The sequence below is a fragment of the Carassius auratus genome, chromosome 4 (assembly GCF_003368295.1).
Source record: "Carassius auratus strain Wakin chromosome 4, ASM336829v1, whole genome shotgun sequence".
Taxonomy (NCBI): Eukaryota; Metazoa; Chordata; class Actinopteri; order Cypriniformes; family Cyprinidae; genus Carassius; species Carassius auratus.
The window spans coordinates 17,440,887-17,512,975 of NC_039246.1; the positions used below are offsets into that span (position 1 = coordinate 17,440,887).

A 72,089-nucleotide genomic window follows, 5' to 3' on the forward strand; every position below is an offset into this window, starting at 1 on the left:
GGTTAAAGAAAACCCTGTTGTATAGATGAAAAACTTCAGAAACGTATTACAGTTCATCCTGGCATCATTTCAGATTTGAAGCACTGAAGACTGCTGTGTCTGGCAGATGTTTTCCATTCAATTAATCAATAATCTGTTTAAAGATAATCAAATTTGTTGTCAATTAGTTTAATTATTGGTTTTTAATGATTACTTATTATTTGGTGATAAGGACACAGTAGCATAAACATGGATACATGGGTGATTGTATCAACTTTCTTCTGTTCCTTCATCACTTGAAAGAAGTTACACTGAAACTAAACTCTGAAATAAAATCTTTAATGTATCTCTCAACAAAACTTTGAAATTAAACCTTTCTCCTGTCAACAGAACTTCCAGAATCCAAATGTCATCATTTAAAAATAAACCAGAGATTTAAATGGGATGACAATTAAAACGAAGTCAGGGTGCTGACAGGTGCTGCCACAGAAATGCTAATATCTTCTTCCATGCATCCTCTTGTGCATATGCGTGCGGTTTGGTTTGTCCACCCCACAGCATGACAACTGCAGCAACAATAACAACACACATTCACAAGTAAAATACACAATCCCACATAAAGTCTAAACCTAAAATTAGAACTGACATTGAGAGGTCTTATTAACAACAAGAAGAATTGTGAGAGTAGATCAAGCATTCATACTTCTCTCATTTGTCCACTGTAGTTTATAGTTAGTTGCACGGAAGTGAGGTGAGTACGGAGGTTCAATGAGATGCCCTGCACCAGGATACATTAGGATTTCCAACAAGTGCCGATTTCCTGCTTTCTTCATCATCTTCGCCATCTGGGTTTAAAAGTTCAATAGTCAATATCCAAATCATTGGTAAGAATGCATTTCATCCTTTCATTTTTTTATTATAGTTTTTAAGGGGTCATGAACTGAGAAACGAAAATTCCCTTGTTATTTTGACATATATAAAAGTGTGGATAAACCCTGCCCCTGCAGAAGATCACTGCCTGCTTCTACATCACTGCCTGTTTAGCCCCATCCACCGATTTGTGTATGTAGTGTATTAAATGAAAGAGGTGAACATGTAGATCTATTCAGAAATCAGAAGAAAAAGTTGGTTCAGAAGACAACAAGATACTCTGTACAGTGTCAAGCTATTTTTTATAAAGTTCCAGACCGCAATAGTGATAACTTGGTTCTGCAGATTTGTTTAAAAAAAAAAAAATGACATGGGATTTTTTGAAAGATTGAAACTGAAACTAAAATACGATGTTGTGCCGACTATATTGGATCCAACAGTAATTTTTTTTTGTCTGTTACTACAGATCGTTTGATATTTACTGAGTATGTATGCATCCATCTGTCAAACATACACAAGTGTTAGCCAGTCATAGCAGTGGGCATTTACTTCATAGTCTACAATCTGCCACACCTATTCAAAATGAGTGCTCTGATGAAGGGGGTCAGGAAAGAAAATAGCCTATTACTTCTAAATGATGATGTTTTTATGTAAAATATTGATGGAATTATAAGTAGACCTCAGAAAATGGTACAAAATATTAAAAAGTCACTTCATGACCCCTTTATACAAACTTGTAAAACAAATAGTTCCTGTCCATGTTTATGACAATGTTATCAGAATGATCCTGATCCCCGTTCAAATTTATCTGTGAAAATGACTAAAAATGCTGTATCATGCATGTCAGGCTAGTAGTTGGCAGTCACTTTGTTAAGATACACTACATGCCAGCACACATATCTATAGACTGAAAACATAATACACATGCACAATGTCACTTATTTCTCAGTTTACACTTGAAAGTGAAGCTGCCGCGCTGCCATATTGGTAATCCCTAGTATGCATAAACGTTCTAATGAATTAATAGGAAATTGTATGATTTTAAGGAGAAAACATATCCTAACAAGTCAGCGTTTATAAATCTGAAGTATTTCTTTACACTATTACAATGCAAAGACCCTAGACAAAAAAAAAAAAGATTATTTTTTTAAGGTTGGGAATTTTCCCTACTTATTAAAAATGTCTCAGGTTACGAATGTAACCATGGTTCCCTGAGTAGGGAACGAGACACTGTATCTTCTAGGGGGTGCTATGGGGAACACCTCGTCGTGACCCATGTCTGAAGCATACATTGAAATAACACCAATGACATGGCCACTGACAGCCTCTGACGTTACTACCGCCGCAACTATAAACAGGCACCGAGAGAACATGTCAATCACTTATTGTCTGAAGCTTGCGTCCAAAGCATGGCAGGGAGCTAGAGGATAGAGTGTCTCATTTCCTACTCAGGTAACCATGGTTACTTTCGTAACCTGAGACGTTCCCTTTCAAGGGAACTTCGAACTGCATCCTCTAGGGGTCACTATGGGGAACAGTATACCCACACCACCATGCCGAGGGAAGTGGAAGCCAGAATCATGGCGATCACTAAGCACCAACTCTACCATTTCCAAGGAGTTGCCCCTGGGATGTTTAGACGACTGTTATGTGACAGTACCCCATTAAAGCCAAAGGCCTAAGCTATATACAAAACTTAATTGTTAGGGCCTCGGCCTGGGGTAGAGCTAAAGGCTTGGAATCAGGAAAGATTCCTAAATGGATACGGCTAAGAACCTAGCAGGTCTTGACTTTCATACAGGGGCTACCTCTTTCTTTTGCATAAGCTTGCTGAAGGAGCTCTCTCAACAGATCCCTAGTAGCAACACTCTGTTTAGATATCCAAGGATACATAGGTGGAGTGGTGCCCAAGATGAACAGGGCTTTTACAAACTCAAGAAAGGGCACGAAGCAACCCTCCCCATATAGGATTTTAGAAACAACAAAGAATACTAGTGTGCGAACTTACCACAGTGCAGATTTCAGAAAGTGCGCAAAGACTTCACGTACACACTTACCATAGCATGGATTTTCAAATATTGTTCTAAGAAGGGATTCTCATGGCACTCTGATAGAGCAGCTCATAGATGGTCCATCACAAAACAGTATGTTTATGAGTCATCAATTCGATCTGTGGAAATAATGCTGGTGCACTCTGGGAAAAAAAAAAACTGAGAACTCAGTCTCATATGAGAGGAGAACTCTGAATTCAGAGTAGCACACTCATAGTCGACCCTTCTTGTAAAAGGGGAGTGCTGCTAAACTAACACAGGAATTGCCCAAATAGCCCCTCATGTTGAGGGAAGCGATGCTTGAAGTGTTTAAACAAATGCACTCTGGCTGAATGGAGCCCAAGGAACCAAGGTCAGATCATCTCAAAAAAAGGGAATGAGGCAGAGCGCGTAACCCTTACCGTACAGGATTTCAGAAAGTACGCAGAGTCTTTCATGCACACTTAATGGTGCCATGTATGCTTTGACATTCAAGCGAGATGTTTTTCTTGAAGGGGCTTAAATGGCAAGGAGGGAGATTAAGAGAGGATGTCTCTCCCGCAGAAAGAAAGTTCTTTCTACAGGGGGCATCCTCTCATAGTCACTTTTGCGTATCAACTCGATGTTGGCAAAACTCTAAAGAAGAAACCGATGGATGCGAGAAGAAAACGGCCTTTTTTCATTTCTTTTCAATCTCTGTATGCAGATCAGGCAGAAATGGAAGGCTCACCTGAGCTGGTGGGCTATGGTCAGAAAGATAATGCTTGTCAAGACAGCCTCATGGTGTCACCTTGTTAGCGCTCTTTAGTGGCAAGTCCAAATTTGCTGCGGCGCGATCCATAACCTCCAACAGCTCTACATACACAGGGCAGGAGGATTGTGAAGGCTCAGCCTCAGCTTCTTCACCATCCTCAAATATATCCTGCTTTCCCTTGGTAAAAACCCAGCAGAGCACGAACCTCAATATCAGAAAGTGTTAAAGATATAACACCATCCTCATGAGGCTCTCTCTCGTCCTCCGCCATTACGAGCGCGAAGGGGAAAGTCCATCTCTAAACAATTCAGACAGATCCACCTGAAATTCTCACGAGCTCATTCTCCTCCGTGCCTCGGCAGCGGCAGGTCCTGAACTGCGGGAAGCAGATGGCTGCCTTTTTTTTTTGGAAAGAGAGACGAACAAGAGCAGAGCTTTTTCACTGAAAAAACACTCACAATGCACAAAGATTGCCTCCTCAAAGACATTGCGTGCATGCTCTTCACCCAAACAAATGACGTAAAGATCGTGTGTGTCATCAAGTGTCAAATAACATGGATGCACACATTGTCTAAATGCTTGCTAGTAGTTGCCATGATAGACAGAGAAAGATTGCTCTTACCAGTTCTTTCAGATGCACGCTTCAAACAGAACAGGCAGTGAAGAGAGAGCGAAGAAGAGAATGACGTGTTCTCCCGGTGCCTGTTTAAAGTCGCAGGGTAGTGACGTCAGAGGCTGTCGCCGGCCAAGTCATTGAAATAACTGACTATATACAGTACAGATTTAAAGACATAAACCTTTATTTCCAAGATAGTGAGTTATGCTTTTCATTTCAAAATAAAGCAATATTAACATTGTAATATTAAATTGTATTATTCATTGTAATACATTAAAATAAATTTCTGATACTAATACGTTCATGTTTAATAGTTCCTGAATAATTATGTTTTTAAAGAAATAAGCTATATTTTGTCTTGGGTCAGTTACCTGTGTCGTCAGTGCGCAGCAGACACACTCACCTAAACAATTTAAATATATCGCTTATCCTGCCCCAAAAGACCGTAAACAAGACTGCATTGACTGAAACAGGTGAACTACTAGACTAATTTCGAATTTTGCGCATGTGCAATACAGAACGAGTCACTAAAATGAACTGTAACTCAGTGAATACTCAACGAAAAAAGTATGAGAAATATATCTAAGGAAAACTTGACGTACACTTTTAAACTAAACAAGTGCTACCAAAAAAAAAAAATTCTGTGATAAAATAATCCATAGGAAAAAGATTTCCTTCTTACACGTCTCCTTTCATTATATCTATTGTGACCACGCCCATGTGCTGAATGCTGAAAACAAAGCATCGTTCGTGTTTTTTATTTATGTTTTTATTTCTTCAGAAAAAAATAATGAAGCAATTTATTCAACAGAGATCATAAACATGAGTAATGTTGTGTTCACACCTCATGCAAATAGAGCGTCAAATCTAGCGTCGTTTGCCGCTTGAACATTTTGAGATCATTCACTTCATTCACACGTGAAATTCGCTTCATTCGCGAGTGAAATTAACTTCACAACAGACGTGAATTTGCATCATGGGGGGGGGGGGACTTCTGCCAACTGAGTTATAGCTTTAAATGTAGCATTAAAAGTATTTTAGGGGAGAATGTAGTTGTTTTAAACTCAAATATGCAAATAAGCTCCATGTGATCAGCGGGAGCTCTGTGATTATGTATCCACTGAGAGCAGCCTTACCTCGGCTAGACCTTCTGACATTTGCCGCTGGCTGTGATGTGTCTTTAGTGGTTCAAGATAAAATATAATTTGTTTGGTGTTAAACGAAATGTTTCTTGTCTTTGGCCTTATTCTCCTCATTCGCGCCGCAAGCCCTCCAGACGCGCGTAAACGTGCCTTTGCATTGGGTTAAAGGCCATGTTGCAGGGCTAATTTTTCAACGATTTTGTGCAATTTGCTTGTTGGTATTAAACATTTAAACTGTTATCCATTGTATTTTATGTTGTTGGGTATCACAAAATGTAATATAATATGAAAAATTAGGTACTATCTTTCAGCGGTTTGCAACGATTTTCCTTTCCCCGACAATGCATTGCATTACGTCACGTTGGGGAGAGAATTTACCAAAGCCCGCCTTGAGAGCATTGAGAGTGACTAGAGAGACGAGTAGTAGATGAGAGTATTCAGATAAAGCAGATTATAGATAAATAGATAAATACATAGATCGATAGATAGATAGATATCGACCAAAAGCGACCAAAACGCACTCACTTCCCTACAGCACAAGCTTTTCAGTGCAGTTTCCATGGGACAGCACCGCCCACACAAGCACCTGCCAAACACAGCGACAGACATGTGGCTACGTTTGCAACAACATTTTCACCGGAGGAAGAGATAAACGCTTATAAAGGCCCATATAGCTAGCATAAAGGCCCATATTATACTACGACACCATGACAATGGTTACCGGTACTTATCTGAGCTAACGTCATGATCACTGCCACTAGATATAAAGAAAACGTTGATTTTCCATTCGGTGCTATTCAATGACAGTAATATATATATATATATATATATATATATATATATATATATATATATATATATATATTTATATGAAGAGTTCAGATGCAAAAGCCTCTAAGTGTCACGGTAGGAAATCCAGTGTTTCCCTCTGTGTCATGTTTTGTGTTTGTTTTTGTACTCACGTAGTCTCCATGTGCTCGTCTGGTTGATTGTTGTCACCTGTGTGTTGATTGTCTCGCTCCAGCTGATCCTCATCTCCACTCAGCTACATAAACTCACTCATCTCTCCGTCTGTTGTCAGATCCTCACTCATGTCTCCGCTCCCTAGCTGGATTACCGTCTCCCGTGTTCGTGTGCTGGATTGTGTTCGTGTTGTCGTCTTCGTGTCAGTGTTCCGGTCCGTTCCTGGTTTCATCCATTTGACCGTCTTCACCTTCACCATCGACTTCACCATCCAGCTCTTCTCACGCCACCGTAGACCTTCTTTCCCATTGCCAACATTCTGGACTCTGATTTCAATAAACTTCATCTGATTGCCTGCAATTGCTTCCTCCTCTTTTACTAGCCGTCACAGTAGGATCTGACCATCATGGAAGCAGCAGGCGATCGCTCCCCATCTCATCTGGAGGAGTTTCTGCAGAGAGCCGTTGGTCGTATGGATCGCCAAGACAAGGCGATAGATGAGATGGGTCGAGCTTTCCAAGCAATGGTGACGAAGGTGTCCGAGCTCGCTCTCCAGGCTCAACTACAACAACAACCGCCACCCGCTGCGCCTCCCGCGCCACCCACACCGCCGATCGTCTCCGGGGGGATTTCCCAGTCCGAACCACGCCTCCCCATCCCTGAGAAATATGCGGGTGAGCCTAGGTTTTGTCGATCATTTCTGTCTCATTGTTCTCTGCACTTCGCCCTGCAGCCCCGCACGTTTAAAACCGAGGAAATGAAGGTGGCATTCGTCTTGTCACTACTGACGGGGAGGGCTGCCCTCTGGGGGACGGCGGTGTGGGAGAACCAAGACAGCTGCTGTGCTTCGTTCCACGCCCTTTCGGAGGAGATGAGACGGGTCTTCGACCGCTCCGTCGCCGGGAGGGAGGCGGCTAGACTTCTCACGGACCTACGTCAGGAAGACAGGTCCGTATCCGACTATTCCATTGAGTTCCGCACCCTGGCGGCGGAGTGTAAGTGGAACGAAGAGGCGCAGTGGGATCACTTCCTGCATGGGTTGGCTGACCGCATCCAACAGGAGATTCGCGCCGTCGAGCTCCCCACTTCTCTCAATGGCCTGATCGACCTCACCATCAGAGTAGACAACCGACTCGACCAAGCCGCCAGACGGAGGGGGAGAACAGTTCTCGCGACCAGACCGGAGGCTCAGCGTCAGCGCTCAGAGGTTGCGGTCAGCCCACCTGGAGATCTTGAACCCATGCAGGTGGGGCGAGCTCGGCTCTCCTGGGAGGAGAGGATCAGGCGGAGATCCCTGGGACTTTGTTTATACTGCGGCAGCCAAGAACATCACCTCCAGCGCTGTCCGGTAAAAGACCAAGCCCGATAGTAAAACGGAGGCTACTATCGGGTGGGATCTCTGCCAGGAAGACCTCATCTACATCGACACTCCTTCCGATGAGTCTACGGTGGTCCACCCACGCACTCGATCATCACACTTTGTTGGATTCTGGGGCCGAGGGTAGTTTCATGGACTTTAAGTTTGCTACTAAACTCAACATTCCTCTCACCTCCCTCAAACACCCCATTGCACCTTTTGCACTCAACGGACACAGACTGCCAGTCATCACACAGACCACTTTACCTGTTTCTCTCATCACATCTGGCAACCATACGGAGGAGATTTCATTTTACATCACAGACTCACCGCAATCTCCCATTGTTCTCGGTCACACCTGGCTCCAGAAACACAACCCCAGGATCGATTGGCGCCTCGGATCTGTGGTTAGCTGGAGCGAGGAGTGTTATTTGTCTTGTCTTTTGTCTGCTGGTGTTAATGTTTCTGAGTCTGTGTTTCAGGGGGAAGCAGTGGATTTGGCTAACGTGCCCGCGGAGTACCACGACCTGAAGGAGGTGTTCAGTAAGTCTCGTGCTGATTCTCTTCCTCCTCATCGTCCCTATGACTGTGCGATAGAGTTATTGCCAGGAACTTCTCCGCCTAAGGGCAAGTTATATTCTTTGTCTATTCCAGAGACGGCGGCCATGGAGAAATATATATCCAGTTCTCTAGCAACGGGGTTCATCCGCCCTTCTTCTTCTCCAGCGGGGGCGGGGTTCTTTTTTGTGGGAAAGAAGGACGGATCCTTGTGACCTTGCATTGACTACCGAGGGCTGAACAACATAACGGTAAAGAATACCTATCCTTTGCCGCTTATGTCTTCAGCTTTTGAGAGGTTGCAGGGAGCGTCCGTTTTCACTAAATTGGACTTACGTAATGCTTATCATTTGGTCCGCATCAGGGAGGGGGATGAGTGGAAGACTGCCTTTAACACCTTTAGAGGCCATTTTGAGTACTGCGTGATGCCTTTCGGGCTAACGAACTCGCCGGCAGTCTTCCAAGCACTCGTTAATGACGTGTTGCGAGACATGGTCGATCTGTTCATATATGTTTACCTGGATGACATATTGATTTTTTCTTCGTCTCTCCAGGAACACGTGCAACACGTACGACGAGTGCTTCTGCGGTTGCTAGAGAATGGATTGTTTGTCAAGGCGGAGAAATGCGTTTTTCATGCACAGTCTGTTTCTTTTCTAGGACACATTATTCGACTGAGGGTGTTCGCATGGATCCTGAGAAGGTTAAGGCTGTGGTAAATTGGCCATCCCCAGATTCTCGCAAGGCCCTGCAGAGATTTTTGGGGTTCGCCAATTTTTACCGGCGTTTCATTCGCAATTTCAGCCAACTAGCCGCTCCTCTGACCGCCTTGACCTCCCCTAGTTTGACGTTCAGATGGTCAAACGCAGCCGAGGCTGCATTTGCCAAACTGAAAAGCTGCTTTGTTACAGCTCCCATTCTCGTCACCCCTGATCGCTCACGTCAATTCATAGTGGAGGTCGACGCGTCAGAGGTGGGGGTAGGAGCAGTGTTGTCCCAACGCGCATCCTCAGACGGAAAGGTGCATTCTTGCGCGGATTATTCTCACCGTTTATCTCCTGCAGAAGTTAATTATGACATTGGCAATCGAAAGTTGTTGGCAGTCAAACTTGCACTGGAAGAATGGCGTCACTGGCTTGAAGGGTCGGGTGTACCTTTCATTGTATGGACGGACCATAAGAATCTCGAATACATTAGAACCGCCAAAAGACTTAACTCCAGGCAGGCTCGGTGGGCATTGTTTTTCGGTCGTTTCGATTTTACACTTTCTTACCGGCCGGGTTCCAAAAACATCAAACCCGATGCTTTATCCCGTCTTTTTGAGCGTTCCGATCATACTGCTACTCCCGAGCCCATTTTACCGGGGACCATCATTATCTCCGCGCTCAGATGGGAGGTCGAATCGAAGGTGTTGACTGCCTTAGAAGGGGTAACGCCCCCGGCTCGTTGCCCACCGAACCGATTGTTTGTGCCGGAGGGGTTATGGTCAGACGTTCTCCAGTGGGGTCATTGTTCCAGTGTTGCTTGTCACCCAGGGGTTAGTAGAACTAGGTTTCTAGTCAAGCAACGATTTTGGTGGCCTGGTATGGCTCGTGACGTCCACGACTTCGTCTTGGCTTGTTCAGTTTGCGCTATTGGTAAGACTTCCAATCGACCTCCAGATGGGTTACTCTTACCGCTGTCTGTCCCTTCGAGACCCTGGTCCCACATTTCGCTAGATTTCATTACCGCCCTCCCGCCCTCTAAGGGCAATACGGTGATTTTAACCATAGTGGACCGGTTCTCGAAGGCGACTCATTTTATTCCCTTGCCCAAATTACCATCAGCCAAGGAAACAGCGGTAGCTGTCATTGACCACGTCTTCCGTATACATGGCCTTCCGACAGACGTGGTTTCTGACAGGGGTCCCCAATTTGTGTCCAAATTTTGGCAAGAATTTTGTAAATTGTTAGGAGCGACTGTTAGTCTTTCTTCCGGGTTCCATCCCCAGAGCAATGGTCAAACCGAGCGAGCCAATCAGGATGTCGAAAGGGTTTTGCGATGTTTGGCTTCCAATAATCATTCGTCCTGGTGTCAGCAACTCTCAATTGTGGAGTACGCACACAATTCTTTACCAGTGTCATCTATGGGCATGTCTCCATTTAAGTGTAGTTTAGGGTACCAACCACCTAATTTTGTTAGTACGTAATCCGAGGTTTCGGTCCCCTCCGCACACGCACTAGTCCAGAGGTGTCACCGCACCTGGACCAGAGCTCGCAGAGCTCTGCTCCAGGCTAGGTCGCGCACCAAGGCTAAGGCCGATCGCCACCGGTCGAAGCCTCCCCGTTACGTCGTCGGTCAAAGAGTGTGGCTTTCAACCCAGAATATTCAGATACGTTCCGTTTCGAATAAGCTTGCTCCCAAATTTATTGGCCCGTTTTCTGTTACCAAAATCATTAATCCGGTAACAGTGCGTCTTAGCCTTCCTCCGGCGTACAGGAGGGTTCATCCCGTGTTCCATGTGTCCAAAATTAAACCGGTGATTTTCTCCCGTCTTAACCCGCCTGCCCCGGTCCCCCCCCTGCCTCGTATCGTTAATGGGGAAACCACATATTTGGTTAATCGTATTCTGGACTCTAGACGGAGGGGACGCGGATTTCAGTACTTGGTGGATTGGGAAGGTTACGGTCCGGAGGAGAGTAGGTGGGTTCCTGCTCGGGACATACTGGATCACCGCCTTATTGATGATTACAATCTACAGGTAAAGCAGGCTGGGAACGTCAGGTGACGTCCTAGGGGAGGGGGTACTGTCACGGTAGGAAATCCATTGTTTCCTCCGTGTCATGTTTTGTGTTTGTTTTTGTACTCACGTAGTCTCCATGTGCTCGTCTGGTTGATTGTTGTCACCTGTGTGTTGATTGTCTCGCTCCAGCTGATCCTCATCTCCACTCAGCTACATAAACTCACTCATCTCTCCGTCTGTTGTCAGATCCTCACTCATGTCTCCGCTCCCTAGCTGGATTACCGTCTCCCGTGTTTGTGTGCTGGATTGTGTTCGTGTTGTCGTCTTCGTGTCCGTGTTCCGGTCCGTTCCTGGTTTCATCCATTTGACCGTCTTCACCTTCACCATCGACTTCACCATCCAGCTCTTCTCACGCCACCGTAGACCTTCTTTCCCATTGCCAACATTCTGGACTCTGATTTCAATAAACTTCATCTGATTGCCTGCAATTGCTTCCTCCTCTTTTACTAGCCGTCACACTAAGTGCCTAAGTGCCATGTGTGTGTGTGTGTGTGTGTGTCGTTATTGTGCACTGCTGATGTAGACTAGCTCCATTGCTCATTGCTGCATTGCTAAATGATAGCAACTCTCTACACTCATTCTCCTCGGACCATGCATTTAATTGGCTTTGACGGCCATCAGTTCTTGGCAATTCCTCATTTGGCCTCTCACGTCTGGCAGGTTCGAAATTATACGGCTTTGGGCCATCATACATGTTGGCTCTTGCCACCTCTTCCTCATCCCAGTTTTTATCGCAATGTTACATTGTCCTAAAATCGTTTTTTCAACGTGTACCACTTGCATAAACACTGCGTCCGTAGGCTGTCATTGTTGTTTCGCGTGCTGTGTGACGGTCGGTACTTGGAGTCAGAGATGGGGACTCGAGTTTGAGACTCGGACTCCAGTGCGACTTAAGTCGCACAAACAGTGACTTCAGACTCGACTTGAGACTCGTCCTCGAAAGACTTCAGACTCGACTCGGACTCGAGCTCCGGGACTCGTGAACAATGTTAATTTTTAGTAAACGTCAGATGAGCTCGCTGTTAGAGTTGTGACGTTCGCGAACGAACCGATTCTTTTGAACGGCTCATAAACATGAATGATGGGAGCCGAGTCACGGCTGGAGGGGAGCCCTTCTTTCTGTCGCTCTTTTTTCCTATGCGTGTTTCAGAGCGCGTGTTTCACACAGATGCACACAAATGAGCTCCTCCGCGAGACAGAACAGTTATAGGGGGAAGGGGCGCACCCAGCGCAGGCCAACCCTTTATAACGTGATGATATTAGTTATTAGTTGTGCACGCATCCTTCACGTGAGTACTCCAGTGGAAAAAAACCTGCGTGCCTCTGTCATTGGGTAGGAGCGGAGCCATGACGTTTTGCACAGATATTCATCGCAGCCCACTTTGTTATTGTTCATTGACTTGAAGGGGCTGATGTCCTATTTGCAAAGTTTACAGTAGTAATAGTATGTAGACATTTCCATTTTATTTATTCTAATTTTATCTACTTTAAATATTTTTGGTTCTCTATCAAAATGTTCTTGTGTGATAACAATGTTCTTGTGTTGAAGTGTTTGTAGTAAAAGCTGTTTTGCACAGAAATTCTTTGCAGCCGGCTTTGTTTTTGATGTTTATTTGTGAATAGGTATTGTATGAATAACATAAGTCAGCGTAGCTTTGTTCATTCTTAAGCCAGACAAGAGGTGTGCAGCTATACAGCCAGGACAGACAGAAGGCCATTACTGAATCCATAAATGCAAAATATTAACTATTAAAAGATATTAACTTAAAAGTAAAGCATTCTTGGTGTTTTTGTCATGTTGCAATAGCCTGTTTACACTGATTATATACCAAAATCAAAGTTGATATTTTATGCTAATAAATGGAGTTGTCATAATAACATATTACATGCTTTGAATTCCTTATATATAGCTATGCAGTGTTCTAAGCAGCTTGGATGGGTCGCTGTACGTGATGCAACATTTATTATAACCAGAGACTTAATATAATAAATAGACTTGAGACTTGACTTGGACTCTAGCTCAGAGACTTGAGACTTGACTTGGACTCTAGCTCAGAGACTTGAGACTTGACTTGGACTCTTGCTCAGAGACTTGTGAGCATCTCTGCTTGGAGTACATCGATCTAGTACGAGTTTACGGATTGGAAGTCACGGATTTGACTGCCATCCCAGTGCACTTTCACGGGTTTAAGGTTGGAAAAACAGGGGTTTCCGGTTGCCTGGAACGCGACATCATACTAGGCTGAGGCTACCTTTCCTCCACTTCTCCCCAACGTGACGTCATCACCGTAGTGAAAAAAAAAACGTTAATCCCAAAAACTAAAAAAACTGGTCTTTAAGACCATTTTTGAGACATTTTAAAAATGATATACATGTCTTGAGTGACTTATGTACCCATTAATCGACAGTGGTGGTTAACCTGCAACATTCGCCCCAGATGCTGTATTCGTGTTTGGTGTGAACACAACATAAGTCTCTTTTTATTTATATACTTATGTACTAGTTTTCACATAACATGTAAACATTTTACTAGTTAGACTTTTCCCAAACTATTATTCCTAACTAAATGTATAATCAAGTGAAACATTATGAAGTTTCAATAATAACAGACACTATACCATTCAAAAGCTTGATTTAAATAATATAAATCTAACAAATAGATGTAAATTAACAAATGTAACAAACAATGCTGTTCTTTCAATTTATAAAAAACTTTTTTAACCCTTTGCTGCGTGTGTGTTTTGCCAGACTACGTAGCATTTATTTCTGTCTTGTCTTCTTCAGAGAAATTTACAGATTTCTAAATGTTTATGTAGCACTAAAATGTTTAACTGGTTAATTGTGCTGTGATATGTTGTTGTTCTATTTTAAAACAAGTTAAAATGAGCTTAGGATAATAATGTTTATGAGCAGATAATAGCGATACACTGCATTTTATTTATTTATTTTTTTTCCTTGAGGTGCCAGCTTCATTAAAATGCTGTAAATTGTTGTGGAGGGATAACTGGCAGATTTCAAATTGTTTGTGTTGGACTAATAACTTGATTGCATTGTTGAATTCTGAGGAAACAGGGTCACCCTGTCAGGGTGATTTCTACTTAAAATGAGCTGAGGACCAAATTGTTTCTTGATGTGCTGTCTGTGGTCTTCTGTTATTGCTCTATTAATTCAATACATGTCTATTGGGAATAAATGTTGTTAAATAAACAATCGTTTGAAAGTGGTTGCTTATTTATTCATTTTTGTGAAAATGGAGGATATTTCCTTCCCTCTCAATGTAGTGGGTCAATTTTACCAGATTATACAAATGCTGATGTGTTTTGTTTTCATAGCATCATATGTGCGTGAATGTCTTTGATAGGGGACATAGTAGTGCATTTGTAGTTCTATGAGCATTTAAATATTTGTAAATCAAAATACACCTGATGACAGTTAGAATTTGAAGTATTATTGAGTATATTTACTGTATATTACGGTAATATATTCAGTATATGACCATATTATGGTGATCCTGGGGTCGTGATTGATGGGGCCCTTGAATATTGTTGCCCAGGGTACAACAAAGTGTTAATCTGGCCCTGGGTAAATGGTGGTCATAAAGGGAAGGACATGGTCAGAAACAGTGCTCAGGTAGGCCGTGGCATTTAAACGATGTCCAACTGGCACTAAGGGGCCTAAAGTGTGCCAAGAAAACATCCCCCACACCATTACACCACCACCAGCCAGCCCAGTGGTAACAAGGCATGATGGATCCATGTTCTCATTCTGTTCACGCCAAATTCTGACTCTACCATCTGAATGTCTCAACAGAAATCGAGACTCATCAGACCTGGCAACATTTTTCCAGTCTTCAACTGTCCAATTTTGGTGAGCTCATGCAAATTGTAGCCTCTTTTTCCTATTTGTAGTGTAGATGAGTGGTACCCGGTGGGGTCTTCTGCTGTTGTAGCCCACCTGCCTCAAGGTTGTGTGTGTTGTGGCTTCACAAATGCTTTGCTGCATAGCTCAGTTGTAAAGTGAAAGTGAAAAAGTGAAAAGTGAAAAAGTGAAAAGTGAAAAAGTGAAAAAGTGAAAAGTGAAAGTGAAGTGACATTCAGCCAAGTATGGTGACCCATACTCAGAATTTGTGCTCTGCATTTAACCCATCCAGAATGCACACATACACACACACACACACACTGTGAGCACAAACCCAGAGCAGTGGGCAGCCATTTATGCTGCGGTTGGGGGTTCGATGCCTTGCTCAAGGACACCCAAGTCGTGGTATTGAAGGTGGAGAGAGAGCTGTTCGTGCACTACCCCCACCCACAATTCCGTCCGGCCCGAGACTAGAACTCACAACCCTTCGATTGGGAGTCCAACCCTCTAACCATTAGGCCACGACTTCCTCATACCACGACTTCCCCATAACGAGTGGTTATTTCAGTCAAAGTTGCTTTTCTATCAGCTTGAATCAGTCGGCCCATTCTCCTCTGACCTCTAGCATCAACAAGGCATATTCGCCCACAGGACTGCCACATACTGGATGTTTTTCCCTTTTTACACCACTCTTTGTAAACCCTAGAAATGGTTTGCCCGTGAAAATCCAAGTAACTGAGCAGATTGTGAAATACTCAGACTGGCCTGTCTGGCAGCAACAACCATGCCACGCTCAAAATTGCTTAAATCACCTTTCTTTCCCATTCTGACATTCAGTTTGGAGTTCAGGAGATTGTCTTGACCAGGACCACACCCCTAAATGCATTAAAGCAACTGCCATGTGATTGGCTGATTAGATAATTGCATTAATGAGAGATTGAACAGGTGTACCTAATAATCCTTTAGGTGAGTGTAGATTGTTTACAAGTGTCAAAGGCTTCTATATCTGGTGAATCATTATCATTGAAAAGGGACTCTCTGCGCCATGTCAAATCACGGTCACTTCAATCTGAAGGAGCTGCAAGAAGGTGTTCCTTTTTGTTTCCCAATTAATTCCTGTGCCCTAGGTTCAATAACTTTCCAACCTGGTTCCTTGTGTTTCCAACTCTGAAACTTTGTAAGCTCATCAGTCTTGCCCTTGAACTTGGAGTTTGCTTTGCCACAGAAAATGCACTGATTGGGAAACAAGAAGGAACACCTTCTTGCAGCTCCTTCAGATTGAACTGACCGTGATTTGACATGGCGTAGAGTCCCTTTTCAATGATAATGATTCACCAGATGTAGAAGCCTTTGACACTTGTAAACGATTTATTTTCCCTGTAAAGCTTTTATAGCAATATTGGTGATAGCCAATTGTATCCAAAGACAAGTCCTGTAATTTCAATGAAATCTGTTCACAAATATCCCTCATGTGGTATGGTGAACTGACGTCTTCACAGAGTCTCATATCTCATATCCCCCACCCAACTAAGCTACTAACACTGCTAGTCAAGAATACAGATTCGATTTCCGAAAGCCTGTGATTATAGTAAAAACTGTTGAAAAATCACTTTAAGTTATGACTACAAAGGTATATCTTAATTATAGTTTCAAATACTTACAGAAATTTTTCCAAAAGAGAGAGCAGTGGGAGATGGCGATCTGCAGGTACGAACCGACCACCAACTGCCAACTGCAAAGCCCCAAAATTAATTTTATTTATTTATTTATTAAAATTTAAGTTCATTTGCTTTGTTTTGTTTACTTCAAAAGTAAAACTATTTTAAATATCTTCAGGTTCAGGATAGGTGAAGTAAAAGGTTAAAATAAATCCTATTTCAGGCTGCTAAGTATAATAAAAACGCTTTCAAATGAACTTTTTTTTTTCTCTTTTTGACCATAGATGGTCAAGATGTTATAAAACATGACAAATAACAATTTCTGGGATCAGAATTGTATAGAAAAATGTGTCCGTTTGTCTCTGTGGGTTGTTTACATCAAAAGTTATGCCACTTTAAATCATATTTAGATTTTTCGGGTTTGGTGCAAAGGGTTAAAAATTAAGCATTTTGGACATTATTTCAGCTTGGTACCTAATTTAATCTTAAAAAGACACTTGAATGATAAATAAATAATATGTTGTGGAAAAAAAAATCACCCTATGCGCTTGAGAAAACGAAAAAATAGTTGATCCTCTACACATCTTTGGCCATTTTTTTGCTATTTTTGTCCATAAATAAGGTCAATATGTTGTCAAATGTAAAAAATAACCATTCCATTAAATTCCTGGGGTCAGAATTGTATGGGAAAATGTGTTAATTTGTCTCTGTATGTTTACTTCTAATGTTATGCCACTTTCTATATCATTTTTTGGGTGCAGAAAAGGGTTAAAAAATAACCCTTTGGGACATTATTTCAGCTTGGCACCTGGCAGATTATGAAAATAGACACTTTAAGGATTTTTAAAAATCAGATGGCATAAAAAAAAACCTATTTCCATCTAGACTAATACTGATAGGAGAGAAGAAAACTCTCTGGATTGCAGACAGCCCTGTAGCCAGAAGCTTTCTCCAGACATTATACGGTTATATTCAGGGTTCTAAATTAACTTTTTTGATGACCAGCCAATGTGGCTGGTAACTTTCTAAAGTTACCAGCCAATCAGAATTTCCACTAGCCATTTTTTTTTTCGGTAAAAATAACAAATGATGAGTGCCACTGAATTTCCAATCCGTGCGCACAGATTTTGTAAACCGTACCCTCAGTTTTTGAATCCGTACCCACAAATTCATAATCCATGCGCACACTTTCGCAATCAGTTCCCACGGATCTGTAAACCGTACTCACGGATTCATGCAGCAAGTTCCTGTTAACATACAGTTTTATTGAATATTATTATGTGGAATAGGTTTAATAATAATAAAGGAATAATCTTATAATAGCACTTGATTATTATTGTACAATAAACCTGCCATTGTGACTAACTCTGGAGTAATTATTTCCTTGGTTGTAAATTGTTTTGGATTAAAGATTCTTATGCATAACCTATATAATAATATTTAATAATGATAAAAATAAAGTTATTTTTATAATTTTAATTTGTAGGCTAAATAAATGAGTACAAGAAAATAATTCATTAATTGCTTTATTTTTAAATAAACTTTGACAGTTTTGTAAATGCTTGTGTACAATTCTTTCTTAATATACATGAAGACTAAGCTCCACCCACCCCACCTGCCTGAGTTAGATGCAAGTTTCACTGTTAATGTTATTATTAAATAATGAGGCCAAAAATAACATTGCATTCAGTTAGAGAGAAAAGGAATGAAAACATAACCGGCAAATTATTTGTTTTGTTTTGCTTTTTACCCTTATTTTCTTCTTCTTTTTAGCGTTTATTTTTTTGGCCATAAAACACAGGCGGCTGTGTCTTATCCTATTGGTGATTAATGTAAAATAAACGCTCAAAGACTCATTGGATACTATGAAAAATAATGTTTAATAAACAGAAATTAATCTGCAGGTGGGGGCGGAGCTACAAATGCGCGTCAGTTTACAAATCCGAGGGAACGGATTGCGAAAGCATGCGCATGGATTATGAATTCGTGTGTACGGATTCAAAAACTGACAGTACGGTTTACAAAATCTGAGCGCACGGATTGGGAATTCGTGGGTACGGTTTGTTTAACCAAGGGAAAAGTTCATGAATTCGTGAGTACGGTTTATAATCTGTGGGGACGGATTGCAAAACCGTCGTCACGGATTGATTTTTTTTTTTCTCCTACAGGTGACGTGCGGGGCTCCGTAATATCCTCATCCCCTGCCTCGTTCCTCTTTTCGCCCCCAGAAATCCGTCCCAATCACAGCCGCATTTAGTTTAATCTTAATTTTTTTCTTTAATAGCTTACTCCCTCCTCTTTCAGTCTATGGTCCATGCTCTGGCTCCATTTGTTCTTCTTCCTTGTGTTTTCTGATGGAAGCTCTATTCCTTGTTTTTTCGCGCTGGTTTCACTGCAAACTGCGTGCAGCCAATGGGCATATGAAACGTCATCACGTAGGATTACAGCATAGTGTTCATGGGAAATGTAGGAAGTGTTGCCAGGGGGATAAATGATCGAGAACAGAGCCTCATGTCATGCATCCCCAGCCAAACTGGCTAGTAAGTTTTAATTAACATTAATTAATTATGTTAATTTAGAACCCTGGTTATATTCTTTAGCTGCTTAATAAGAGTGGCAGGACATGTAAATTATTGGACATTTAGAGGCAAACAGACGCACAGTACAAACTTCGGACATGGTTAAATCCACAAAGAAAACCCCGACAAAGAGTAAGTGTGCCCGAACGATTTATTTCATTGGAGGCAACAAGATTTGCAATAATACTTTTCTGTTTCCATAAACATCAAAGTTTGTTGTTTTGTGTTCATTCACCAAGTTTTATGTAGAAAACCAGCAAATAACAAATAGAATAAGCATCAATATGTGCTTTTTGTTTACATTAACATTAAAATAATAACATTAAAAATCATGGTCAGATTTTAAAGGAGTGTCTTGCAACATGTGATCTACAATGCACAAGTTCAAATAGAGTTATGGCAAAAAATGTTTTAGAAAAAGATAAAAATCACATATTTCAGCCTCTAAATCATTTTTAAAAAGTCAAAAAAGATAAATTACTGACATTTACGATGCACATTATCCTTTACTAAATGAGATGTAAATTAGCCCTATTGTCACCCCCAGCCGGTGAGAACCGGTGACAATCTGCACAATCTTAGGAGGCCATTTTTTATCCCTTTTGAGCTTTTTTGAGTGCCTACCTTCAAATGGCCACAACTTCTCCATATATTATCAGATTTCCATATGTGACACATCGTTGAAAAGCTTGGAGACTAATCTTTCAAGATAACTCAAGTTTGTACTGAATACAGTGTTTTCAGACTTTAGCTATGAATATGTTTAGAAGCAACTGAAAAAAGCACAAAAGTCAGTACATGTCAAAACTTCTCCAGGCCCCCAAAACCCCCTAGACCTCAGAGGGTTGAAAGTAATCACCTTATTGTTCTGATTAAATTATTTCAAAAGTAATTAGTAATTAGTTACATTACTAGTTACATTACTTTTTCCTCCATGAAATTTATGAAATCCCAGCATGCACGCTCTCGATAAATACTTATTAAAGCATAACAGAGCACTGTTATTACTAACTAAAGTAAGTGGCTGCTGCATGCATGGTTTAGAATTGCAGAATGCCAGCAAAGAGCGCTGTATTTATAGTCTCTAAAAGTTATCTCATTTTACCGCAATCTCACATATCTCTTACAACACAATAAATATATGCATAATTAATCTTTCATAATGTCTACAATTTGTGTGTTATAATGAGAGGAATCATGAGCACGCAAATTCAGCACTGCATTGCTCAATACTGCAAACACGTGTTATAGCCTAAATAGAAACTCTGTACACGCTTGCACCTGTTAATCATTTATATTAGTTCATATAACTTTTGTGCAATAGATGAATAACAACTTATTTGTTTTAGATATTTTATGTTTAGATATTTCTATTTTGCGGGAGTGAATCATTTTATTCTCCTGCATACCATACACACACAAGTGTCTATCCGCCCACACCAACCCATTTTGTCCCATGCAGACAAGGTTGTGCTCCCCTCTCTGCTTAAGGGTCCCCTTGAGCTTGCTGGTTTCTGGGCAGACTGTGTAAGTCCTTGTCTCAACTTTAGAGTTAGGTCCTCTGATCCTGGGCTATTGATCACTTTGGTCAAGCTGGGTTCCTCTCTCTCCTTGCTAAGGGTGGAGGCCCCTGCACTTGAGCTCCATGACAGTGACATCAGGTAGTTGGGCCGCTTGCTGCCTCCCTGATAAGATTCCTCCATTTGGGTCAAGCCAGGCAGTGCTCCTCTCACCCCGGAGGATAGTCCTGCCTTTCCTGCCTTTCTTGCAGGTTGCTTGTTAAGTGAGCTAGCTGTGCTTCCCATGAAGGGCCTCTTGCAAGCGTGCTGCTCCTTATCTGGGCATTTGGGTGCTGTCAGCCTCATTCCCTTTCTCTGAGTTGGTTTAGGCCCTGGTTTTCGCCTTGGGCTCTACTCAACTTATGTATCTCTGTTGATAAATTTCTGAGCAGGGTGTTGCTACCAAAGAACTGTCGAGTAAGTTCTTTTAGCAGGTTTATTCAGAACCGCTGGTAGACTACGTGGGTGTCATGCCAGGAATGGTTTTTAGACATCTGGCTGTATCCCCTTAAAGGAATCTCTTTCTCCTGATTACAAGCCTTGAGCTCTGCCCTAGGCTTGGGCTTCCTAGCTCAGCTCTTAATAGGTAAGTGTTCTCCCGGTGCCCTTTTATACTCTGGTCACGCCAGGTGATGACATCACAGACTGTCACCAGCCAATGTTATTGTCATGTTTAGGTGTATGCTTCAGACACTGGTCATGGTGAAGGCGCTCCCCATAGTGAGCCCTAGAGGACGCAGTGTCTACGTAACCTGAGACCTTTTACAATTTACAATTAAAGAGCCAGTAAGATGAAAATTCTAAGCTTCCTATCACTGTTTATAAGTCCTGTACAATAGGTTTAAATCCAAGGTTAAAAAACATTGTCATTTTGTCAAAATATCATTTTAAAATTACCTAAATTCTCAGAGATCCCCAAACGGTTCGTGCGAAGCTGTTCAAAAGATTCAATTTCCTTAAACCCCACCTTTCGGTAGCATACTGTGTTCTGATTGGTCAACTGACATAGTCAGTTTTGATTGGTTGTTCCGCACACACCTTCATGGTAAACAATACGTTAGCATCTTTTTGGGGTGAATTATGTCTTATACCTCTCATCGCGAAGCAAACAGTAAAATAAAAAACTTGAACAGTCTCCCTGCTTTTTCTTCTGTATGGGTGTATTCAAGCCGCGCGCTTAAGTTTGAATCTGAATAGCGCGTTCAGCGCGGGGGCGTGGTCACATTAGATATAATGAAGGGAGACGTGAAAAACGGACATTGCGTTGTTTTCATATGGATTAGTTTATCACAGAATATCTGTTAGCAGCACTTGTTACACTTCATTTTAATGACATGTTTGTAAATGAAGATCAGCGCAGACAAAGGCTGCAGACAGCACACATACTGTTAAGACGCTCGGGAGAAAACAAACACATAACTTCATAATCATACTTCGCGTTGTGATTCGGAGATGCTTGTTGGTCTAAATAAAGTTGGTAATGAACCCTCTTTTATGGCCAAACGCTTTGAAAATCCCGCCTTGTACTCACCGAGATTAGAAAAGCAATTTTCTAATAGGGATTTGTAGTACTGCTCTGGTATTGTGGTAAAAATGAATTTTAGCCATTGGTTCTTCTGATCTTCATTCTTTGGCAGTGAAAATAAAACAAACTTGCCTTTACAATTAAAAACACTGTCTCCTCGACATGATGCTATTACACCAACCGGAGCATCTGTGTGGGGGGGTGGGGCAGGTCAGAGTTACGTTTCTCCCAAGACGGTAGGCGGAGATTATTATGCAAAGTGTTCCTAGTGACGTACATAGAGATGGGCAAAAGATTTGAAATCTATAACGACTCGTTTCAGCGATTCAGAGTCGACTCCTTACTTTAGAAGCCAATAACTAAATCGTGTACTTTTTAGTTTAATTACTTTGCACATTGTTTACACTGATGGGAAGCTACATCATACACTGTAATACAGGTAATTTTTATTTCCCATCTGTGTTGCTCTTTAACCTCATACAATTAATATTAACAGACGCTAGCATTGCCTGCAATGATGTGCAACACAAACAAATAAATGTAATTTAGTGTTCCATGAACTTTTAATGAAGTTTTGAAGTTTGCTCTGTTTTATGTCACTGTAGAAATCAATGTTTAGTAAAAAGATTCACATGACAGAATTGAAAAAAATATATAACTCACGTCTTCAGCAGATTCCACTACAGGAACAGCCTGATCATCATCACCATTTACCAACAGAAGAGGACACTTTATTCTCCCGACCTGTGTGCATTTTAAAAGATGATTGAAGTTAACGGAATTTTTTTTTAATTAAAAATAAATTAAAAACTAGACAAAACAAACATATCAACAAATCCATAATGATATATACTCACATCAATTTTGGCACTTTGACTGGGAAGCGATAGGATCAGATTTCTGAGGATAACCTGGTTGTTCTCATTCACACATAGCTTATCTGCATTGCTGGAATTAAATGTTTGTATTATTATTATTATTAGTAGTAGTAGTAGTAGTAGTAGTAGTAAAATATTCACAATTTACAAATTTACTCAATATTACAGTTGTTCTAATTGTTTTATCATGTACCCATAATATGTTTAGACACGTAAGTCACACTTAATTTATTAATCTAATGGTATTTGATATCTGACAATATTAAACATGTGAGAAAATGTCAGAGCAACACGAGAGCCTAAAGGCTTGAAACTTGAGATTTGGTGAGAAATTTAAATTATGAATGTACTCAAGATATTGAATATTTACATGAAAGTTGCAATATACTGATAATTTTGAACATAAAGCTGAAAAAACTAAATAAATGCATATATATACATGCATAAATGCCGAATAAATTTGTCGAACCTAATAAATGCATATCTCTCTCTCTCTCTCTCTCTCTCTCTCTCTCTCTCTCTCTCTCTCTCTATATATATATATATATATATATATGTGTGTGTGTGTGTGTGTGTATATATATATATATATATATAGAGAGAGAGAGAGAGAGGGGGGGAGATAGATAGATAGATAGATAGATAGATAGATAGATAGATAGATAGATAGATAGATAGATAGATAGATAGATAGATAGATAGATAGATAGATAGATAGATAGATAGAGCCTAAAGATATGCCAATATTTTCTGTAAGATAAGTAAATTAGCCAATTTAGCCACACACACACACACATTTAACTGTAACTTAAGTGCTCATTTAATTGTGGTGTAACTTTGTGTAAAAATATAATATTTGCTAAACACGTATAATGACATAACATTCTCATCCTACATCCTCATGGTTTCTGTGTCTCACTTTTTCATCAGCTCAAAGAGATCAGAGAGGGATTTATCAACAGGCATCAGATGACTTCCACTTATGCACACACAACACTGGGGCTGCACAATAAAAAGAAACACCAAAATATTTAATGTAATACAAATAATCTGCATTTAAAATGTAGATACACGTGTTTACATGTGCCAAGCAAACCTTAATGACTTTGGAGTAGGAAGTCATACTGAGTGTGATGGCACTTCCCAAACTTAGCCCAAGAACAGCCAAATGATCCTTCTTTACCATTGGATGATTATTCAGTATCTGGTATGCTTTCTACAAAAAACATGTATACATAAACATGCATATCTGTAAAGACTATATAAACAGTTCTCCAACCACATAACCCGACGTTGCGTCCAGCTTTGAATGCACTCAGTCCAAATGGATTTTACATTTTGAGTTAAGGTTCAGGATGGATGACTGTTCTCCTGCTGAAGGACAGTGTTTTTATTTTATTTTATTTTATTTTATTTTATTTTATTTTATTTTATTTTAATTATAATTATAATTATTTTTCTTTTTTCTTTTTTGCATTCATCCAATGTGTGACCACCTTCTTTGTAACAGTTTATGAGATGTTGTGATAATTTTTACAAAATAATCTGATAATCTTAAAGGGTTAGTTCACCCAAATAGCAAAATTATGTCATTAATGACTTACCCTTATGTCGTTCCAAACACGTGAGACCTCCGTTTATCTTTGGAACACAGTTTAAGATATTTTAGAATTAGTCCGAGAGCTCTCCGTCCCTCCATTGAAACTGTGTGTGTCACATGGACTACTTTGATGATGTTTTTCTTACCTTTCTGGACAAGGACAGTATACCATTCACACAGCTTCAATGGAGGGACTGAGAGCTCTCGGACTAAATCTAAAATATCTTAAACTGTGTTCCAAAGATAAACAGAGGTCTTACGGGTTTGGAACAACACGAGGGTAAGTTATTAATGACATAATTTTGCTATTTGTGTGAACTAACCCTGTAACTCCATTTATTATCACATTTGCTTTTATGGCCCGGAAATCTGAGTGGGTGCTGAAATAGTTCCTCTGGACCTCCAGGTAGGTAATTACAATGCCAAACTAAATTAAATGTCATGTCAAATTGGTCCACATTATTAAACCAAAAGTTCTGAATTACCTCAAAGTAAGAAGCATCAGTGTCTTGAGTGTACTCAAGTGCCATGGATGCAAAGCCATGAGATGCAAGCAGGGCAGAACGGTACTCAACCAAACCACCACCTCCTCCCCACAGGTCCAGCACTCCTGGGTATGTCCCGGAGCCTAAAACACAACAATTCATTTTCAAGCAATTTACCTGACTTCTTTGACATAAAATAGAATATAAATCAACCCCTTGGGATACCAGGGAATATGAATCAATGTCAGAATTTAACTTGAATGCTTGTGGGTGATTATAAATCTAATATGGATGTTTGTACCTGGAGGCAGGAATAAAGTTCCTTGTATTTCTTTCTCCATGATGTTTATCCTCTTCACACCTGGTGCGATGTACCAGCGCTCAGTGACACTGGTTGCCAAGGGTGTTTGCTGGCTGAAGCCTTGAGATAGATGCTCACAGTATACTGAAATGCAAACTTCCATTGGTCTGAAAATGTCCCTCTTACGTAACCTGGCGTAAAGACCAGTAGTTAGGTGACTTCTGGTTTCCAAACTCCTCGCATAAAAATGAAGCCTGAATTTATACTTGGTAATAGAAAACACACACCATAACATTTTTCTAGGCAAAGCTACCTGAGTCCATGTCGACTCCCTGGTATGGGCCTCATGCTCCAAAGCAACCCCATTGGCTCTGTGCCTTCATAAGTGCCTCCCAAACTTTCATCTTTGAACCCTAAATTATACATGAGAGCATACATCCATAACATTGCAAATTGTAACAAAGTTTCAGTTGATTTCTGGATCAATATAGAAGTCACTACTTATAATTGACCCAGATATATGAGCACAGGAATCTAGGTGTTTATTTTTCCCTGAAGGGAAGTTTCTCAAACAAATTTCGGGAGGAACATGCACGGATAATTAACACGGCCAGTTCATCATTAGCAATTACACAGTTTACCAATCAGCTCAAGAGGAAAACGCCTATAAATAATCAAGCAAGAAGTCCTTCCTTCGCTATCTCTCGATTTCCAGAAACTACGCATCGAATCGCTGCAGCATGTCTGAGACCGAATCATCCTCTGATGAAGACGACACCTTTCACGACGCAGCTCCGCATGCGTCCACAGCCGAAGTTCGGGACACCAACGCCCCAGAAGATGCTCCTACCGAGCCAGCGGCTGCACCGCGGGGTCGCAGATCTTCCCGCAATACCACCGCTCAAACCTCCAGACGCAGGGATTCCACTTTACCTTCCAGGCGTCAGCCACCGTCACCAGCATCCTCTCATGCCTCAGCTCTCTCTTCCGCTCCAGCCACGGAGAAATGGACACTGACAAGTCTACGCCAGGCCCTCTCAAACGCCGGCATCACCGTTCCTCGCCGGCTAAACAAGGCGGAGTTACAAGCCCTCTACGTATCCCTCCAGGCAAGGGCGCCACCGCCAATAAACACTCCTCCATCTAAAACCAAAGATAAAACAAATCAGTGCCGCTATGCTCCAGACGACACACAGGCGCACGCCTGCACAAGCCGCCAAGATAGCGCTAGCACGCCTCCGCTATCAGCGCAGTCTTACTCCCAGTCCCAAAGTTTTCCCACCCTTAATCCTCTCCCCTACCCATGGCCCCCAGCCCCGCCATCCTGCTCTAGGGCGAGACCGCCTCAGCAAATGGCAAAAGACCCAACATCCACCATTCCCTCCCTTTTTGATAATATGTTCCTCGCCACCGGAGCTGACCACAGCACAAGGCCGCCTCCACTCATGGCACAGACTCCAGCACCCATTATTCCCCCTCTCTTTCCTGGGCTCTCTTCTCGTGCAGCTCCTGCAACCGTTCCAAGAGCGAGCCGGCTTCCGCAGGCGGTTCCGTCAGCTGTTACTCCTTCCTCCATCTCTCATGCCCGTTCATCCTTCTCCCTGTCCTCAGCTAAGCTCCTACCCATGCCACGCCAAATTGACTGCGGCGAGTTCTCACTCACTCTAAAAAACACCACTCACATTCAGTCCCGTATTCTTTCATTTCCCGAATTCTCCATCGCCTTCAATCGCTACTCCGAAGTAATCTGTTCCTCTTTTCCACAACGGAGACGCGAGCTCAGCGACTATCTCACAATAATCGCAGAGCTCGCGTTATCATACGGGGGTTCCCATTTCTACACCTACCATAAATTATTTTCGGCAAAATGCGCCATCCGAGTATCTCAGTGGAATCAGTGTCCTTATTGGGGAGCTTTGGACACTGAACTTCACAATTGGGTATTTTTAGGCTGCAATAATATCACATGCGCAGTATGCCGATCCATCGCACACTCCTCTACAACATGCCCTTTTGTCAACCCATCCATTCCTCCCTGTGCCGAACCATCCCAACCCAAGTCCACCAGCTATGTACCAAATTTCCCAAACAATCGTTCCCTCCCCAATGCCTCTAATCGCCGCCCCCCTTCTTTCTCTGATAGGCAACTCTGCATCAGCTTCAATGCCGGCAGGTGCTCAAGACAACGCTGCCGGTTCATGCATATTTGCGACTTTTGTGGCGGCGCTCACGCCCGCTTGATTTGTCCTGTACAAAAAAATGTCAATAAAAATGAGAAACAATACTTATCGACTCCAGTAAATATTTTTCGCCTATCTTCCGAATTGCTCCATCACCCCAACCCAGATTTTTCTAACTACCTACTGTCGGGCCTCTCACACGGTTTTCATCCTGGGGTCGAAAGTCTCCCCTCCCAAAGCCTCATATGCCCCAACCTTCAGTCCGCTCTCACGGAACCCGAAACAGTTGACCTGTTAATTGAGAAAGAAATAGACGCTGATTTCATGATCTTCCCTTTTTCCGTTCCCCCCTTCAACAAGTTGGGTTGGGAAGTTGTGGCCTAATGGTTAGAGGGTTGGACTCCCAATCGAAGGGTTGTGAGTTCTAGTCTCGGGCCGGACGGAATTGTGGGTGGGGGGAGTGCATGAACAGCTCTCTCTCCACCTTCAATACCACGACTTAGGTGCCCTTGAGCAAGGCATCGAACCCTCAACTGCTCCCCGGGCGCCGCAGCATTAATGGCTGCCCACTGCTCCGGGTGTGTGCTCACAGTGTGTGTGTTTGTGTTCACTGCTCTGTGTGTGTGCATTTCGGATGGGTTAAATGCAGAGCACAAATTCTGAGTATGGGTCACCATACTTGGCTGAATGTCACTTCACTTCACATCTTCCGCATCAGCCCCATAGGCGTAGCAACCAGAAAATTTTCTGGTAAAAAACGCCTCATCATCGATCTTTCTTCGCCGCATAATTCCCCGCTCCCGAGCATTAATAGTCTCATTCCACTCGACGAATTTTCTCTTCACTACCACGACATCGACCAAGCCATCACTATGATCAAAGACGCAGGACGCGGCGCTTGGATGGCCAAAGTCGACATCACCTCTGTGTTTAAAGTGATGCCCATCCACCCAGATTTTTGGCACTTATTCGGCGTCTATTGGAGAAATAAATTTTACTTTTCCGTCCGCCTCACATTTTCGACATGTTGTCAGAAGCAATTTGCTGGATCCTTTCCAACAATTACTTTAATTTAATTCACCTCTTAGACGATTTCTTAATCATATCACCGCCTGACTCCATCCCAGCAGCAAACCTTATGACAACTCAAAAGGTTTTTGCAGAGCTCGGGATTCCCCTCGCACAGGAAAAAACGTCAGGTCCAAGCACTTCCATCGAATTTTTGGGAATCAATCTAGATTCACAAAAATTTCAAGCTTCTCTACCCCAGGAAAAAATCGACAGAACCATTCTGGTGGCTTCCACTCTATTAGCAAATCCAAATTGCTCCAAACGTGAGCTGCTATCCGTTCTCGGTCATCTAAATTTCGCGATGCGCATAATCCCTCAAGGCTGCCCTTTCGTCTCTCACCTCCTCTCTCTCGCGTCCTCCGTTCACGAGCTAGAGGACCGATTATTCATAACCAATCCATGCCGCGATGAGCTCAGTCTGTGGATATCCTTCCTTAATCAATGGAACGGATTATCTTTCTTTTACAGTGATTTGGTTTCATCCCCAACCGACATCCAATTATTTACCGACGCCGCCCCTTCCATCGGTTTCGGAGGATTTTACCAAAACCGCTGGTTCGCTTCTACATGGCCCTCCCAGCTGTTAGATTTACCCCAGCCATTAATATCATCATCCCTTTTCGAGCTATATCCTATCGTCGTGGCAGCCTCTCTATGGGGAAAAGAGTGGTCCACCACCAGCATCGTAATTCACTGCGATAATGAGGCTACCGTCCATTGCATTAATAACGGCCGTTCTCATTCCCCCACCTTAATGCCCTTACTAAAGCGGCTAATCTGGATCTCAGCTTGCGATCAGTTTATCATAACCGCAAAACACCTTCCCGGGGTAAAGAACCAAATAGCTGACTCTCTCTCTCGTTTTGCCTTTCAGAAATTCAGGCTGTTGGCACCGCAGGCGGAACCATTCCCAACCCCAGTGCCTCCTTATTCAGAGCTAATATTCCTCTGAGACCCCTTCTTGAAACTTCAAGAAATTCTATTCTCTAAGCCATTTCCCCCAGCACCCTGCAGTCATACTTCACAGCATGGAAATGCTTTAAAGCATTCCACTCCGCCTATAATCTACTGTTCCCTGATTTTTCCCTACTTTCCATCACCTCATTTATATCACTCCTCAACATTAACAAAACCCTCCAAGTCAGCTCCATCAAAAGCTATCTAAGTGGAATCCAATTTTTCCATAAACTCATATTTGGTTCACCCTCAGCCCAAATAGCCAATTCACAGACCTCCCTTCTCATCAAAGGCATTCAAAGAGCCCATCCCACGCGCCCAGACTCCAGGCAGCCCATAACCTTTGAAATCCTGACTAAATGCATTTCTACGCTTCGCAAAGGTTACCATTCCATCCACACTGCTCGAACGCTAGATGCCATGTTTATCCTAGCCTTCTTTGGCTTTCTCAGATGCTCAGAGCTCACTACCACTTCCAGCTTTAAACCAAATATCCACCCCACCATTTCTGATCTAGCAGTCTTGGACAATGAAGCCATGTCATTTCATATAAAGCGAAGTAAAAAAGATCAGACCATGAAGGGCCACTTTATCTAGATTTTTAACCTTCAATCACCTATTCTCCAATACCAAACACTCCTATCCGATCAGACCGCTTAAATCTCAAAAAAGCCCACCAAACCCTCATCAGCCACCCGTTTTTTCCCTAGTCATCTCCATTTCCCATTCCAACAGCACCCTGCTCCTTCAGGAGCCATTATATATCTCCCCCACGGCTACAGCAGTATCAGCTCCTGCAGGAGCCTTTTACGTATCTCCTCACTGCCGCAGCAGTATCAGCTCCCGCAGGAGCCTTCACGTATCTCCTCACTGCCGCAGCAGCATCAGCTCCCGCAGGAGCCTTCACGTATCTCCTCACCACCCCAATCCCGCACCCTCACCCAAGTTTCTACCCCAGCCAGGTAGAAGCACTCGGGGGAGCACTCTGGGCTGGGCCGGCCTCCGAGCTCAGACCCCTCTCCCCGGATGGGGGGGGGGGGTTTCCCCTGGCTCGGGGGTCTTGCCGGGCGCGGAGCTCTCTCCCCGGACAGCACGCCAAATACGCTTAAACCTTTATTTAATTATGAGTAAATGTGAACTCGTGAAACGGATATTAAAATACCAATTTAAAGTTTTTGTTATTTTGATATCCTTGCTATAAAATCTGTAATTAATTTGCTCTGGAAAATGTTTTCAAAAAAGGTAAGTTACATGACTTAGAATTTGTGCTCTGCGTTTAAACCATTCAAGTGCATTTAAACCATTTAGAGTATTTGCATTACATTTCGCAAGACAGACTAAGTGCCGTTATGTACAAAAGCTTTGAAAACAAAATGAACGGTTCAAAAACATAAATATATAAAATTGCAGAGAGCAACATTATGCATTTGCCGCCTTCTCCTTCACCATCATTAATAAGCAATAGGATAAACAGCTGCTGGCTTGATTACACAAACGAACTATGGTTCGACCCAAATAAAATAATATGGACACAGTCCAGTGGGGGCAGGGAGAGGGGGGAGTAATAGAACTCAGGTTTGGACCAGGAAAGGGAACCAAGTGTGAAAGTAAACTTTTTTTCCATCTAGTTTAAGTAGGACCTAGTTGTAGATCCCCATGCTTTTATAAGGACCTTATATAAAGGAGCATCAGCTCTGTTAGGATGGAGATCCTTGTTATCCAACTGGGGGACGGAAGACTACCTGGGGGAAGTGTTTCATTAGCAGGTGAAATTGCCACCCACATTTCAACAATGTACATTCAGGCAAATTTGCCCTTTTAACACTGGAAAATCAGATCTTTTTTGTCAGAAAACACAGCAGAGCTCCTTAATCAAGCTCTTGTCATTTCAGTAATAGTCATGTTGATTAGCAGGGAATTGCAGTAGTTTAAGTATCTACAGATAATCTAGAATCCGGCAGCTCATCAATCAGTCAAAGAGAACCCATGTCACATTTCTCCTGATCCCACTCCACTTGGTTCCAATAAATGACGGAATCAAATCATACATTAGTGTACTACGCACCTGCCACTGATCCATGTTCATCACTGACATAGTGTCCAAATGCCTCCCAGAAGTCCTTGTCATCTGATTGATGCAGAGAGTGTAGTGTCACTTTTTGATTTGGTGGTAAATTTGTTACCACAATCTGAAACTTCTCATCCAACAGTCCACGAACGGGTTGAACAGAAAGCAAAGGGCATGTCCTCATCTGAGTGCTCACAGACCTATACAGAGAATACATGTGAAAATAGCATCTGGAATTTACTTCTGGCTTACCTTAAAGAATAGCAGTTGTATTAAGGAACATGGATGGTAGATCGAAGACATCCTATTCAGAGTGTCCAAATACCTCTTATTGTGAAAAAATTCTAACTGCAAACCAAACCACAGGAACCTACTCATCACATTTCAAATCTCTATTTCAAGATTAAAGTTAAAATAACCTTTAAAATACTAAACTAAAACCAATCAGAGACTAAATAACATTACTGTAGCCCATTCAACATGTCCATAAAATAAGGACTATACATGTATACACATATATGTGTGTGTGTGTGTGTGTGTGTGTGTGTGTGTGAATATATATATATATATATATATATATATATATATATATATATATATATATATATATATATATATATATATATATATATATATATATTTATAGCGCTGTGAAATTTAATGATTTCTTTTATTAAGGGAAAAAAGCTATCCAGACCTGCCTGGCACTACGTATAAAAGTAATTGCCCCCTAAATCTTATAACTGGTTGTGCCACCCTTTGCAGCAACAACTGCAATCAAGCATTTGCGATAATTGGCAATTAATTTTTTTCAGACATTCAGAGGTGGACTTGCTGGTGTGTCAGGGAGGGCCTAAACTATTGTAAAAACAATATTTACAATTTTTTAATAATATTTTTTTAAATGAAAAACTTAAAAATGTTCTTTATAATAAAAGCCATCATTTCTTTTAAATAAATAAATCATTTTAAGTGATTCATAATTTCAGAATCATCATCTAAATAAAATAAATACAATTTCTGTGGAAATAAATTCTTCAAATCTGCCTATTCAGTGAATGCGTTAAATGATCTCCAACTATTTCCTCCATATTAAAATGTTTCCACCTAGCATTTGCAGCTCTGTGATTGGTGGTCCAGCTGTGAAGTTGCAGAGGACCAAGCAATTGTAAATCAATGGGAGCATAATTTTAAATTACAGAAAAACGGACTAATCATATCTTTCCTCTAAATGGGCGGGTTTTGTTATCACTAACTTCATGACAAGTTCCACCCTATGTGAGCTCTTTATCGAAAGAAGATATATACCCTGATTTACTAATGAGCTATTATTCACATGACGATGGAAGCCAAAAATAACGTAAGTGAAGACATTTACTGGGCTGCTGAGCAAGAATAATATTTAATATAAACTCTGCTTGTTTGTAATGAAGTATCTGCTGCTAAGTAGTTTTGAGTGCTGTCATAATGTGTTGGCTTACATTAATGTAAGGAAATATTAGCTCATTTATTCTGATAAGAATCAAATCTAAAGATTCGAATTGCTTTCCTTGAACTGGGTCCAAATTGATTTAGTTTATACTTCATCAACGGTTCGTCCAGCGAACTTAAAATTCAGTATATCCTTAAAATCTGTTTGAGTTTACTTCATGAACAAGATAATACAAACAGAAAGAAAATGTATACGCTACAGGCTAGGTAGCACAGGATCTGGGCAAAGTTTAATCTTAAAATACACCACACAGGACAATACTTCTTTATAAATGAAACAAGAATTTTTTGAGCTATTCTATAGATTATATGGATCTAAACACGCGTTGAGCTGAAAGGGGAATCCCGGCTGGGATTCGCGGTTGCGTAGATGACGTCTGAGGATGCCCTTTGCCTTGATTGATTGGTTGACTGCCCGGCGATTTTGAGAGATTCAACAGCTCTTGCCTTGACGGTGGACAAAGTTTCTTCCGAGTCCTCTCGTTTGTGCGGCGTGAGCTTTGAAGATTCTGTCACGGAAAGTTGAAGCTCTTTATGACTTGCAAGCACGCTGATGGCTAGGAGCCTGGGTTGAAAAGGCGCAAGCAAGCAAGCATGGTTTCGCTGTCACAAAGTTTCAATGGAGTGGTTTTGAGTTCTGGATGGCAAGAACGCTAGCAGCGTGTTGGTAGTTCAAGCCATGGCCTAGATGGAAGAGCAACGTAGCGCAGCGCACCACATTTAAGCGACACAACATCACCTTCAACAAGAGATGATGCGCTTGGAGACTAGACTTGAGACTAGACTGGAGCATTGGGGTTTTATCAAAGCAGATTTGGTCCATCCTACGATGCGATCTCCCAATGGGATGCTGTTGCAGAGCTTAGACACGCCCCGTACTGTTTCTCGATTAAATATCATGTGGCATTGTCATGTGGGATGGATCTTTGCGTTAATACCTTATAAAGTGTCATGATATGCACACAATACAGAATCTGGAAATTTCCTTTGCTCCAAGTTTAGACAAATAACGTGAGCTTTCATTCAATACTAAACTTTCCATATCTTACACACATTTAATAGCACTATCTGTTAAAGTTATAAAAACCATACATAAAAAATTGGTGAAAGTTGCACCGATTAACTTGAGCACATCAAACATATATAAAAGGCATGAAACATTATTTGTGACTATAGTTAAACCTTCAGATTTCTTAATGGTTGTCCTTTTGAGATAGTTTGTTGAAAAGTTCAGTTTGTAGAAAGATTCTCAAGCAAGCAGGAAGCAAAGTCATGGGGTGATCCTGAATTGATTCTTTGTGTTGAGGTCCACTAATTATTAACAATTCCTGGGGCGTTTCCATACATTGGGATCATGTGATGCTGTGATACACAGGATCCTTGTATTTTGTAAAAAGAGTTAATTAAATCAGCTCCTTTTTAGGGACTCAGGATGTCAATGTACCATTAGTTTCCTCATGAGTGGGGGCATTTTGCAACAGACCTTTCCTCTGTTGTATGATCACGTTATCACTTCGCTTAATGTCGCAATGTCCTTTAGCCATTTGTTACCCTGACAAAAATGGGTCCAGACAATCTTGAGCATTGTTTTCCTCAGCTAATCATTAACTGTGTTCAGATCACAGATTGGAGGAAGTAGGCTCTTATAATTAGTTTGGCCGAAGCAGCCGATTCTGCAGTTATTTACGTGACTGTTCACCGAGGTCCTACAGTCCCCCTTTTGCGCGGTGATGTTCCTGGTGCGAACATCGACGGGCACTAGAACAAGAGACAGAGAGAACAGGCACACACACGCACAAGACACAAACAACAAACAATCTCCATGACTTGCTGAATTCTGGTGCTGGACTTGGGTAACTTGGGATAGATGGGTTAAGAACACTTCAAGTGACATAGGGGTGTATTGTTTAGGATTAGTTATAATTGGGTTTTCAATCGATCTAACTGTCAGTGGTTCGACAAAGCGGTATGGGCGTAATCTCAATCAGGTTGGTTGGGTTCTTCAATATGGGTTCCTGGTCAGTTTTAACAGGTCGAAAAAAAGAAACTTCTTAGGACGCCAGACGTGCGTTAACTGAGAGACACTTGTACGGCATTCACTTTCTTGTGCGGGGGGAAGCCTATTATCAAGGTCACAATACATCCTACGATAGTAGAGATGCGAAGCGCTGTGTCAGCAACAGACAAAGACCGAACGATTGGCTCACCAGTGGGCGGAAAGCACGATATAGCTTCTAAGGCTGCATCGGCAGGAGTCAAATCAATCAGTTGTGTTCCTTCCTACCTGATCCTTTTCCCAATTATGGATCAAGGACAAAGGAATGCGGTTTGAAGAACATTGAGATTTAGAGTTCAGCCTAATACTCATCGTCGTTGAGGTGATATAATGCTAGATCATTGATATAGTGGATCGAGCCCTTAGTGACATTGATCCATATAGTTTAGGTTAGGCGAGATAATTGCTCGTAGATGACGGTAGCTGTACACACTGAGGTGTTGACTAGCCATCGTTTTCCGACAATTTTGGTTTGGGTTACCTTAATTTAGATGCAGACAGCTTTTCACAATGATTTAGTAAAAAAAAAAATTGGGTGAAAGGAGTCAATCCTGTTATCTCTAGATCTGGACCATCTAAGGGATTTCCTGAAGGGGACTGAAAGGAAAGGAAGTTATAGTAAGAAAATAAGAGGAGAAACACACAGAGGAGAAAAAAAAAAATAAATAAATAAACCAAAGAGGGACACAAGGACACTGAGTTAGGTTAAGAATGTACACGGAGTGTCACATGTGTGGAGCGACTCCTCTCCACTAGGAGTTGGTTCTAGCAGTGCTGTGGAGGAGTGTGTAGGTTTTGTGTAAAATGAAACTATATGTTTCTTTAAAAGGATAGTTATAACTAGGGGGTATAGAGCATGTTGTATAGGGGGTATAGATTGTTAGTCTATGTCAGTTGGTTTGATCTCCCCCTTTTCCTGTCGGTTGGAGCCCTGGTGCCTCTTTATCTGGTTTCGATGGACCCATCGAAAGACTGGCTCACTGCACCCTTCTCTGATTTTGATCCGATAGGCAACAGGTGAGAGCTTGTCTACAATCTTGTGGGGTCTTGTCCAGTGAGGTAGGAATTTCTTTGACAGGCGATGAGGAGCATTGTGCCTTGGTTCATAGTAGGCTTTTCGACCTTCTGTGCTTCTTTGGAGGTTTTGTTGTGCGAAGGCGAAAGTCGCTCTCAGGTGCCGATGCAACTCTTCCAGGTACTGGTGAGTGGTGTAGGCGGTGATGAGGTTCATGTCACCAGGTTGGTACAGCAGGTGTAACGGTAGTGTCATTTGCCGTCCCGTCATCATTTCGAATGGGGGTACTCCAGTAGACCGATGAGGGGTGGCCCTGATGGCCATCAGTACAAGAGGAAGCTTGACATCCCAATCCTTTTGATTAGCGGACACATACTTCTTCAACATGCTTGCCACCGTCCTGTTGACTCGTTCGACCTGACCTGAGGAAATTGGGTGATGGCTTATATGAAGCCTGGCCTGTATGCCCAGGAGTTTCCATACTTCCTGCATAACTTCGGCGGTGAAGTGGGTTCCTCGGTCGGAGTTGACTCTTGAAGGCAGTCCAAATCTTGAGAAGATGTGGTTCATTAACAGGCAGGCTGTTGTTTCTGCTGTGTCGTTAGGAGCTGGGAGACACTCTACCCACTTTGTGAATTCGCAAACCACAGTGAGGAAATATTTGTTACCTCGTGTTGACCGTGGTAGGGGTCCTACCCAATCTATTTGGAGGTCTGACCATGGGTACGTCATTCCCTTCCGTTGTAGTGGTGCTCGGTGGTTTGGATTGGCCGGTTGGAACTGGCAACACACCAGGCATCCTTTAACATATTCCGCCACGTCTTGCTGCATGCTAGGCCAGTACGCCACTTGCTTGAGCGTTTCGTAGGTGGCCTTGGCACCGTGGTGTCCAGCGCATGGTGCATCGTGGGCATGTGCCAGCATCATCCCCCTTTGGCCTTGAGGAACTACAAGCTTTGGCGAAGTTAGGGGCTCAGGGACATATGTGAGAATGCCGTCTTTGAGATGCAACATGTGCTTGATCGAGTGAAGTTGGCGGAGATCGGATGAATTGGATAGGTCGGAGGAGGAAATGGGATGAGTTAGTGGGTCAGAAATGTGAATGGCAATGGTTTGTAGGATTGGATCCAATGCTTGAAGGGTGAAGAGATCATCAGAAGTGAATTGAGGTGAGAGTTCAATTTGGGAGGAGGTGGGGGTTTGCGCACCAGTGGCGTGCTGGTGGCGGGTTATGGCCGCCACTGATGGGGTGGGTGGGTGGGAGGGCAGAAAATGTCCAGGACTCTCCATGTAATGCACCTGCTTTGGCGAGGGCATCAGTTTGGTCATTGAGATCTTTGTCTTGTCCTGTTTGACGTGAGTGACCTCTGACCTTTTTCCAATAAAAGATCATGTCATGGTCGGTGACTATGGTATCGCATGCTTGGAAGAGTTCCTGATGTTTGACTGGTTTGTTGTTAGTTGTCTTGAATCCATTCTGTTTCCATCCAGATAGATGGCATGTGAAGCTTAGACGGGCATAGTTGGAGTCGGTACAGATGAGGAGTTATCTGATGTTGTGGGATGCAGCAAGTTGTAGTGCGATGAGGATGGCTGCCATTTCGGCATATTGTGATGATTGAGGGCCCAGTCTGAATTGTTGTGGTGGGCAAGGGTCGTTGTTGAGCCAGACCACACCAGCTCCAGCCTTCAAGTTGCCCTGTTGATTGTAAGAACAGCCATCGACATATGTTGTGGGCATGCCTTCACACACATTCTCCTCGAAGTACCTATAGTTTGTCACCTGTGGTTGTGACAGTTCTTTGGTTTCCATTGAATTGTGCGGCATGTCCATTGAACAGTTTTGGCAGGCTGCTAGCCCATTGCCCAGAGATGACTTGTGGTTTTGGGCATATCTTGCCTCAATGTCCCGTCCTTGGAACGTCATTAGCCATGTAGCTATGCGTGCGTTGGTTACCACGCCATCCCTGATTCGTTGGCTGTTAAGGAAGGTCACTGGCTGGTGACACGTTTCTATGATGACCTTTTGCGCTCCAATGTAGTTGGAGAAACGCTGAATGGCCCATACAGTGCAAAGCAACGCTTTTTCACAGTCTGAGTATTTGCATTCTGGGGGAAGTAATGTTTTGCTGGCATAAGCGACCACTCGTTTGTCTTTGTCATGGAGCTGGTAGAGGCCTGCACTGAGGCAATCATTGGGGAATCCAGATTCCAGATAGAATTCCTTTTCCGGGTCGGGGTAGGCCAGGCAAGGTGCAGAGCATAGCTGTGTCCTGAGCTTCCAACCAAGCAAAGGGTTCATCCTTTTTCAGGAGGGAAGTTAGTGGTCTTGCGATGTCAGCGTAGTTCTCGATGAACTGTCGTGAGTAATTGCACACTCCAAGAAAGCTTCGTAGCTCAGAGATGTTAGTGGGTGTCTTTATGTTTTGGATAGCTTGTGTACGGCTGGACTGTGGTTCGATGCCATCACGTCCGATGAGCAAGCCAACATAATTTACCTTAGTTTTACACCACTGTCCTTTGTGTAGGGCAATTTTTGCTCCTGCTGTTGTCAGCTGGTTCAGGACGTGGTCAATTTCTTTGAGGTGGTCTGCCACATTTGAGCTCTTCATAAGGACATCATCCACGTAAACAAGGTTACCTCTGGCTCTGGCATCAGGGCATGCTTTGTTTAGGAAGATGTTAAATTCAGCTGGTGAGTTGGCATAGCCGAAAGGGCACCGTGTGAAGGTGGACTGTCGATTGCCAAAAGTGAATGCCAGTTTGTGTTGGTCATCAGGGTGGACAGGGATTGTCCAAAATCCGGAAGCAACGTCCAGTGTGGACAGGATCGTTGAGCGTTTAATTTTGGGAATCTCTTGGTCCAACTGAGTCATGGGCCATCGCGATAAGGGAACTTGTTGGTTCAACTTGCGATAGTCTATGGTGGGCCGCCATTTGCCGTTGGGCTTTAGGACTGGCCATATTGGGGCAGAGTAGGTGCTGTTACAAGGCCGGATAACCCCCTTTTCCAACATGGAGTCAATGATCTCCTGGACCGATTCGTAGGACGCTATCGGAATTTTGTACTGCTGCACAAATGTGGGTGGTGCATTTGGATGTGTTGGGATGCGCACCATGTGGATATCGGTCAAGCCACAGTCCAGGGAATCCTTTGCGAAGGAGTCCTTGTATTTGCATAGAACCTCTCGCAGTCCTTGGCGATCCATTTCACTGTGGAGGGCATCCGCCTCGCTCAGGATTTGTTGGACTTGTGCATTGAACCCGGTGTAGGGTTCCTCTGTCAAATCATTTGAGGTACTCTGGGCCTCAGTGATCAGCCGTTCAGTTGATTCTGTCACAGACTGCGTTGAGACAGCATAGACAGCAAGATGAGTGTCGTCTGTTAGTTCTGATCGACAGACGCTTTCTTTGGACACTGGCAGAACACAAGTGATGGCAATGACTTCGTGGGGCTGTGTGAATGTTACAGTGTCGTCGCATTCATCCGACATTAGTTCGGCTGGTATGGGACCAATGATAGGTACTGCTAGCTCAAAGTCATAGAACGCTTGGTTGATGAGCCATCCCAGGTGACTGGCTTTGGGAATGTTGATGTCCTTGGCCGTACAGTTGTTGATCAACACATACATGGCACGAGATGATACTTCCATGAGAGGTGTGGCCTCCAAGGTCAGTCCTAGTCTTAGGTAGGTCCTGGAAGGTTGGAAGAAACCTAGCTTACTGTTGAGAGTTTGGCCAGGTCGCATGTTGAGGCATACGCTGACACTCTTGCTGTAGGCAGGTATTGTGACCTCTTGCTCACTGATCATTGCGCACGCATCTGGGATTGTTTGGCCAGATCGAAGGTTCTTGAGATTGACTGAAGTGGTCCGTTGCTGTGATGGGGGAGCCCATATGACATCATTCACTCTGTCAATGTAGGCATTGAGACGAACCATGATGTCTGCTCCTATGTAGATGTCATGATGTAGGTTGGGGACAACGAGGAAGTAGTGACTCAAGAGTCTGTTGTTCCAGCGTAGGTCTACAGCGCAGACAATCTTTGAGGTAGCCATGGTTGTTGACCATGGACTGAGAGGGAAGCGGCTGTGCTTTGAGACATGTGGAAGGCTCTGATGTCTCTGCTTTAATGTTTTGAAAAGCTTTAGGCTGATGGCTGAGTTTTCAGACCACAGGGCTAGTGCTGCATCAGACACTGGTGTGTCTTGGACGTTTATGGCAGTCATGATTTGAAGAGGACCTGAGTCTGAGTCAGATGCTTGCAATGAGCAGAGGAAAGGGTTTTGGTTCTTGCTACTCGGAGTTGAGCTTGCTCTTGGCTTTGACTTTGCATCGTCAGTCAGTGAATGGGGGGCGGTGTCCGTGGCTTGACACTGTGACTCGTTGGGGTTTACCGACTGGAAGGGCAGAGGCTTGCGGACTTGAGTCCAGATCTTCAGGTGCTTGAAGTCTATCAAAGGTTCAAAGCGATTAAGCAGGTCTTTCCCGATGAGGAGTGGATAGGTGTTGAGTGGTGAAACGTACACTGGGTGGACGAGATTCATTGGTCCCACAGTTAGGTTAATTGGGGCCACATGTTTTAGTTTTAGACCCATGTGGGAATTTGCCTGGAGGTTCAGTTCACACCTTTGAAGTTTGAGGGTGCTACTAGACCTCTTTGTTCTTTCTTGGACTTCTTCAAGGAGTTCTGACGACATTAGAGTGATGTCGGCTCCCGTGTCGAGAAGGGCTTCGACTTTGATGTGGCGTTCGATGATGATGGAGAGGTAAAACATTCTTGCTATACCTTTCTCAATGAGGTCGCCTAGGAGTTGAGGGACTGGAGTTTGGGAGGAAACAGGTAAGATGTCAGGACTGATTGGGTGCTCTTCGGACGAGTGGCAGACGACCAAGACAGCACTTTCAGGGACTTGAGAGGTTTCGTTAGCAGGGGTTTGTTGAGCTCTGCTATGATCTGGAGCATCAGGTGTTGAGTTAGGGACTATCTCTGTGGCTGGGTTTTCAGGTACGATTGCTTGTCCATCTGAAGTTAGGGTAGTTATAGTTCTTTGAGAGTGAGGTGAAGGAGTGCTGTTCTCTGTGGTTTGTTGGGTCAGGTGGTCGCTGTCTTCTCGTCCGGCCGCTAGTCAGGCTGTATCTGGTTTCTCTTTCTTTTCCCACTTTCGGTCTTCCTCCTTTCGATGGAAGAACTCTTTCATCATCATCTTCATCAGCTATTGGGAGTCAAAGCACGGTGAAGTCTTTTGTTCTTGTGTGGATTCAGGTTGAGCTCGGTCAGCTAGGGATCTTTGTGAGTTTTTTCGTCGATTCCTTGGGTTGGTTGCTCCAGGGTATGTTTGTCGTTTTCCCTTGGAGTTTTCGTTGAATTCCCATGAGTTTTTATCTCTTGAGTTTCCAAATGAGCTTGGCTGGTTCCACGATCTTTCCCTATGTCTCTCATGAGGTCTTGTTCGGTCCCATGAGTTTTCCCAGTGACGTCCAGGTGAGCGTTGTCGCCCATGCGGTCCACCCCAGCGGTTGTTCCTTTGTTTAGGTTGTGTACCGGTGTGGGAGTCCCGTTCTCTGTTGGACGAGGGTGCATTCCACTCTCTGGGTGTTGCCTTGGCATGATCTTGACGTTGGGTGCCCTCTAGGGCCAGCCCTTGACTCTGAGTGTTGAAGTCGAGAACTGCCATGGTTTTGCTGCTCTTTTCTGAAGTCATCTTCTGTTTAGCGTAGGCCTTATGTGCCAAGTCTCGCAGTTGTTGAGCACTCATTGTGCGTGGACATGCAAGGACGCCAAGATGGTGGCTTACCCCGGGGTGAAGATTCCTCAGGAAGAGGGTTTTAAAATTTTCATCCTCCTCCATATTCTGTTCATTGCGAGTCCCGAAGTAGGCTTGTCTGAGTCGGCCGTAGAACAATTGGGATGGCTCCTGGCGACCTTGTTTCGTCTCCAGGGCAGTCACTAGTCCTTGTTCCAGCAAATTCTTTGATGAGGGCTTCTCGGAGCAGCTGGTAATCAGTCTTTATGGAAACTGCGAACCTCTGAGCTGGATGTTGCTCGGATCAAATAAAGTCTATCTTGTCGGTGACGCTGGGTCTCATTTCCAGATGAAAGTCGACATCTTGCAGATATCCTGTGATCCCCTGACTGCCTGGCCCATTTGGGGTAAACTTGCCAATGTTCCTGGCGAGTTTGTCGAGGTACTTGAGGTCCAAGCCATGTCTGAGTTCCTCTCTGAAGCTGACTGACTCCTCTTTGATGTAGTCCAGCTGTCGTGTTAGGTGGCTGATCTCCTTTCTTGACTCATCCAGGTGAGTTTCAAGGGCTGTAATTCTGCCGTTCTTGTCTCTGAAGTCGCCCTTGGCCTTTTCCAGGAGCTGTTCCGCATACTGTAGCTTGTTGGAGAGATCAGCGTAGTCTTCCTTGACTTGTTCCATTTCTTTTGTAGTAGCTACTAGTGTCTCTTTTAGCCTGGTGATCTCCTCCTCTGTGCCTTGTTCCACTTCATCTGGTTCTTCCCGTTGTTCCTGAGCCTCCAGTTCTAGCTGCGTGATGCGTCGTTGTGCGCGTGTTAGCTCCTGCTGGAGATGGGCGGCATGCCTGTCGCTCAGCTTGAGGGTGGCGATGAGTGTGTGGCTTAAGGAGCCAGTGATCTTGGCTAGTTCTTTGTGACTGTAGCTTTGACTTGGGTCTTGTCTCATGAGGCTTGTTATGTTGTCATCCAGCTGGTCCTGTGTCTGATGTTTCAGTGTTTCAGCAGCCTTAGGTAGGAGGCTATCTGTTGTGACACTTAGCCAAGTCTCGAGGTCCTCCCAGTGGCCAACAGGGTCTGTTGTGCGAGACATGTTTTGCCGCTTTGAGGGAGATCTCGAACCTAGACTGACACAGAACTTGAAGAGGAGAAAACAAAACCAAGACAACAGAGGTGTAAAGGTGCAATGTCACGTGTTGGTTGATGTGGAGTGTGTAATGGGCAGGCGAGTTTAGTTCTCAGTGACTGTGAATCTCTGGTGGGTGTGCTTCTAATTTGTAATTTCTGTGGGGAAAATAAATGAGCACACAAAGATAGAACAGCTAGAGAACAGAGAGATAAAAGAAGAGGGGGAAAAAACAGCAAGAAACAAAATATCTTTTGTCAGCTTCCCATTTGCCTATAAAAGAAAGGGTTTTCTTTTTCTTGTAAAGAAAGATAAGAGCCAATGGTAAGATGAGAGTGAGGAAGACAACACCGAATGAGGACAAAAAAAAAAAAAGACAAAAAAAAAAAAAAATTAAGTTCGATTTAGAAGGATGCTTCTAGACAGGGCTTTTGAAATGGGGATTTCTAAATAACAGGACTAATTGATATTAAAATTCCTCAGTGCGGAAGAGAACAATAGCAATGACCGTATTGGTTTCTCAGCAAGTAGGATTGACAACCAAACATAAATATGAGCGTTTTTCTAGCTGCGGGTTCAATACTTGGCGGACGACTATCGGTTCTCTTGTTGACCTACGTTAGCCTTGGCTGGGTAGGGCTCCCAGGGTGAGAAGGGAAGGTACGTTGAGAGTCAGACAATTTTGAAATGAAGTGTTCAGGTTTCACAAAATTTTTTTGATTAAATGTTTCTATAGTTCTCTGCTTTTATGATTCTCACAGGTACAACCCAAAATGGCAACGGTAGTCAAATCAGAAGAGGATAGCTGAGAGAGAGAGAAAATAGAGTTTTGCTCCCAATGTTTAGGAAAGATGACAGGGTGGTAGCGCTGTTGAGTCGATACACCTAGAGGTTGGTTTTACTGTGTTAGCAGGGATAACACTAACTAACCTAAGTATTGAGGAAAATCCTTATTTTCCTTTTGGGGTAATTAAATAACTGAAAGGGAAAAGAAGTCCCAGCAGATAGACCCAAAACTAAATTGCAAATTAAATTCAAATTTCAAATTAGTAAAGGTATTTCCTGATTAACATTTGATTAGTTAAATTTTAAAAGCCGCTAAGAGCAATACAAATTAAATTAATCAATAAGTATCTTGAAACAGGGTAGCCCAAACCCTGCTAAATTGCAGAAGAAATTACAATTTCAGAGCAATAATGACAGATTAAGTATTTAAAAATCTTTAATGTTGTTTTGATTAGATTATAAAAGCACTTACAATTCAATTATCAGCAAATATTGTAGCTATGTCAAAGCCGGAACTGAAATTAATTTATGAAATTAAATAAAAATTCCAAATCTGTAATTAAATATGAAATTAAATTAAACCATATGTCATTACAATTATAAATGTTATAGCTGAATTAATCACAACGCATCATTAAAGTAATGGGGATGAGAACCATCATTAATTATCAATAAAACAACAGCGTTTCAATTGATAAGAGTAAACAAACTAGCGTTTATTAATTTTGTATCTGTCAATGTTCTTTCCAGTGGGAGGAGAGGAGAACGGAGATTAATGAAGGTAAAAGAGAAAGAATGAGGTGAAAATGAGTTAAAGTTCAGATGTAAAGTCACTTCAACACTTCAAACACTGCGAAACACACTGCATTTAAACCCACAAAAATGCTATGTACTAACTGCTAGCCTTCAAGGCTATTTACGTTTGCATATGTTACAATACAAAGGCTCTAGCTTCAGATAGCTTAGCTCATGCTATGCTATTTCTTTAAAAATAGCTCAAACTGCCCCGGTAAAAGTTTCTTAGAACTTCCGGGTTACGGCTGTTACTATGGCAATGTATACTGAGCGCTGAACCATCTCAGCTCTTTAGAGTGAGGTAAACTAATCTACAGATTAACTGTAATTAATAAAATACGTTATTAAGATCTCGGCGGATCTCAGCACTTGTTTAAGTCTACAGACATATGGATTTAACCACAATGATTTACTTGATCAAGATTTCATAATTCTCCCATAATATAACGTTCAGACACTCTCTCTGAGCACCGCGTTCCCAAGTTCACTAGTTTTAGTGAATTAACTGGCAAGAGAACATTAATTAGCTAGATTAATGTCTCAAACCTGGGAGATAACATAGACGAATTTGATGTGGGACACGCACAAACAAATCGAACTATGGAGGCCTTTATCTTAAAAGAAAGGAAAACAAGGAACACGCTTGCTTCTTTCTTATGCGCTTTAGGGCGACTTATTTTGTCTCGGAGGACAATTAAATGCTTTACTGCAGTCATTCATTCACACACTGGCATGCCATAATAAAGTACCTATAATAGCACAACAAACTGTTTCTCTGTCTTTGATCTATTCTTCCGGATAAAATAGAACAAATACAATGCAAAATGTTTTGGTATTATGTATTTTTAGGTCAAATTTGCCCGCATTCTCCACCATATGTAAGGAAATATTAGCTCATCTCCCAATGGGATGCTGTTGCAGAGCTTAGACACGCCCCGTACTGTTTCTCGATTAAATATCATGTGGCATTGTCATGTGGGATGGATCTTTGCGTTAATACCTTATAAAGTGTCATGATATGCACACAATACAGAATCTGGAAATTCCCTTTGCTCCAAGTTTAGACAAATAACGTGAGCTTTCATTCAATACTAAACTTTCCATATCTTACACACATTTAATAGCACTATCTGTTAAAGTTATAAAAACCATACATAAAAAATTGGTGAAAGTTGCACCGATTAACTTGAGCACATCAAACATATATAAAAGGCATGAAACATTATTTGTGACTATAGTTAAACCTTCAGATTTCTTAATGGTTGTCCTTTTGAGATAGTTTGTTGAAAAGTTCAGTTCGTAGAAAGATTCTCAAGCAAGCAGGAAGCAAAGTCATGGGGTGATCCTGTATTGATTCTTTGTGTTGAGGTCCACTAATTATTAACAATTCCTGGGGCGTTTCCATACATTGGGATCATGTGATGCTGTGATACACAGGATCCTTGTATTTTGTAAAAAGAGTTAATTAAATCAGCTCCTTTTTAGGGACTCAGGATGTCAATGTACCATTAGTTTCCTCATGAGTGGGGGCATTTTGCAACAGACCTCTCCTCTGTTGTATGATCACGTTATCACTTCGCTTAATGTCGCAATGTCCTTTAGCCATTTGTTACCCTGACAAAAATGGGTCCAGACAATCTTGAGCATTGTTTTCCTCAGCTAATCATTAACTGTGTTCAGATCACAGATTGGAGGAAGTAGGCTCTTATAATTACTTTGGCCGAAGCAGCCGATTCTGCAGTTATTTACGTGACTGTTCACCGAGGTCCTACATTAAACATTACATTTGTTGATTTTGTGAACAAACCGATTGTGTTATGATGCATTTATAATGAGGATTTTCATTTGATTTTAGGTGTGTTTTATTTTGGTTATAGCTCCGCCGCCATGTGATGCGTGTCTCTAGGGCAACTTATCACACACTGGACGCATCGCATTCAGTTTGAGATAGCAGTCCAAAGCATTTCATCTACTCTCCTTTCAAACATTCACTTCAAGAATGAGCAAGTGGTGTCAATAATTTTGAATTCTGGTGATGAAAAAAAAAAAAGAGCAAACCAAATGAGAAAGTGTGGTCTATTGTAGTCAATGCACGAATGCCAGTGGTGCTGCTGGTGGACATGTAAAATGGAATATGGTCATGCAGAATATGTGCTATATGCTAAAGGGGTCATATAACGTTGCTAAAAATAACTATTTTTATTTATATATTTATTTGGGTTATTTGGTATAATGAAATGTGTTTATGTGATATGTATGTTACATAATTGTACATGTACATTATTGTTTTTCCTCTATGCCCCGCCTTTCTGAAACGCTTAGATTTTTACAAAACTCATTGTTCTGAAAAGTGAGGTGTATGCTGATTGTCCAGCTATCCAGTGCATTGTGATTGGCTGAATACCTCCAGCATGTGACGAAAATGATGTACCCTTTAACACACTGTGATGATGTCTCCCAGCAGACAAAACCAATAAAACTAATTTCAAACTAGGCATTTGTTGCATGCATTGGGGAAATAATTACTCATTATAATGACTTGTGTTTTTACGTGTTGCATTGTGATTCGTGCTGCATGCCGTTTTTGAGTGAGGAACGGCCGGCGGACTTGAGGCAACCACATGTCGACCCTAGACTCGACTCCACTTTGTCCACAGTGAAAGATGATACATCGATCCACAGCATGAAGTTTATGTATTTCCTCAGCGAACAGCATGGATCAGCTATAGGAATGATGAAGTAGACATCATCCTCTTTTAGAAGGCCAAACAAAGTAGTTTCACTTTCACGATGAACACACACAGCATCTCTACAACATGCCGGCAGTGGCAACAATAATACTACAGCGAGAATAAAAGTTATGCCTTCTTTCTTTGTGTGAACCTTTAGGTGGTGTTATACAAATCTTCCCACTCAGTGAGGTAGTGTCAAGGTTGGTAGAATACGTAAAAGTCGTGGGTCAAAAAGTGTGGCTTTCTACATGTACCAACAACATTCCGCTCCTTTCCGTTTCCAATAAGTTAGCTCCCAAATTTATTGGCCCGTTCCCTGTCACCAAAATTGTTAGTCCGTTGACAGTCCGACTCAAACTTCCTCCGGTGCACAGGAGAATTCATCCCGCCTTTCATGTATCAAAAGATCAAACCCGTGTTTTACTCCCAACCCCTGGTTCCGGAACTGATCCCTGGCCGCAAGAGATCTACCCTATATCCATCCTGTTGGCTTTCTGTTAATTCTCTGAGGTTCTGTGTGAACTTGGCTCATTAAATCATCATTACTCTTGCATTTGCTTCCTCTCATACTTCACCGTTACAGAATGATCTGACCATTCATGGAAGCAGAAAGCTCAACAATGCTGGCAGATTGCATCCATCATATCGTCTCGCCGATGGATCAGCAGTAGGAGAGCATTTCCAACACCAGACCCAGCAGATTCAACAACTTAGCATTCCCACCTGTTGCCCGCGCTGTACCAGAGACGAGCCATCGACCGGAGCCCTGCCTATCGGTTCCCCAGAGTAATGCCAGTGAGCCAAACTTCTGTAGAAAGACAGAAGGACATTCCTTACCAGATGTTCAATGCATTTCTCATTGCAGCCCCGAACGTTCAAGACGGAGGAGTCTAAAATGGCTTTCGTTCTCATGCTACTGACGGGATGGGCAGCCTTGTGGGGAATGGTGGTGTGGGAGAACTGGGACCCGTGCTGCTCCTCGTTCCCTGCACTCGCTGCAGAAACGAAGAGCGTCTTTGACCGAGCGGTAGCTGGCTGTCTGTAGATCTTAGTCAGGGTGACTGTTCTGTTGCTGACTACTCGATCGAATTTCGCACGCTGGCAGTAGAGTGCAAATGCAACGAGGAGGCGAGGATATGTTCCTGCATGGGCTGGCCGACCGTGTTCAGAGAAATTTACATGCTGGATTTACCTCCTAGACTCAACAGATTAATTGACTTGGCTCTATGGGTTGATGCCAGCATTGATCAACTGGAGCAGCACACTCGATCCACACGCACTCCCGGAAGCACTGGAGGTCATAGCAGCAGCACGGATAACACGGTCGGTCCTGTCGTCGCTAACGAGCACATGCAGATGGGGAGAGCTTGGCTGTCCCAGGAGGAGAGAAAGAGACGGAGGTCCCGTGGACTCTGCCTTTAATGTGGTGGCTCTGGACATTTCTTACACTCTTTCCCGGTAAAAGAGCAAGCCCGGTAGTAAAGTTGAGGCTACTATCCGGCGGGATATCCACCGGGAAGCCCTCATCATCCACTCTCCTCCTGGAGTGGAGGGTAATTTTGCAGACACTCATCTGGCACACCAGTTAAAACTACCCATCACATCGCTCTCCCATCAGATCTCTGTCAAAGCTTAATGATCAAGAACTCCCAAACATCACATTTATGACTGGTCCCATAACCCTCATCATCTCTGGCAATCACACAGAAACAATTCCATTCCTCCTCCTAGACTCCCCTGTTGCACCCATTGTTTTAGGCCACCTTTGGCTTGCTAAACATAATCCTCAAGTGGATTGCGGCTCGAACTCCATAACTATGTGGAGTGAGCATTGTCACGAGTCATGTATGGTGTCTGTTTGTTTGTCTCTGTCTGGTTCTGTGTTTCAGGAGAAGGCAGCGTTTTTGTCAAACGTACCCGCAGAGTACCTGGGCCGGAAGGAAGTGTTCAGTAAATCTCACGCTGCTTCTCTTCCTCCACATCATCCCTATGACTGTTCTATAGATTACCAGGAATTTATCAGTCTAAAGATAAAAAACTTTATTCTCATTCTATTCCTGAGAGGAATGCCATGGAAAAATATATTTCAGATTCTCTAGCAACGGGGTTCATCCGACCTTCCTCTTCTCCTGTGGGGTGTTTTTTTTTTTTTGTTGATAAGAAGGTTCTCTGCGACACGTCGGGCAAGTGCTTCAGAGGTTGCTAGAGAATGTGCTTTTTGTCGAGGCAGAGAAATTTATTTTTCATGCACAATCTGTTTCTTTTCTAGGTTACATAGTCTCTTCTGAGGGAGTGTGCATGGATCCTGACGAGGTTAAGGCTGTGATAGATTGGCCAAGTCCAGATTCCCGTAAGGCCCTACAGCGGTTTCTGGTATTCGCCAACATCTATCAGCATTTCATTCGTTATTTCAGCCAACTAGCCACACCTCTGACCGCCTTGACCTCCTCCAGACTTACGTTCAGGTGGTCAGATACAGCTGAGGCTACATTTACCAACCAAAAGAGCCGCTTCATTTTGGCTCCCATCTTAGTCGCCTGATCCCACACATCAGTATGTGGTGGAGGTCGACGCATCAAAGGTGGAGGTCAATGCAGTTCCTTCCCAATGCGCTTCCTCAGACGATAAGATGCATCCTTGCGCGTTTTTGTCCCATCATCTACCACCTGCCGAACGTAACTATGACATTGGTAACGGAATTGTTGTCCGTCAAGTTAGCATTGGAGGAATGGCGTCATTGGTTAGAAGGGTCGGGGTACCTTTTATCGTCTGGACTGACCATAAGAATCTTGAATATATTAGATCTGCTAAAAGACTCAACTCCAGGCATGCTCGGTGGGCACTTTTTTGGACATTTGGACTTTTCTCTCTCGTACCGCCCGGGTTCCAAAAACATCAAACCCGATTCATTATCTTTCATTTTTGATCCATCCGAACGCCCTGTCACTCCTAAGTGTATTTTACCTGAGAAATGTGTTATCTCCACACTCATATGAGAGGTCAAATCGAAGGTCAAGACTGCCTTAGGAGGGGTAAGCCCGCCATCTAATTGCATGACGGTTGTTTTGACCGTAGTGGACCGGTTCTCGAAGGCGCCACATTTTATTCACTTGCCATTACCTTCAGCCAAGGAGATAGCGATTACTGTAATTGATCACATATTTTGGTTACATGGCAGGGGTTCTCAGTTTGTGTACCAATTCTGTCAAGAGTTTTGTAAATTATTGGGAGCTACAGTTAAATTGTCTTCCCCAAAGCAATGGTCAGTCCTAGCGAGTAAACCAAGATTGGGAGAGAATGTTGCGATGTTTGGTATCCAAGAATCCTTAATCCTGGAGCAAACAACTATCTACACGTATAACTCATTACCATTGTCATCCATGGGCCTCTCTCCATTTGAGTGTAGTATAGGTTACCAGGCACCAGTTTTCCCTAGTCTGGAATCTGAAGTCGAAGTCTCCTCCGCTCACGCCTTCATCCAAAGGTGACACAGCACGTGGAGCAGAGTCTCACAGGCTCACAGATGAGGGCACGCACTAAGGCTAAGGCCTATCGCCACCGGTCAAGGCCTCCCATAAACGTTGTGGGTCAAAAACTATAGCTTTATACCAACAACATTCCACTCCGTTCTGTTTCCAATAAGTTAGCTCCCAAATTTATTGGCCCGTTCCCTGTCACCAAAATTATTAGTCCGGTGACAGTCCGACTCACACTTCCTCCGGCGTACAGGAGAATTCATCCCGCCTTTCATGTATCAAAGATCAAACCCGTGTTTTACTCCCGTATGAAATCGCATCATATGACCCATTTAATAATAGGCATGATAATAAGAAACTAGTTAATAGTGAAAATTGGTCCCTATACTAAAGTGTAACCATGTAATTAATTTGATAAAAAAAAATAAAAATAAAACTCTTAAATTATCCTCAATACAATATTTATGTAGCAAATTAGATCAAAGGGGACATTTATAATTTATTATAACTATTATAGTATGAAATCGTATAATTAACTGTAACAGAATCAATATATGTGTTCCTGTAGCTCAACTGGTAGAGCACTGCGCTAGCAAGAAAGCAAGCGCAAGGTTTGGGGTTCAATTCCCCAGGAACACATGATATGTAAAAATTGATAGCCTGAATGCACTGTAAGTCGCTTTGGATAAAAGCGTCTGCTAAATGCATAAATTTAATTTAATTTTAATTTAATATAACAATTATTTGATCTGTCCATCCTTATCCATCCTTTTAAATTCTAGGAAAGATTATTTTCTACCCAAGGAAAAATAGCTTTACTTTATGCAGTACAAGCAGTAATTTAACATTCAGCAAGGATCAACATTTTGTGACTCTGAATTGTGAGCAGCACACACAGACAATCAACTGTGAAAATAAGGGATTTAATACATTAAACTACAGCTAACATAAAACGCAATTAAGCAAAACACATATGCAGAATGAATGAATGTAAGGAAGAGAGAGAAGAGCAAAAGAATGTCAGTATTTGACATCAATTAAACACAACTTAATCATAAGAGAATTAAAAATCATCTTTAAAAAGGGGCTAAAAACTTAAATACGCATCTAAATAGTTTTAAAAGGTTACTTGCATTGGCTTCGTTGCGGAACAAGAGTCCTGATGTTGTAGACACTGGGGTTATTGATGAGTTCTTTAAGAGTGAGCTAGAGGTTTTCCTCTGGTTCTTCTGAAGTAAGGAAAGTTCTAAGCTAATTGACAAAGGTACTTGAAGATAAAAAAAATGGCAGAAAATAAGACTCAAGAGAAGAGTTTTGAAGAGTCTTGGAGAGTGTCTGTCTAAAGAAGAAGGGTTTTTGAGCAATGATTAGTCTGATTTAGGGACTTTTAATAGTTCCTAGACACACCCACCTTTTGGGTGGAATGGCCAATACCAGGCATGAATTTTTGAGCAGGAGAAGTTTTCTTGGTCTCCATTTATTGGCCATTTGCATGTTTATCGCTAGTCTGGAGGATTGGTGCAGTTTTACCCAAAATACAGTACAAATAGTATGATGTATTTCACGAATACATAGTGTAGATCATTGTTTGAGGAATAAAGAGCAGATCATTTTGATACCAAGAAAGAAACATCTAGAAGATATTAAATCAGAGATACATTCATAAACCTGAATATAAGCATTTACAGCTTAAAATACAAATAACGAGTGTTAACTATGTCAATATAGTAGGAAAACCTACAAAAAAAAAAAAAAAACACATGCATATACCAGATACATTTGTAACTGATTATTTTTAGTGTAAATAAAGAAAATGTCTTTATGTCTGTGTCTTATGTGTATTGTGAGCATGGGGGTAGTTAGCTGGCCATCAGATATTTGGAGCCAGGTACTGAGAATGACTGTTTCCCAGTACATTGGAATGTGTTTAAAATTCGATGGGGAGATGAGAGTGTGGATCTGTTTAGCATTTCCTTGAAAGTGGGGGGAACCACTGCCAATTTAGCACCCAAATAAATGTAAAATGTGGGGTCATAAAGACATAAAGCCCAAATGACAATCAATGATCCTATGCAGATGTAACATTTCTGTACTTGTGTAACATAATTATAATACCAGTTTATCCACTCCCTGGTAAGAATATAAATAAATGAGGAATTTACTGTGAATGTAACATTTTATCTTTTAATTTAAACATTTTTAAACATTTCAACATTTATAACATTTAATAAAAATAAAATGTGGCTATCAAAATATTTTTATATAATTTCTCATCCTGAAGAAAACTGATTATACAAGTCAAATGCCTTACCTTGAGGAAATCAGGTTGTTCACATGGTTTATTTGTTTTAGTTTTGTCTAATGTGCCACACACCTAAGTTTAGAATTTAAAAAATGCTACAGTTAAATAATACATAATTTTATATGGTTGTGCAGGTGCAGGGAATGAGAAACACAATGACTCAGGAACAGAGTTTGATGGGCTTTTTATTAAGGTAAAAAAAATAAAAAATAAAAAATACCCTCAGGTGAGAACAGGGAACATTGAGAATAGACGGCAACATAACTGTGGCATGGCCCACAGGTATGATGGCTTGTGGGTAGAACACTCTGCTCACATAGCATACATAGACATGAGAGTGCATGGAAAGACAAACAAACCTAAAAACTCACACTTACATTAAGTCGGTTACACCAACCACATGATCAAACACAAAACACAACATGTCTACAGAATTTATGGCAGGATTGTACTGAACCTGTGATCCTAATAAAGGAAGATACATACAGATACATCATACAGATTTTACTTTGTGGATTTTATATATCTTATAAACTTATATGAACGTACAGATGTGAAAATAATAGATGACTTTGTAGGTAACACATATGGCAACATCACTCTTGAAACAATATATAAAAATTGAGTTATCAAGTTACATTAAAAAAAGGGCCTAGGCCAAGATGTGTATACATCGAAGGTCTGCTAATTGTTACACATTTATTACAGTGGGAAAAATGTATTAAATGTTTGGCTTTAAGTCATAAAATAAGACCATAACAATTGTTCTTTCTCTTCTCTCAGTCTATTTCTTGGGACATTCTTTTCTTAGCCCTCTTCTTTGCTATCCTTTTTGGGGGCTTTGCTATTGCTCTCTACCTCTGCTCTGTCTTCTATCTCTCTCTCGCTCTCTCTGGTAAAATTCTGCATACATGCTGGTACATATTTTTAGTATTTTATAGTATATATTTTATCATCTCTTACACATATTTTGTTAGGGTGGGGCGATAAATCGACGAGCCAATTTATCACAATATTTCTGGCCGCGAGATGTAATCGATACTCTGGCACCAAATATCAATATTTTTTTAAACATACACAAGATCTAACCTACACTTGTGGGTATTTACCAATTTGGCTTACCACCTATGTGGTAAGGCAGTGCAATTGTACCTCCAAACTTCTTGTGGAGGCGCTTCCAAGATTGCGGATGGTCAGATGAATGGAAATTGTAATTCACAGCGAAGAAGAAAAATTGAGCGTGATGGTAGACCAACATCAAATCAGAGATGCGCAGGCATATTATGTTTTTTATTCCTCTGCACAATCTGACTTTGCTGGTTTCGTCTGGTCAGAGGAGAACTGGCCCTCCAACTGAGCCTGGTTTCTCCATTTTTTCTCCATTCTGTCACAGATGGTGTTTTGGTTCCTTGTCGCTGTCGCCTATGGCTTGTTTAGTTGGGGTCACTTCATTTACAGCAATATCATTGAATCTCTCTCTCTTTAGATATATTACAAGTGTGCATTATGCAGTGTGGGCAGTGGACACTAACTGGCAGAAACATATATCTACACCTATGGCATGGGCGACGAAACAAAACCTTGTCAGAGCCGTAATGTGGCACAGATGTGTGTGTGTGCTTGCTTACCGCAAGTCTATATTTTAAATAATGAATTTTTCATGAACTGAAGTCAAGATCTAAGACTTTTTCTCAGTACACAAAAGGCCTGTTTCTCTCAAATATTGTTCACAAATATGTCTAAATCTATGTTACTGAACACTTCTCCTTTGCCGAGATAATCCTTCCAATTCACAGGTGTGGCATATCAAGATGCTGATTCGACAGAATGATTATTGCACAGGTGTCCCTTAGGTTAGCCACAAATTAAGGCCACTCTAAAATGTGCAGTTTTACTCTATTTGTGGCAAATAGAAAATAGAAATAGAAAATCAGTCAGTATCTTGTGTGATCACCATTTTTCCTCACGCAGTGCAACACATCTCCTTCACAGTTGATCAAGTTGTTGATTGTTACCTGTGTAATGTTCATCCACTCCTCTTCAATGGTTCACGAGTTCACACTTACATACAATTGGGAGGGTAAAGTTTAATGCGTATTTGACGTGCTGTCCGGAGGGAGGGCTCCGAGCTCGGAGTTCGGCCCGAGCCCAGAGTACTCCCCCCTACCCTATGTAAGTGGTTTAGGACTAGAAGTGTGGAGAAGGGGTGGTGGAGGGATGCTGCGAGACTGTCAAATGAATTGAGGTGAGACTGCTGTATATATACCTCTTATCTTTGATTGCTGAGTGCTCTCCACCTGTGTTAATTATCTGCTTGTGCTTCTCCCGAACTTTGTTAATAAAACATCATTTCACGAGTTCACACTTACATACAATTGGGAGGGTAAAGTTTAATGCGTATTTGGCGTGCTGTCCGGAGGGAGGGCTCCGAGCTCGGAGTTCGGCCCGAACCCAAAGTACTCCCCCAATAAGCTAAAGAGCAGAGGACAGCCGCCAAACTAAAATACCCCCCCAAATGAGTGCCACGTTTGGCGGGCTGGCGTCTCTAGAAAGGGTCTGAATGTTCGGCCAGTGGGCCTGTGATGGCGGCTCACTGTACCTGGATTGACAGGCCCTGCCGTCTTGCAACGGGGACCGTTCAGGCATTTTTTTAATTTTTTTTTTTTTTCTGGACACAAAGAGAAAAACAGGAAAGAGGAAAATGAGAGCTTGACCGGGAGATTTTCTCACACTACGTCCGCTGTGAGACCTAATGCTCGCTGGACAAAAGAGAAAACGTAAGTGCTCTACCGGAAAAGTTCTCGCTTTGTCCGCTGTGAGACCGAATGCTCGCTGGACAGAAAGAGAAAGAGAAAATGAGAGCTTGACCGGGAGATTTTCTCACACTGCGTCCGCTTTGAGACCAATGCTCGCTGGACGGAAGAGAAAACGTAAGCGCTCTACCGGGAAGTTCTCACTGCGTCCGCTGTGAGACCGAAAGCTCGCTGTACAGAAAGAAAAACAGGAAAGAGAGAAAATGAGAGCTTGACCGGGAGATTTTCTCACACGCGTCTGCTGTGAGACCTAATGCTCGCTGGACGAAAGAGAAAACGTAAGTGCTCTACCAGGAAGTTCTCACTGCGTCCGCTGTGAGACCGAATGCTCGCTGGACAGAAAGAGAAACAGGAAAGAGAGAAAATGAGAGCTTGACCGGGAGATTTTCTCACACTGCGTCCGCTTTGAGACCAATGCTCGCTGGACGGAAGAGAAAACGTAAGTGCTCTACCGGGAAGTTCTCGCTGCGTCCGCTGTGAGACCGAATGCTCGCTGGACAGACGAAAGAGAAAACTTTTTTTTTTTTTTTCTTCTCCTCATTCAATAAGTGATTGGTGAGCTTTTTTAATGTGGAATCGGTTGGTCCGGATATAGCTGTGGAAAGCATCTGAGGACCATCTCCCAAGGGCTTGTATTTGCTGTTGGGAGAGGCCTTTTTGGGCTGCTGAAGTTGCTGCCCCATTACGGAATGAGTGACTTGAAAAATTCTTTACTTGAATGCCTGACTGTTGGAGAACGGCTTTGAGGTGTTTCTGGAACCAAAAACGAGTCACAGGTTTTTTGGATTCGTATATGAATAGGGGTTCCAGAGGAGATTTGGCCTGAGAGCTTCTGAGAGAATATGCCAGAACTGACTGGTATGGTTGGATTGGCGATGACAGATTAAAAATGTATATGAAATTGCCTTTTTTGGTTTGGTCGGTCTTTGTTTAATCAAATATGAAATTGATTCACCATCTATTACTGATAAGTCTGAGATGGTGGGGTGGATTTTTGGGTCGAAGTTGGAAGTGATTGTGAATTCCGAACATCTGAGAAAACCAAAAAAGGCTAGGACAAACATAGCGTCAAGTGTGCGAGCGGTACTGATGGGCTGGTAGCCTGTGCGGAGGGCGCGAATGCATTTGGTTGAGAATGTCTAACGTTATGGGTTGTCTAGCGTCGGTACGGCTGGGCTGGGATCTTTGAATCCCTTTGATCAGGAGGGAGGTTTGTGAGTTGTTTATCTCGGGGGAAGGAGTGGCGTACATCAATTTATGGAAAAACTGGATGCCGCTCAAGCAGTGTTGTGTACTCGAGACTCGGACTCGGTCTTGGACTCGGTCTCGAGACCGTATTTTAATGGTCTCGGTCTTGTCATGGACTCGTGTGCATTTTGACTCGGTATTGACTCGGACTCGAACATATTAGGAATCGGACTTATGCCCGAGTCCACTCGAGTCCCAATCAAAATATTTCATGATTATTACTGTATGTTAATGTTTATTTGAATTGATGTTAAATTGAAATTGATTGACACATCCAATGACTGGTGATTTTCTTTTGGCGTGAGACGTTAAGCCAGCGACACACCGGATGTGTGGCGCAAGCGTCTCAGCTGCGTGGCGTGTCTGTTTTTAATTCGGCTCCCATGTTAACAGGTTAGATCTTGCAGACTGCCTGCGTGAGACGAAAAAAAAAAGTTGATATTGTTGTCATGAAGACAAGAGCCTGGTTTTTCGGATGCCTCCCTCTATGTCACCTACAGCCGCAGCAGCGTGCCAAGCGCCGCGTGCAGGCACGCTTCTGGTGTGTAAAGACAGAAAACGCGAAGCAGCCACCACGCTTCTGGCACGCAGTAGAGACGCCACGCAGCCAGTGTGTCACCGGCCTTAAGTTACCCTCCTGCCATCCGCCTGTAGTGATCCCGCTTTCCAGAAAGCCACATTGCTACATTATTTCTCTCAACTGTGTTATTTTTTACAAAGTAGGACAAAATGGTCACAGAAAAAAAAAAAATCGTTTAATTAAATTATATAATGAATACAGACACAGACTGACTGTCTCAACACTAAACATCTCCCCCTCCAAAAATGTCTGACAGAATGCATTGAACTTATATGGCATTTCATCCAGCTTTCTTCCCCTGGCACATACACACTTTTGCATGAAATTTTCCTGGACAGTCAGTCGGCTCTTGTGTGGATGCCTTCCGTAACTAAAAAAAACTTCGACTAGTGTGTATTTTACCATTAAAACGCACCATCCAGGGAAATTAGCATTAGATTATCCGATGCTGTTACAGAAAGTGATAAAATGGTAACTGTTGTCAGTCCCCGCTTCCTCTGCGCCAGTAGAGAGAGTTTTTAGTCTGGGTGGATTGATCATGAGACCACATCATGCTTGGTTGGGTAGCAGGATGGTCTCCTCACTTATTTTTTTGAAAAGTAGTTGTAATACTACAGTTGCCCATCTGTAATCTTCACAACATCTAAAGTGAACATAATCCAAGCCATTGTAAGGATATTAGCAGTCATTAGTTAAGCTTCAAGGTTAAAAGTTATGTAAAAGCTGTTACAGTTGAACATTTACAGGTATAGTGGTACAGTAATGTTACTTGTACTAGAAAGGTTATATGGATGTGTATAGTGGTACAACGATGTTATGTGAAAATGAGCACTTAATATTGACAAGTAACAATTCATAATACTATAGTAAAATTAACTTTACACCACATACTATGTGGCCCTTTTACCCTTTATTGTTTCCACCTAACATTTTACATACTCTTGAAGATTTCTATAGGTCTTGTCTGAGACCCAATCTCTCTGGTCTCGGTCTTGACTCGGACTCGACCCTTTCTGAACTCGGTCTTGACTCTGACTCGACCCTTTCTGAACTCGGTCTTGACTCGGACTCGACCCTCTCTGGACTCGATCTGGACTCGGACTCGAATGAGCTGGTCTAGACTACAACACTGCGCTCAAGTATCCTTTGATGGACCCGACTTGGAGGCCCTTAATGCTATTAAGGTAGGAAATAAAAGAGGTGACTGAAAGAAGAGAGAAATCAGGGAAAGGCATGTTATAAGAGATGTGGAATGTTTTGAAACATCTCCAAGCCGTCACGTAGGATTGGAGGGTTCTGGGAGAAACTGCTTTGAGGATAGTGTCGAGCGATGCGTCAAGCAGGGGTTTTAACAGGTGGGTTACGGGAATATTAGTTCTGAATAGCGAGGTACTGGAGTTGGGAATTGATCCGCCTCTGGAGCCAGCGTCCTGAATTTCTGAAACAGAAAACGAGACAGGGAGTCAGCGATTTGGTTTTCTGACCCAGGGATATGTTTAGCAGTTATGATAAATTGGTCGCAAGCTGAAATCCAGGTGAGAAGCCTTAACAGTGGCATTAGAGCCGGTGAATGGGAACGGCCTTTGTTAATGCAATGCACTGTTGCATCGTTGTCGCAATGCACTAAAATGCTACTAGCGGCCCATTCTTTCCCCCACAGAAAAGCAGCTACTACGAGAGGGTAGAGCTCGGATAGAGCTGAGGATTGAGATATGTCCTGGAGCTGCGGTGGCCACGGAGCCGCGAACCAACGACCTTGAAAAAATCCCCCGAAACCGATTGAGGGGGCGGCGTCTGTGTACAGTTGGATATCGGTCGGGGACGAAACCAAGTTGTTATAGAAAAAGGATAGGCCATTCCACTTGTTTAGAAATGTTAACCATAGCCTGACATGCTTGATTTATGGAAATAAGTTCCTCTAGTGAGTGAACGGAGGACGCGAGTGAGAGGAGATGCGATATAAAGGAGCGGCCCTGCGGAATGATGCGCATTGCGAAATTTAAATGTCCGAGCAGGGATAGGAGTTCGCGTTTTGAACAATTAAATTTTTTAAGGAAAGCCGAGGAGATGAGAATTATTCGGTCAATTTTCTCTTTGGGCAGGGATGCTTGGAATTTGTCTGAATCCAAATGAATTCCTAGGAACTCGATTGATGTAGCGGGGCCCATGGTTTTTTCCTAGCTCAGAAAAATCGTTTTGGACTGTGAGGATGTGCGCGGCTGGGATGGCATTGGGAGGCGAGACTATAAAAAAATCGTCTAGCAAGTGAATGAGGTGGGGAATGGCGTAGTTGTTCGCCAAAATCCAGCAGACGGCTTCTGATAGCATGTCGAAAATTTTTGGGCTGCTTTTGCATCCCAAAGCTAAACGCACTGCGAAATAATATTTCCCGAGCCAGCAAACTCCAAATAGATGCCATGAATCTGGATGTATGGGCATTACTTTGAAAGCAGATGTAATGTCAATTTTTGCAAGCCAAGCACCCCGACCTACGATTTTGATTATGTCGATAGCCTGATCTATGTCCTGGTATTTCAACGAAAATTCATCGAGAGGGATCAAGCTGTTTATGCTTGGGAAAGGGGAATTGTGCGGCGCTGACAGATCGATTATTAGGCGTTTTTTACCCGAGAATTTCCTTGTAGCCACTCCAATGGGGCTAATACGAAACAGATCAAATGGAGGATTGTCAAACGGACCGATCATGAAGCCTGACTCAACTTCTTTTTTGATCAGTTTGTTTACGACTTCAGGTTCTATGAGGGCAGATTGAAGATGATTACATGTGATGTTTTGGGAGATTGGGCACTCTAAGCCGGGTTTAAAGCCATTTTTTAATCCTGACAGCAGATAATGAGTAAATTCGGCATCTGGGAGATGAGCTAGTTCGAAGTGCATGCGCAAAATATTTACAGGAGTCGCCAGATAATTTTGAGATTTTTTATTCACAGATTTGTAAACTGTGAATAATGCATGAGCATGACGCATTCATAAATTACAGATGTGCATAAACCGGCAGCGCGCTCGGTTACATTTACCCTTGTTAAAATGGTTACAGGGCTGTCGGCTTTCGTCGAATGGGGAGTCCTGGTTTGCTTGGATGGTTGCTGCCTGAGGCACGTAGCTGGTGGATTTAGCGGTGTTTGTTCCCACGTAGGGAAGAGTGGAAGGGTTAACCTGCGGGCACGATGCGGTTGAGTGCGTAACTGACCTGCAAACTGCGCAAGTGATATTTTTGCAACCTAAAAAAACACTCTGCTGTGGAGATCGGAGTCGAGTGCGCCCCAGTATGCGCTTTGATTCCACTGTGCGACTCGCACTGCACTTTTTGCTGAGAAGAGTTTATGGTACGTGTAGCCCAGCCCCATAGGACAGCGCAAGCTCAGCTATGATTGCTTGATAATCATTCAGTTCACGCCGCCTGTGGGGGAAAGCTGAACAGATGATTTCAGTGAAACGGGAAAAAGCAATTGCAAATTCAGGAAATGAAAGAACGCGAGATGAGTGAGTGTTTGTATTTTTTTTAGGGTAACTGAAAAATCACTGCAATCTATACGGCGGTCTGGTTCCGCTGCGGGGATCTGTGCGCGGATGCTTTGGGATACCGGTGGTGGTTCCATGACGACTGCGTTGGATGTAACAGGCATCGGAGTCGCTGTGAAGAGAGAATAAGGTGATTTAGTTTGTATGAGAGAGCTAGGAAGGGTATAATCCGGGGCTGCGAATGTTGGCGGCGGCCTCACGCTTAGATGACCCGCTGTGGTTTGAAAAGGAAAGTTAGTTGGAGGGTATGACGAACAGGGAGGATTATAATTTGAAGTGTGGGCTTGAACTGCAAGCGGAGGCTAGCTAAAGACCTGTTTCTGCGGCTTGATGGGCGAAGCGAGCCGGATCCTGTGCGGGAACACGACAGTGGTAGCTGGGCAGGCGAATTTTGTTCCCTGCGGGCTTGGCTCTGCCTGTGGGTCGTCTTTGGAGTCGACTGTAGGGAAACGTACAGATCATACAGCTCCGCTTTGTTCATTTTTCGCGAAGCCTGTATGTCCGAGTTGCCGAGCGCTTCCCTCAATCCAGCTACGGTCCACTTCCCGATAGGTGGGATCGTCGGGACGGCCGAGCGGTAGGAGGAGGCCGGGGAAGAAGGTGAAAGCCTTGCCGGGGGCGGTGAAGACTGGCCTCGGCGTCTTGGTGAGCGTAGGGCTGTTCGGACCGGTGTGCAACAATGTGGAGCAACATTTTTTTTTATTGCGTTTATTATTTTGTTTAGTGCAGTGGATTTCAACCAGTGGGTCACAATGGTATTGCAGGTGGGCTGCCAATTACTAATAAAAAAAATAATAATATAGTTAATATATGTAAAAATTTAAAAATCATAACATTATAACATCATTTCATATATATAATTAAAAAACAAAAAATAAATATTAAACTGTAACTATGTTTCCACTATTCGAGCTTGCGGATTGGTTTAAGAATAAATCGTGTCTTTGTTTTTGCTTTTCCCTTCAACACAGCTGCTGCATGCAGCACAGCTGCTCATTGGTTTCTCGCCAGGTTTTTTGCTCTATATCTGCTCTCAGTTTACGCTTGTCACTAGAGTCTGACTCTAGTCTTGCTTTGTCCAGTGCTCCAGTTCTCTGCCTATTTTGACTGCTCATCTCAAAACTGCTCTGCATGTTCCCTCCTGACTTTTTGCTGCCGACTGTCTACCCACTGCCAAGCTCTGCCTGGATCTGGTTTTCCCATTTTGCTGAGCGGGGCCAGTCTTGAGTTATTTTCTGTTCATTGCCAGTTCATTCAATAAAAAAAAAGTTAACAATCTTGCTTCTGAATACCAAGTTATTAACCCAACAAAAGCAGGGTTTTGCAGTGGGCGGCGCAAACATATGTGCTTGGTTGTGTGGGCTGCGAGTTGAAAAAGGTTGGGAACCACTGGTTTAGTGTAATATGTTATTACTTTAATAAATCCTTCAATCACAAACTAGTGCAAACTAATATTGTTTTTTTATGTCTTACAATCTTACTTGTTGTTTTCAGTTTTTACACCAAAAAGTTGAGAAAACTAAAAAATCTGCTAATGCTACTTGCTTTAACTTTTAAGTCTTCTCAACATTTTATTTTTTTACAGTGATGCTTTAAAGTTTAGCACACACACAAATGATAATTTCTAAATATAATATGACATATAACAAATAAAACATTGCATTAGCATTATTGAATAAGATACTGATTCAGCAAGTCAACACATTACAAATGAATGAACGACTCCCAAAGACTAGGGTGGAGAACTAATCATTTAGCATGGGCTGGGAAGGTGAGAGATTTTGGAAGGGGACCCCCACAAAAATGATAACGCTGAATGAGGCACTGTTGGCACCATTTAAAGAAGTGTATCATTAAAATGATGCAGTGAAACTTCTCAATTGAATATTATTACATTTAGTGACATAATTTGCCATACCACAGTTGTAAGGCGTGGCCAATGACAAGGTGAGGACTCATGAACAGAGTGTGATAGTTTTTTAATACATTAATAAAAACCACAGAAACTGTCAGAACAACCCGTCCACAAAACTGAACACAGACAAGAGACTGCATGGCAAGACAATTATTCCTAAAGTAATACAATCCCACAAAGATAAAAACACAAAATTACGTTTTCAGATACAAAACATTAAAACACACAAGGCAGATCATGTGCCATATACAGAAGTTGTTGCTGTAGATAAACTTCTAATAATTGCATATTTCTTTGTGAAAAAAAAAATATATATATATATTATTGGGTGCTTCAGTATACTTTAATGTATTTCTACAGCTCTTGTTATAATTTAAATCTGATAAATTGCTAAAAAAAAAAAAAAAAAAATTACCTCACGACAGTCCATCAATCAACATCTTGCAAACTGAAAAGTGTTGTAAAGTAAAAAGTAAAAAGTAGCGCTGAGGTCCAACTAACGATGTGTTGAATGGATCGTTCACCCAAAACAGAAAAATATGTCATCATTTACTCACCCTCAAGTTGTTACAAACCGGTATGAATTAATTTCTTCTGTTGATATTTTGAAGACTGTTGGTAACCAAACATTTCATGGTAGCCATTGACTTTTTCACGGCGTGGTAGAGACGGCGCCATGGAAAGAGCAAGGTCTGGGTCCAAATGCAGGGAAGAGACACTTTATTATAAAAAGAACAAAAAGGCCAACAAGGCAAAGCAAAACTGGCATAAACACGATCACTGGGAAACCACACACAACTCGAGAAACACTATAGAATTCATCATCAACATTAACAAGTACAATTAATCCAGGCAGGACGAGTGGTGGGAGAGAGGAGAATATATGTAGGTGAACAAATGGGAATCAGCTGTGTGTGTCTAAGTGAGTGAGCAGATGCAAAACAGGTGTACCGAGTGAACCAGGTGTATGTGAATGATGATTGAGTCCGGGAGATGGGGAAGTGTCGCCCTCTGGTGGTGAGAGGGAGGAACACCGGGTCCGGACTCATGACAGAAGGACCCTTCCCCTAAGGAACGGATTCCAGACGTTCCAGCGGCCCCTGACCAAGGGGAGGGGCCGTGCGGGGGGCTGGGGGTCCAGGTCCGTGTGCTGGAGGGGGGCCTGGGGACTGAGGCAGAGCCGGTGGGGTGGGAACCCAGGGCAGAACCACGACCGTGAGTGGACAACGTGGCCTCTGTGACTCGTGAGCGGCACCCGCCGCCTCCTCGGGGAACTCGTGAGCGGCACCTGCCGCCTCCTCCTCGAGGGACTCGTGAGCGGCACCCGCCGCCTCCTCAGGGGACTCGTGAGCGGCACCCGCCGCCTCCTCGGGGGACTCGTGAGCGGCAAGCCCCGCCTACTCGGGGGACTCGTGAACGGCAAGCCCCGCCTCCTCGGGGGACTCGTGAGCGGCACCCGCCGCCGCCTCCTCGAGGGACTCGTGAGCGGCACCCGCCGCCGCCTCCTCGAGGGACTCGTGAGCGGCACTCGCCGCCTCCTCCTCGAGGGACTCGTGAACGGCACCTGTCGCCTCCTCCTCGAGGGACTCATGAGCGGCACCCGCCGCCTCCTCTTCGAGGGACTCGTGAGCGGCACCCGCCGCCTCCTCCTCGAGGGACTCGTGAGCGGCACTCGCCGCCTCCTCCTCGAGGGACTCGTGAACGGCACCTGTCGCCTCCTCCTCGAGGGACTCGTGAGGGGCACCCGCCGACTCCTCTGGGGACTCGTGAACAGCAAGCCCCGCCTCCTCTGGGGACTCGTGGACAGCACCCGCCGCCTCCTCTGGGGACACGTCGACGGCACCCGCCGCCTCGCTGGGAACTTCCTGGGTCAGCACCCCCGCCCTGACAGCTGAGCCACTCAACTCCAGAGCCAGGTTCACGTAGTCCTCCAGTGTCTCGTCGGGGTGCCAGTATGGCATGGAAGATTTAAAGGGCTCGGCCAGTCCTCCCCAGAAGAAGACCATTAGACAGGTCTTCTCTGTCGCTGACTGCCGAGCCGACCCCACAAAGTCCCAAGCATAATCCTCCATACTCCGAACTCCCTGGCGGACATCGAGGATCCTCCCTGCTGGACCCATCTCTGCTGCCTGGATTCTGTCACGGCGCGGTAGAGATGGCGCCGTGGAAAGAGCAAGGTCTGGGTCCAAATGCAGGGAAGAGACACTTTATTATAAAAAGAACAAAAAGGCCAACAAGGCAAAACAAAACTGGCATAAACACGATCACTGGGAAACCACACACAACTCGAGAAACACTATATAATTCACCATCAACATTAACAAGTACAATTAATCCAGGCAGGACGAGTGGTGGGAGAGAGGAGAATATATGTAGGTGAACAAATGGGAATCAGCTGTGTGTGTCTAAGTGCGTGAGCGGATGCAAAACAGGTGTACCGAGTGAACCAGGTGTATGTGAATGATGAATGAGTCCGGGAGATGGGGAAGTGTCGCCCTCTGGTGGTGAGAGGGAGGAACACCGGGTCCGGACTCATGACAGGACATTAACAAGTACAATTAATCCAAGCAGGACGAGTGGTGGGAGAGAGAATATATTTAGGTGAACAAATGGGAATCAGCTGTGTGTGTCTAAGTGAGTGAGCGGATGCAAAACAGGTGTACCGAGTGAACCAGGTGTATGTGAATGATGAATGAGTCCGGGAGATGGGGAAGTGTCGCCATCTGGTGGTGAGAGGGAGGAACACCGGGTCCGGACTCATGACAGACTTGAGCCAATGAATAGTTCACCTCTTGAGAATTTGGATCCTAGTTGTTCGTTATTTTGTCACGTGACATGACAGCCATTTTGGATACTGAAATGAATAACTCCCAAACTTTCTTACAAACGATTTACAGCTACTGACACATTTCTGGTCTCAAATTTTAACTAATTTATACATTAGTGAATTTCTCTAATGATCATTTCCATAACATTGAATGTGGTAATACACAGTGGGTTAATACTTTACACTTTATCTACATGATGGGGAAAATCACATTGATAATTCCTAAATATAAAACAACATACAACAAATACAACATTACATTATATTAATGAATAAGATACTGATCTATAGGAAGTCGTCACATTACAATTGAATGAGTACTATAGAGGAATGCTAATCATTTAGCATAGGCTGGAAAGGTGGGATGTTGTGGATGGGGACCTTCCAAGATGCTAACAAAGAATTAAAATCTTATTTTAAGTATTAAGTAAAAAGTAGTGCTAAGTTCCAACTGAAGAAGTGTTGTTTGGTTATGAACATGCATAATAATAATATAAATATCTATAGGCGTTTTTGTAAATTTAGATTGCCAATCCGTGTGCTGCGCTCCAGCCTGGCGCTTTCAGTGAAGATGGCCAGGCTTGCAGATGGATCTGGCGGGGGATCTCGAGTCTGCCGAGGCACGCTCTCACAATTCATCCGCCAGTTCCGATGCTCTCTCGCCTCGTGCGGAAGCCTGTCCCACGGCTTTTTCCGCACAAGTGGAGAGCCCGTTGCTTAAGCTGACTGCTTCCAAGGAAGTAGACGTGCTCAGCATTGAAGGCAGGGATTTTGGGTATGACTCGCCACCCCGTGTCCCCGCATATGAGGAGCTGGTAGAGGTTGACTCTCATGCAGTGGCCTGTCTTAATATCAGTTGGCTACATGAGAGGCAGGAAACGCTTATTAAAAGCAAGTTGGACGAGCGTTTCCTGCAGCACAGAGAGCAACCTTGTCATCGGGGTTTACCATTCTTTCCCAATTCACACAAAGAGTTGTGTATATCGTGGAACAAACCACATTCATCTCACGTGTCCAACCCCCCTGTGTTAAACTATAGTAATATCTTTGGGGGGGGGGGGGGGGGGTTATGGGTTGATGCCTCGGGTGGAACAGCCACTTGCCACCTATTTAGCCCCCGAGTCGGCATCATCCCTAAAAACTCTGGTGCTGCCCACTAAGCTGTGCCGTGATACATCTGCGTTAGTGGGCAAGGCTTATATCGCTGTATGTCGGGCTGGCGATAGTCTGCATACAATGGCAGTACTGCAAGCATACCAGGCCGACCTTATTAAGGATATTGATGAGGGCAAGGTTCCAACTCTGGAAATTATTGCAGAGTTGAGGAAGGCTGCAGATCTGTCTCTCAGAGTCACCAAGGAAACGGCCCGTGCTATCAGCCGTTCCATGGCAGCAATGGTGGTCTCGGAGAAACACTTATGGTTAAGACAGGGCTTTCCTCCTTGATGCCCCCCGATTTTGCCTTCTGGCATGTTCGGCGACTCGGTTAATGTCGTCATCGACAGGTTTCAGGAGGCAAAGAAACAGTCTGCAGCCGTCAAACAATACCTCGCTCACCGCTCGAGGCCTAAGAAGCCTGCCCCATAGATGACGCTCTCAGTCGAAGCCTCACCCTAAACCGGGCGACCTGAGGGCCGTCCTGCAGGCGAAGAAGGCTTCAACGAAGAGATCCTAGCCCCCTCTGCAGGTGGCCCCACCCATGTGGGAGCAATCGAGGTCACCTCCTCCGTGGAGCACGCAGGAAATCAATGTCGACTTCCCGTCGTTAAGTGCGCTTCAGGACGCATCGGTCTCCAGCAAACGCGCCCTGCACTGTCCACCCCACAGGCTTGTGGCCAGGCATCATTCGCGTCCACACATCGAGAATCATTTTTGGTCGAACCCTGCCGGAGATCTGCTTCAGGGGGCCAAGAATGATTCCCGATTAATACCCGAAGCCAGCCTCGAGAGGCTGGTCCCCTTAGTAAAGTATTTTGATGCATGGAAAAATCTCACTAATATTTCTCGTTGGGCTCTGGGCACTATTCAAAGGGGGACAGACTACAGTTCAGTTCCTGCCCACCAAAGCTCAATGGGGTGGTCTGGACTGTAGTCAACCCAGAGCAGAGTCAGGTATTGGAACAAGAAGTAAACTCTCTGCTGGTAAAGGAGGCTATAGAACATATTCCTTCTCCAGACAGGGAGTCCGGGTTCTACAGCTGCTACTTCTTAGTTCCCAAGAAGGATGGGGGGTTGCGTCCAAAAATAGATCTCAGGCACTTGAATCGGTCTCTGAGGAGATTCAGGTTCAAGATTCTCACTATTCCCATCATCGTGAACCAAATTCAATCCGAGGATTGGTTTGTCACGATAGATCTGAAGTACGCATATTTCCACATTTCCATCCTTCCATCTCACAGGAAGTTCCTGAGGTACGCCTTTGGGGGCGAGACATACCAATATCGGATTCTTCCGTTCGGCCTAGCTCTCTCCCCTTGCACATTTACAAAATGTATGGATGCAGCTCTTGCACTGCTGAGGCTTCAGGATCTCAGGGTTCTCAATTATATCGACGACTGTCTGATTCTAGCCCAGTCACAAGAGCTGGCAGTTTTGGCATCGAGATGTTGTCCTTGCCCACATCCAGAGCCTGGGGGTGAGACTCAACACGAAAAAGAGCGTGTTGGCACCAGCCCAGAGAACCACGTTCCTGGGAGTGGTGTGGGATTCGGTCAAGATGCGGGCACAATTGTCTCCTGCATGGATCGTATCCATCCTGACCACGGTGACCAGGATAAAGCTAGGCCAGGCCATCACTGTAAAACATTTCCAGAGAGTGTTAGGTCTCATAGCAGCAGCATCTAATATCATTCCATTCGGTCTCCTGCACATGAGGCCCTTGCATTACCCAAGGGGAAACCCATTTTGCATGCCTTCATTCCCTATCTATGTGGAAGAGAGCTTGGTTTCAGTCCCAAGGTCTCTTGCTGGGAGCGTCATGTCACCGGAACGCAGTCTCGACAGACACCTCCCTCACGGGCTAGGGCGAGCTCATGTACTGCCACTTTATGAGAGGTCTATGGCAGGACCATCATTCCTCCTGGCATATAAACTGCCTGGAAATGTTGGCGGTGTTCCGAGCTCTGAGGAGCTTCCTGCCGGATCTCAAGGGTCATCACGTCCTTGTAAGGATGGACAATATGTCGATGGTGGCCTATATAAACCATCAAGGTGGTCTGAGGTCTCACCTCAGACAACTGCATCCCTTCGCCACACCTCCCCCTGCCTGGGACCGTTTGCCTATGAAACACACCCATAACATGTCTCCCTGATATCACACACACCCCACCATTTCACCAGTGGAGGGAAAATGAATAAATACTAAGTAGATTGCAAAACTATCACGACAGAAGCAGATGTTTGGTCTTTACATTAAGACTTAAGGCTAATTTATAATTCTGCATCAAACCTACACTGTAGCCTATGCAAAGACACACATCCTAAACCATAGCCTACGCCGTAGCCTGACATGCACCTCTCCAAAAATCTAACAGCGCATCAATTCTAAACGGGCCACAAGCGCTGTGATTGGTCTGCTAGAATCCCTCCGTCTGTATGTATTTTGTGTGTGTTTATGTGCACTTTAATATTTCAATATTAAACTCATTATTGCACCACACCTGTTTCCTATCAGGGACACTATAAAGATTGCACACATCGCTGAATATTGTTTAGCCATATCCTGTTCCTTGTCTCTGTGTTTACTTGCCTTGTATTCTTGTTTTTTTATAACTTGGACTTTATCAGATTACTCTTTTGTCTCACCCTGGATTGTATCTGTCTGCTGGTGTTTGACCTTGCCTGTTTTTGACCACACTCTTGTCAAATAAAAGCTGCATTTGGAACACTGTTGTCACGCCTCCCACGTTACAACATCAGTATATTATCTAAATGTAAATATCTAGAGAGCAGTTTTGGGGGTAAGGCATTTCAAGTAACATGAATTACATAATCAGATTACTTTTATCAAGTAACTAATAAATGTGTTAATTAGTTACTTTTTCAAATAAGTAATGCAAGTTACTTTGTTCTCCCATTTATTCACTGACACATCTGCCCGTGTTAAGAGAAATTGAGAGTGAGGTACAGACACGGAGGCACTTCTTTCAGGCTGAGGCTTATTTGTTTTACTTTTGGTGTGAAAGGTCCTTTGCAGTTGACAAAAATATATGTATATTGGGGTATTTATCATTAAAAACAAATAAACAAGCCCAGCTCAGGTGACAAAATGTAACGCAAAAGGAACACAATGCTTTACTTTCCATAAAATAACTAAGCAATGCAAATACTTTTATGGAGTAATGCAATACTGTATAGCATTACTTTTAAAAGTAACCTTCCCCAACACTGAAAAGTTTATTCGGATCACACTGTAAAATAGTGATGTTCTTCTGCAACAGTTTTCTTTTGTTTTCCAGTGCAAATGTCTATAGATTCTTAAATCAAGATTATTTGGAGATTATTTAATTACATATCATGTTTCTTAGTTTGTGTAAATAGTTAAAGACCAAGACAATTTTCCAAATTAATTTTAATAAAATATTTAAGGAAGAAAAACACTTGTTCCTGGTTATGTTTACACAATAAAATCCCCAGTGTTAGACAAATACTGCTTAGTTTTCATTTGTTCCTGAACTATAGAATGTAAAATGAACACTAAAGCAGTGTTGTAGTTGAAATAAAGTAGATTCACTCTACCAGGCACAAATTATGACTGAACATTTGTGACGTGATGAGGTTAACAAGCAGAATCACTTCAAGATAAGAGGAACAGCAAGACCAGAAAAAAGTGAAGAGGTGAGCAGAAGCACATCAATTACAACTGACAGCCATACAGCCTTAGATGAAATCAATATCTCACCAGAGGATGATTAAACAACTCCAAAAACAAATTTACCATATTCACTTATTACAAAAAAAGTTTGGTTTTATTTCTTACATGTACAAAGGTTATTGAAGAATGTTACCATTATAGTGATTATTTTCTTCAGTATTGCACTTGGGCATTTACTTTTTTTTTTATTAATTCTGTTTCAGCAATGGTTGAATCACTATTTTTTACAATATTTAATGCTCCTGACTGCACATAGTAAAGTCATCTGCTTTCATGTGCACTTAAAAAAAGTGTCTGACAACTGGATTTGGATATATGTGATCTCCCAAATAAGTATGAAAGTCTTTAAAAAAAGCAACTTTCAGTTTTTAACTTTCAGTATCAAGTTGTTATTAACATTTTTGTTATGCAATGTACATAAGCTCTTTTTAACTGATTTTAACAGATTTGTGTACAAATCTTATAAAGCATGGAGACAGTTTCTCTGATGATTTGAAACAGTTTTCCAGTTCACTAGTGGCATGTATTAATAATGTAATTGTGATGAGTTGGGTGGGGCCGAGAGCCGTGGGAATGGGGCGAGGCTGGTGGAGTGATGGAGAAATGAGCGACACCTGTTGGTTCATACTCAAGTTGTGTATGAACCATTTTATATATATATATATATATATATATATATATATATATATATATATATATACACATACATATATATATATATATATATATATATATATATATATATATATATATATATATATATATATATATATATATATATATATATATATATATATAAAATGGTTCATACACAACTTGAGTAGCAAGATTGTGTTCGGTTTTAGCTATTTCTTCCATTTTGTCTGTTTGGGTAAGAATAAGAAGCCTTTCAGAAGACTTTCATTCAAACATTAAAAAAAAACATTTATGGAATATGCATCTGAAATAGCATGTATTTACACAGTTTATGTATTGCAACTCAGAGGGGACATGGATGCAT

General features: G+C 42.8%; 1 protein-coding gene and 1 pseudogene across 1 annotated transcript; both read right to left on the minus strand.

Moving 5' to 3' along the window:
- Positions 1 to 263: 263 nt before the first annotated feature.
- On the minus strand, positions 264 to 31,987 carry LOC113061125 (bile acid-CoA:amino acid N-acyltransferase-like). Its single transcript, XM_026230243.1, has 10 exons — positions 31,768 to 31,987; positions 25,808 to 25,907; positions 25,495 to 25,685; positions 25,194 to 25,336; positions 24,205 to 24,324; positions 24,028 to 24,110; positions 23,088 to 23,178; positions 22,894 to 22,974; positions 683 to 824; positions 264 to 545 (listed from the first exon to the last, which is right to left on the minus strand). Exons 1-10 carry the CDS (start codon positions 31,985 to 31,987, stop codon positions 442 to 444), a joined length of 1,275 nt encoding a protein of 424 aa, XP_026086028.1. The 3' UTR covers positions 264 to 441.
- Positions 31,988 to 41,330: 9,343 nt separating this feature from the next.
- On the minus strand, positions 41,331 to 43,838 carry LOC113056416 (uncharacterized; annotated as a pseudogene).
- Between the last annotated feature and the right edge of the window lie 28,251 nt (positions 43,839 to 72,089).

Coding starts and splice junctions, on each gene's coding strand:
- LOC113061125 (XM_026230243.1), bottom strand. CDS start 31,987: ATGTATTCTCTGTATAGGTCTGTGAGCACTCAGATGAGGACATGCCCT. Junction 23,179..24,027: donor CTCTTTGAGCTGATGAAAAA/GTGAGACACAGA, acceptor ATTTAATTCCAG/CAATGCAGATAAGCTATGTG. Junction 825..22,893: donor TAGTGGAATCTGCTGAAGAC/GTGAGTTATATA, acceptor TTTTAAACCCAG/ATGGCGAAGATGATGAAGAA.